Source organism: Ylistrum balloti, unplaced genomic scaffold (assembly GCF_031769215.1).
Source record: "Ylistrum balloti isolate Yb309-2 unplaced genomic scaffold, AGI_CSIRO_Ybal_v1 Utg370416, whole genome shotgun sequence".
Classification (NCBI taxonomy): Eukaryota; Metazoa; Mollusca; class Bivalvia; order Pectinida; family Pectinidae; genus Ylistrum; species Ylistrum balloti.
Window position 1 is genome coordinate 2,104,547 of NW_026782282.1, and position 51,347 is coordinate 2,155,893.

Sequence of the window (51,347 nt, forward strand, 5' to 3'; positions counted from 1 at the left end):
GGACCACGATTATTGCATTGGATGGGCAGATGGACCGTGTCCAGCAGATGAAATCCTAAAACTGAGTAGCTCTGCTTGGCAGTTCACGTCAGCTGTTGACCTGTGGGGTGTTCCACTGTTAGGGGACCACAGTCTATATGGGGGTGGAGGATATGTTGCAGATATGGGCATCAACTATGATGTCTCGCTTCAGACATTACAAGAACTGAAAGCAAATTCTTGGCTTGATCGTAAAACTCGTGCAGTGATGGTGGAATTTACCCTTTACAACAGTAACATTAATTTATTTGCATATCTGTCACTTCTTGTCGAGTTTCCGGATACTGGTGGCACAAACCAATATAACTTTGTCCAAATCTTTAGGGCACACCAACACCATGGTAGTTTGGGAACATTCATCTTCCTGTGTGAGATTATTTTTGTCATAAGCATATTCATCTGTTGTGTGAAAATGGTCAGATCTTTCATAAAACACAAACTGAAAATATTTGAAGATCGTTGGCAGATTTTGAATTGGGTTTGTGTACTGATGACAGTCACTGCCATAGGAATGTACTGTGCCCGATGGATTTTTACAAGTCAGACGCTAGATGCTTTTGCGAAGAATAACTACAAATTTGTTAACTTTAGTCATATTGCTGTATGGGATGAAGTTCTTGCATCTTTCATCTCCGCCATCGTTTTTCTATGTACCCTTCGTCTCATGCAGGTACTTAGCTACAACAACCGAATTACACAGCTTATTGCAGTACTAAATCACTGTTCTGGGGATTTGATTGCTTGTGCTATCATATTTGGAATTGTATATTTTGCTTATGTGCTTGTTGGTTATCTTCTGTTTGGACGTGTTTTGTCTACGTACAGGAACATCCTAATTGCCATGACTACAATTACTAACGCTTTGATTGGTCGGAATAGCATAACAAATTTGATAGAAGCGTCACCAATTTTTGCACAGTTTTATTACGTCACATTTGTATTTTTTGTCATGTGGGTTCTCATGACAATGATAAATGCTACCCTGAATAAGAGCATATCTATTATCAGACGCCAACAACATCAGGATGCAGCACCATTTGGCATACACAACTTAGCAAAACGTATGCTTAATGATTTTGTGGCTTCTCTTAAGGCAAATCAATCCAAACAGAGTATTGGTAAAAGTAAACCGTCCAGCAACAAAGAGACACCCGTCACAACTGAAGAACAGAATAATATCCATTTCACTGAGGAGCTTCTTGAAGTTGATCTAGATGTTGAAAACAAACATGATGAGGAACCAGACGATAAGGACCCAGATATAATTTGTAAAGAAACACCATCAATTACAGAGGTGTAATTGTGCATTTTAACCATTATTTTCTTAACCTCTGAGCAAAACTCTCTTCCATGGCAGTTTCAATTGAAATAAAATCATAACAAAACAAACAAGGGCCTAATTGAGGCACAATATACACCCGTCGCCAGACTTTGATGGAGAAACAGTATTTGACTGAATAACCAAGTTGTCTTGGAATAATCTGTATATCATTTGGGGAAGTTATAGCCATGTCATACCACTATTTGCTAATATAGTATGTGAACTTATGAATTACATACACTATATACCAACAAGGGAAGTTTACGAAAAATCAACTATGGGGAAATAACTCAGAAACAATGCATCAGAGGTGAGCAATTTTATACACGACACTCCGGCATCCCTTAGACACACATGTGTACAAATTATGGTGACCAGAGAGCAAGGAGTCATGAAGTTATAGCCCGGACAAGGGAAGTTTACGAAAAATCAACTAAGGGGGAATAACTCAGAAACTATGCATGCAATTTTTATACGCGACACTCCATCACATTGAGATATATGTGTACAAAGTATGGTGACAATAGACCAAGGACTCGCAATGTTATGGCCCGGACAAGGAAAGTTTATGATGGACAGACAGACAGACAACACCATACAATAATACGTCCCATCGTATGATGTGCGTATAAAAAGCCTATAATCAAAACTCAAATTCAGCGATACAAGATACAAAATATTATCAAAGGATTATTTGGAGAGAAGTAAAGATAGTTAGCAGCCATTACCATTTCTTTTCCTGTTACACTACAAGAGTGGGTAGGAAGTTTGATTTGCATGTTTTTAGGTCATCTGATAGAAGGGTCTGATGACCTATTACGATCGCCTTTTGTTCGGCAGCGTCCGTCATAAACATTTTCAACGTCTTCTCAAGTTCTACATGTCTCATATAACTGAAACTTACCTGAAATGATCATGACATGATTCTGACCAAAGTTTGTTAATTTCAGGTTGGTCCGAAATCCAACATGACCGCCATCTTGAAAACACATTTTGACTTCTTCTCAAGTTCAAAATTTGAAATCTTGTATTTTATGTCAGATGACCGTTAAGGCCCATGTGCCTCTTGTTAGTTGTAGGATCTAGTTGGTTTGTGCATTCTTGGTGGTCTGTGGGTGCGGCAGGGGGTTAGGGGCTGTGGTGGTAGTCTGTAACACTTTCATGTTTGTGTTATTGCTGTTGTATGTTCTTGGGTTAATGTACATTCATATTATCATTAATAAATTCTATGTTAATTGTTTGCACTTCTTTGTCATTATTTCTGCAAGCAAGAATATCAGGAGAGGTTGGTTTATAATGCAAGTGCAGCATGTGCAGTTTGGTGTTTTTTTGTGTGTGCATTTACAATCCAGGCGTGTTAGCCGAGACAAGTTTTTTTGAAAAATCAATACCAGTTCAGAAAAAATAACATTTATTATTAACATGAATGTAGTACAGCCCCTATACAATTTATGTATGATAGAATGGACGTTAAGCCCTCAATCAAAGCATTGCAATGACAAACTGTATATAAAATTCTCGCACACAACTGTTGAAAAATTATAATTGCACCGATAACAATACACAAACATTAACTCTATGTAAGTAAAAGATATCCCAGAGGGCTCTTGGTGCCCACCATTGTTCTTTAAAAGTTGGATATTTTCCCTTCTATTCCCTTCTCTCTTCTATTTTTACTCTTACTGATACAAAATTTGAACATTCCTTTGCAGAGTTAGCGATAATGATATTTAACTGTCAAATCTGGGGTGGTCTCCTTTAAGCCATTTTGTTTTTCAGAATAGTCCCAAAATCAAACGGGCACAACTAGGGACCAAGGGAAACCTATATATGAAATTTCTGAAAGATCCATCCAGTACTTTCCCAGAATAGCGATAACAATAATTGTTTATGGCTGGACGACAGACCCTAGCGAAGGGCAATTTGCAAAGCCCACCATCTTTGGATGGTGGGCTAAAAATTCACATTCCAATCTCATTTGCAACATGTTAGACTTCTAGCAGCATGTTAACAGTACACAATTCTTGAATCATGTGAAAGGGTTTGTAGTAAGGTTTTATTGGAAAAATATAATGAACAGTCAATGCTTTGTAAGGTACTGTATATACTGTATGGTTACTGTGCCCTTATTTATGTCCCAAGACACTCTTCCTGCCCAAGATGGCACCTACATCAAATTTGATAACCTTGCATGGAAAAAAAGTTTCATTGAACATGGTCAGTGTTCATGGTACAGGTCATAGTGACCGTGGTATGTCGGATGCTCTCCAAATGTCACCAAAACAATGACATTTATCAGTGAGACAAAGCCTAGAAATAGGACCAGTTAAGGAGATAGAAAACCTGTGACTAACCAACCAAAGCACTATCATAGGAGATATATGCTTAAGTCATGCTTAAACATGCTTTTTCTTTGAACAGGGTTAAAGGTCAAAATATAGGTCAAATAGACTTTATTTATGCACACAACCCTTCATCAGGATGCTTCTGTATAGTATGTCTGATGACCCAACATGGAATAGGGATGAAGATATGCTAAGCACAACATTTTAATAGGATCAAAAATAAAAAATATAGACCTATTTTGCAACCAAACAAATCTGACATCCCTGGATGCACTCACTGACCAAGTTTGGTAGTTCTACATGAAATATTTTCTTAGATATCCACTCAAGAAAATTACGCTATATAACAAAAACAACAGGCCCATAGGACCAGTATCGCTCTGGGATTACATAGCAGCCATCTTGAAAACCAGACCAGTATATCACTTAGGCACTAAGGGAAAAAATTTTAACTTATCACCTCTAATAGTTTTGAATTTGCAGCAATAACAAAGTTTTCCCACTAAAACAGGGTTTTGGTAGGAAGTGGTAGCCATCTTGATAAATAAAATTAATCTTAAAATCAGTTAGAACAAACTAAGGACCAAGGCACATAATATATGTGCTGACAGTTTGTAGAAAATCTCATGAACTATTCAGAGGGGAAGCATTAGCAACACTTGTTGATGGACCATGGACAAAAAGTGATTTGATCAACCCACTTTGTGTGACAAGGTGATTTAGATATATAAGTTAAGATGTTTACAACACGTCCAATGAAAATTCAGAAGTATTTTTCTGGTACATTTATGTATGAATTCATTATCAAACATCTGTGAAAATCAGGTCCAGCAAAACCAATGAAAATATAACCTTGATACACAAATTTTCAAATTGCTTTTGTCAAATGAAGCAACACTTGAATTATGTACTGTGGCTAAAACTAACATACTTGTAACATTGCAAAGTATACAGCTGGTATGAAAAGCAGTTATAGTGGCAATATTATGGCAAAATGCCCATAGGGCCTGTGTTGCTCACCTGGTTTAGTATGATTACACTGATTAAACTTCAGGAAAAGTATTTAAAACATTAGTTCTCTTATTAAGTCCTGCCCTTAGATGAACTGTTCCTACAAAACCTAAGTTCCCTTCACCCAAGGATGGTTAACTTTTGTCTGAATTTGATTTGAATCATTCAGATCTAATTCGGACAAAACTGAATCATTCAAACAGAAGGAATATTCCTTATTTCCATTACTGGGCCCCACCCCTCCCACCACAGGGGACTGAAATCCAGTTTATAGAACAAGAGTATCAGTGAAACTGATGGATGCTTCATGAAAACAGATTTATTGGACACAAAATTTTAACATAGGGTAATAATTCTGTAATTATGGGGTTGGAAGCCCTTAATTTGGTATACTGCATATTCTCTTAGTATGACCAATGTATACACCAAGTACCATAATCCTAGTTTTAATTTCAGTAAAGCTCTGCTCATGACACAAATTTTTAACAAAGGGCAAGAACTCTGTATTGAGGGGTCATGGATCCTGACTTTGCTTTTGTACGAGTGCTCTACACATCACATTTCAATATCCTAGTTTAAATGCAGTAATTTTTTAACAAAGGGAAATTACTCTGTAATTTAGGGGTTGCAGGCCATAACATTGATACACATATTGCCTAGTATGAGCGATGTATACACCAAGTTTCATTATCCTAGCCTAGATGCAAGACAAGTTTCATGACCTTTGCCAACCTCTGGGCAAAGTTATGTTTCAAACAAGAAACTTGTACAAAGGGCACATCAAGTTTCTATATCCTACCCCTTAGTTTAAATGCAAGCAAAGTAATTTTCCGGACACGAAATTATAAAAAGGCAAAAACTCTGTACTTAAGAGGTTGGGGACCCTGAATTTGGTACATTGCACATGATCTTATTATGATCTTAGTATACACCGAGTTCCATTACCCTTGATTAAAAGCAAGCAAAGTTATGCCCCAGACACAAAATTTTAACAAACAGCAGGAACTCTGAAATTTAGGGGTTTAAATCCTGAATTTGGAATGTCATACATCCCCTTGCTATGGCCAATGTACATACTAAGTTTCATGATTGTGTCTTTTTTTGTGGCCAAAGTTGTGCTCCAGACATGAAAGGACAGATGGACTGATGGACAGACAGACATGGCAGCGACTATATGCTACCCCAAATTTTCCAAAGAGCATAAAAATGATTCTCCTTAACCTAAGAATGCTTCAGACCAAATTTGGGCAACAACCAATCATTCTTACAGTAGCAGGATTTTAAAGAATTTGCTCTATTTCCCACATTGGGCCTGCCCCAGGGGGCCGAGGCCCTCCATTCATACAAACCTGATCCCCCTTCACCCAAGATCTTGACCAAATTTTGGCAAAATCCTACAGGAGGAATAGGATTTTAAAGAATTAACTGTTTTACCCTTATGGGCCCTGCCCCTTCCCACAAAATAACCAATAATTATACAAACTTCAATTAATTCAGGCAAAACTTCTTCAGTTGTTCATTTAGTAAAAGGTTGACATACGACAGATGCTGCATCATGGCATAAGCTTAAGTTGAACAATAAAACATATGATAATATTAAAGGAACAATCGATGAAAACTGGCCACTAGATATAAAGCAAACATACAGTAAACATTTATTTCAGTCAACCATTTCCTAAAACTGATTTTCTTGATATGGTTCAAAAGCAAAGTAAAATTATTAATGAAAATGCAACAGCTTAGTAAATTAAACAAACTTTGTGATTTAAGCGGAAAATTTGGACAAGGAGTCTGTCTCTTTACCTAATTCAATTAAAAATAAAGATAAGAGATTCCCAAGGGATCTTGACACCTGCCATTGTTTAATATTTATTTGTTCTTTAAATGTTGGATCTTTTCCCTTTTTTTCTCTCTTATCTACTCTTAACCCTTTCAGCGCCGTAGGCGACTAAAGTCGACATGCAAACAGGACGCCGTAGGCGACTAAAGTCGACATGCAGACAGGCCGCCCTAGGCGACTTTAGTTGACAATTTTTGCCATTGTTTTCAGATATTTTCCAGAATATATTTGGCGCCGAGCTGTACATTGTGAGATATCTGGCTCTGAGCTGTGCATTGTGAGAGATATCTGGCACTGAGCTGTACATTGAGAGATATCTGGCGCTGAGCTGTACATTGTGAGAGATATCTGGCGCTGAGCTGTACATTGTGAGAGATATTTGGCGCTGAGCTGTACATTGTGAGAGATATCTGGCGCTGAGCTGTACATTGTGAGAGATATTTGGCGCTGAGCTGTACATTGTGAGAGATATCTGGCACTGAGCTGTACATTGTGAGAGATATTTGGCGTTGAGCTGTACATTGTGAGAGATATCTGGCGCTGAGCTGTACATTGTGAGAGATATTTGGCGCTGAGCTGTACATTGTGAGAGATATTTGGCGCTGAGCTGTACATTGTGAGAGATATCTGGCGCCGAGCTGTACATTGTGAGAGATATCTGGCACTGAGCTGTACATTGTGAGAGATATCTGGCGCTGAGCTGTACATTGTGAGAGATATCTGGCACTGAGCTGTACATTGAGAGATATCTGGCACTGAGCTGTACATTGTGAGAGATATCTGGCGCTGAGCTGTGCATTGTGAGATATCTGGCGCTGAGCTGTACATTGTGAGAGATATCTGGCGCTGAGCTGTACATTGTGAGAGATATCTGGCACTGAGCTGTACATTGTGAGAGATATCTGGCGCTGAGCTGTACATTTTGAGAAATATCTGGCACTGAGCTGTACATTGTGAGAGATATCTGGCGCTGAGCTGTGCATTGTGAGAGATATCTGGCACTGAGCTGTACATTGTGAGAGATATCTGGCGCTGAGCTACACATTGTGAGAGATATTTGGCGCTGAGCTGTACATTGTGAGAGATATCTGGCGCTGAGCTGTACATTGTGAGAGATATTTGGCGCTGAGCTGTACATTGTGAGAGATATTTGGCGCTGAGCTGTACATTGTGAGAGATATCTGGCACTGAGCTGTACATTGTGAGAGATATCTGGCGCTGAGCTGTACATTGTGAGAGATATCTGGCGCTGAGCTGTACATTGTGAGAGATATCTGGCACTGAGCTGTACATTGTGAGAGATATCTGGCGCTGAGCGGTACATTGTGAGAGATATCTGGCGCTGAGCTGTACATTGTGAGAGATATCTGGCGCTGAGCTGTACATTGTGAGAGATATTTGGCGTTGAGCTGTACATTGTGAGAGATATCTGGCGCTGAGCTGTACATTGTGAGAGATATCTGGCGCTGAGCTGTACATTGTGAGAGATATTTGGCGCTGAGCTGTACATTGTGAGAGATATCTGGCGCTGAGCTGTACATTGTGAGAGATATCTGGCGCTGAGCTGTACATTGTGAGAGATATCTGGCGCTGAGCTGTACATTGTGAGAGATATTTGGCGTTGAGCTGTACATTGTGAGAGATATCTGGCGCTGAGCTGTACATTGTGAGAGATATCTGGCGCTGAGCTGTACATTGTGAGAGATATTTGGCGCTGAGCTGTACATTGTGAGAGATATCTGGCGCTGAGCTGTACATTGTGAGAGATATCTGGCGCTGAGCTGTACATTGTGAGAGATATCTGGCGCTGAGCTGTACATTGTGAGAGATATCTGGCACTGAGCTGTACATTGTGAGAGATATCTGGCACTGAGCTGTACATTGTGAGAGATATCTGGCACTGAGCTGTACATTGTGAGAGATATCTGGCGCTGAGCTGTACATTGTGAGAGATATCTGGCGCTGAGCTGTACATTGTGAGAGATATTTGGCGCCGAATGGGTTAATTATACAAAATTTGAACATTCCTCTGGAAGAATAGTGATAACAAACCTCCATTGCTGAAATCCAAGATGGCAACCTGTCATCCATTTTGTTTTTATTGATCCCTCTCAAAATCTAACAGGCACAACTAGGGATCAAGGGGAACTTACACACGAAAATTTCAGAAAGATCCATTCAACTATTCTCAAGAAATAGCGATAACAAACTTACAAAGTGAAAATCCAAGATGGCTACCTGTAAGACAATTTGTTTTTCTGATCAGTCCCAAAAGTGAAAAGGCACAACTAGGGACAAAGGGGAACCTACACAGGAATTTAGAGAGAGATCCATTTAATACATCTCAAGAAATAGTGATAAATGATATTGTTTACACGTGGACGGATGGACCACGGATGTAGGGCAATTTGAATAGTATAAAAAGTATGAATTGCAAAATAATGGCAGATTTTCCTACAGAAAACTACATCACAGTAACCATGTAACAACTACTGTCTTTACCGTACACACACTTTTAACAAACATGTACTTCATGGAAGTAACGGCTCTTGATCATTATTCTAAAATACTGGAATGAATACTAGGTTATATAAGAATAAGGTTGTGTCTTCAAAGCAATAAGGTTGGTTCATAGTAACAACAAGGTCAGATCACTGAAACAACAAGGTCAGGTCACTGTAACAAGGTTGGGTCATTGTAACAAGGTTGGTTAACTAAAATAACCAGGTCAGATCAATGAAACAACAAGGTCAGGTCACTGTAACAAGGTTGGGTAATTGAAACAAGGGCGGTTACTTAAACAAGGTCAGATCAATGAAACAACAAGGTCAGGTCACTGTAACAAGGTCGGGTCATTGAAACAAGGTCAGTTAACTAAAACAACAAGATCAGATCATTGAAACAACAAGGTCAGGCTACAGAAATAACATGGTCTAGTCACAGAACAAAGGTCAGGTTATAGGAATAACATGGTTAGGTCACAGAAACAAAAAAGTTGGTCATAGTGACAACAAGGTTGGGTCAAAGAAACAAGGTCAGGTCAGAGAAACAGCAAGGTCGGGTCAAAGAAACAACTAATTCTGGTCACAGAAACAACAAGATAAGGTCACATAAAAGAAGTTTGATAATAAAACCAAGGCGGTCTGGTCACAGAAATCACAAGGTCTGATCATAGACCAAGGTCAAATAATTATCATTGTACGAATAATGGCAAGATATACAAATAACAAGTAGATATTTAAGGTTTTGTAGAACATAAAGTGATTTCTATCAAACAATAAACGGCAGGAAATCTACATTATGCTTGTTTCCAGAGCAAAGCGAATGACATTGTCTACTCTAACAACATTATTTTCAGGACCACTAAAAGTGTGTCATACTATCACCATGACAACAAGTACACTGGCCATGATCAACAAATGCAATCAGTAACGTTTCAAATTTCAACAGGTCACAGAATAATTGCTTCAATTCACAACATAAGTGTTACCTTGTAGCAACAAGTCAGATTATACACAGAAAATTTCTAAGATTCAAATTTCTCCTCAATTTGTATGAAAAAGTTTCTAAGCTGTATATATCTGGTAAATATTGCATACATGATGTGCACATGCCTTTTCCCCCATCTTTTGAAATACAGCATATAATGGTCACTTAAATATCTTCAAAATTAAATTTTTTAGAATTAAACTAAATGATGTTTAATTTTATTTCTTAAAACAGAAATAGAGCTTTGAAATGAAAACTTAATAATTATTAAATAAAATTTCAAATGAACATACAAGACTATTTTCACAAATACTTATATCTTATGTCAAAACTTCTATTAATCTCTCTTAAGAAATGGAGGTCAGATATAAGGTCACAGGCAATATATACAAACTTAAAATCTTAAAGAATTTCATCCTTTTTCATCACACATCACAATAGAGTTGTCCTCTTGGAGAAACTGTTATCACAACAGTTGGGTCAGAAAACCGGAACTCGATTGGATAATTCTGGTTCTCCTAAAATTAAGAAGATTTTTCTTACATCATCTTAAATTTAGAAAAAAAACAACAACTGAAATTGGAAAAGCCTTATACATTATGCTATTTGGCTATCAGTTTTATTTTTAGTCACAATCATTAATTTTCTCTGTTACTTTTTTGTAGTGTGAAATTGAATTGACATTAAAAATCCTCTAAAATTGAAAGTGGTAGAACCAAATATATTAAGTCACAGTGACCTACTTTGACGCAATATAATGTTAACCTCACAACAACATAAAAAGTAAATTCTGGTTTCTTTAAATTTGCCACTTTGATATATATTCAATGTAAAAAGCAGATGGGAAAATTGTTTTGTTACAGAACTATGAAAAATAGGCCACAATAACCTACTTTGATATTTTATTTAATATTGACCTCCAGACAGAACAATCAACCCAACTGGTTATTTTACTACATGTCACTTGAGCTATAACTAACACAAACAAGGTGGCCTCTATATGCTTTCCAGAAAATTTTAAGCACGTACCAAATTTCATGCAGAAGCATAGTCCTTTTTTCAAGGAGGAAGATTACCAGGATAACAGATAACCAACATATCCTTTCCTCTTACCTCAGAATTATCTTGTAAAATTTCGAACTCCTGTGACATTTTGTCTATTAGGGCCTCTGAACAGTAGATCTGTAATAAAGTGAAATGAAAAACTAATTCAGGATACACACTCAAAACGCAACCTTTTTGTTACAGTTAGGTAGCATATAGCACTCAGAGATAGCACATAACCTTATGTCGTTGTGGCACAGTAAGGTAGCATAAAGCCTTAAGTGGTAATGGCACTCTTGGATAGCGAATAGCCAAAAAAAGTTGTTATGGCACAGTAAGGTAACATACAGCTTTAAGTCTTCTTATCAATGTGAGGAGACATACAACATCACGTCTCAATTTTACAAGAAGTTAGCATATGACATTTAGTCTCCTTGGTACAATAAGATGGCATATAGCCTTAAGTCTCCATGTCACAATAAGGAAGCATACATCCTTAAGAAACTATGTCACAGTTATGTAGCACATAGACTTTAAAACCTGAATATCCATTCACTTGCTGCAGCTCTGTCACTTTTACTAGTACATGCAATTAAATATTCTTTTCTGATTGGCCATGAGCAATATTGACAGTTCATTGGCCTCCGGAATTTACAAACATACCTGTAGGAATGTACTTTGCGCTTTAAGAGGCTCTCCTTGGCTAACAAACTGATTATCCTCCTGGCAAGATGGTGGTATCAAATGAATTGCATAGTTTTCTGCATTGTGGAATACGAAGAATCGACCTTTCTGCAGTCTAGCTCTGAAAGTTAATTAATACCAAACAACAAAATCAACAATTGTACACCAAAAAGAAAGGATTACATATTCAACGGAAATCAGTTGCAATCAGCCTGATGTGACCAGATGAGTAGAACATCTTAATTAACCATTGCCTACAAGAGTTTGGCTGACATAAGATCAAGGACTTGTAAGTTTTAAGGTATTGATATTAATCAAGATCACTGTTACCCTTACAAGGTACAAATGATGTTAGAAAAATCTTAGTTGTTAGGGGTCCAAACACAACATTTGAAAACTGGAATTGTGATTACTCTGGTGACATGTATGTGAAAAATTGATTACTAACTTGACAATCAATGGCAGGAGTTCAGCTGCTTCAGCATCAAACTTGAGATGTACTGCTTCAAGGGTCTCTGGTGGGCAGAGTGTGACGGTGTCATCGCCAGTGTCCATTCCATCCCCTGAAGGCGTCTGTGTCACCATGTCTGCCTCCCTTTCAAACACAGTCCTGATGAACCAAAAACACAGAGTATATGATAATATCAAAAGACTTGTCTTGTTTTGATATTTATAAATGACATCAATGTTTACACAATCTGATATCTCCCTTCAACTTTAGATAACCAAAAACATTATGGTTTAATCATAGAGTCACTACTTTTTCATCTATCAAGCTGGAAGATGTTTTGTAGATGACTTTTCCTTCTCTTAGTCCACATTAATCAAATGCTAGACTGTTCAAATTGCTAATCATCTGCAGTTCATCTTCCATAACCATCATTTCTATCCCTCAGCAAGTAGTGGCTTAATCTTCTTCATACTACAGAAAACAGGTTTATTTCTTGTCGATCTTGGTCCCTTGCTATGTGTGCTTGATTTAGAGATTTAATTTAGAGATTTTGGCCAACATGTAATTGTTTTTGGATTTAGAGATTTAATTTAGAGATTTTGGCCAACATGTCATTTTGGATTTTGAGATTTAATTTAGAGATTTTGGCCAACATGTAATTGTTTTTGGATTTAGAGATTTAATTTAGAGATTTTGGCCAACATGTAATTGTTTTTGGATCTTGAGGTTTAATTTAGAGATTTTGGCCAACATGTAATTGTTTTTGGATTTTGAGGTTTAATTTAGAGATTTTGGCCAACATGTAATTGTTTTTGGATTTTGAGATTTAATTTAGAGATTTTGGCCAACATGTAGTTGTTTTTGGATTTTGAGATTTAATTTAGAGATTTTGGCCAACATGTAATTGTTTTTGGATTTTGAGATTTAAATTTGTTTTAATTATATGTACATTTCTATATGTCATCAGCTGTGCTTGTTGAACAGTGAGGCAGATTTGGAACACAAAATGGCCAAGACAGCCAGCTTGGTATTTGGTTATTGCTAGTTGTCTGAAGTATTGGAGGGATCTTTCCACAACTCCTATAGGTTTTTCATGTAGCACAATATCACTATATCATTCATGCATCAGAAACATCAACGGAATTTTCTTTTAAATTTTCAGTTTTTAATTTTTTTAAACTAAAGAAGGGACACCAAGAGATTGCTTAAGACAGAGGCATGGAATTTGTAGTTTATCTGAAGGATACAATATCCTCAGGTGTGTCAGAATAAGGTAAGGACCATTGCTTTATAATTCCATTATTACATTCATTCCCTGAACACAGAACACAGTTTATCCCATGGTTAACTCTTGTCATAGTGTGCATTCATGGTCACAGTGTTAAGGTGCCAGCACCTACCCTGCTGAAATTTCCACCCAAGAACACACAGCCGTCACATGACCCAGATTTGATCCATCCTGTTCTATTCCCGCTGTTACCTGATGCAGTAAGTTGATGTCCATCTCAAAGATTGACCGTGTTCTGGACATGTCGGTGATGAAATAGGGACCAATCCTATAAAAGAAAATTTTCTTAAAGAGTTACATTAAATACAGCATTCTCAATTTTCCAGTGGCTACAATCACTTTCACTCTCTGCATCCCGGGCACATGTCATGGCAAAACTGAAGGTTCCATGTGCAACAACTTGTGGACAAAACGAAAAGATAAGTTTGATTCTTTGTTGTACATTGTATATTGTAATGGCTTTAAAGTTGGGTACCCCCCCCCCCCCCCCCCCCCCCCCCTTTGTGGTCTTCAAAAGGAGCCGCTCCAGAGTCTGAGGAAAGTTTTTTTTCTCCTGGAACCAATCAGATTACTTTGCATGACATGTTCCAGCGGAGCAGAGAACAAAAGTGGTTGTAGCCCCTGGAGTATTGAAGATGTAAGTAGAGTGACTACTGTAAAAGTTGTTCTTTTTGTGTGGGCCTAATTCCCACAATTTTTGCATTTGTATTTTGACCTCCAAAATATAGTTCCAGTGAAAATCTAGTCCAATGTAGAAAACATATTTACCATATCAAAAGATTTTAAGTTCTATCTAGGTACTAATTCTGCAGCTGTTCAAGTTAGGTATTAACATTAAAAATTTACCAATTTAATTAAAAATTGCAAATATAACTTCAAAAATATCCCAAAGAGATAGGCATTGGCCAGACAATATTGTACCACATTGTCTGTTTTGTATATTTTATAATTCTGCATATCAATAGCCCGAAAAACTAATACTCTTAAATTTTCTAATTTACATTAACTGTGAAAATTTAAGCCAGCGGAAAAAAAAAAAAAAAACCACTTATACAGTATATAGTGTGAAAGTGAAATGGTTAAATCTATTAGGACAAGAAAAGGAAACATTGATGAATGGAAGGTCAATGATTTTAAACAATGCTAATATAGTCCAACTTTGTCATCTCAAACTCAGCGGGGTCATGGGAAAACTTTGAGATAACCATCTAATTGATTTAAGTGAGTTTGAAATTTTGTATAAAGTTTGGTAAGGATCAACGAAATGCTTCGAATTAACCCAAGCTGGGAGTTATATGAGTTCAAGATAACAAGGTCCAACTGCATTTAGGATTGCAGGAGATGCCTGTTCAAATATATAGTTAATCATAAAGTATTTACAATTTTATATAAGGATCAATGATGCTACTTGAAACTTTTCTGAAACTGGAAAAATTAGGACAAGATTTGACAGAGTTTTTCCTTATCACGGTCACATACATAAGACAAGAAAATCAATGAAACTGATGAACGCTCCCCAAAAACAACTTCATTAGATATAAAATTTTAACAAAGGGCAACAAATATTTAATTAAGGTGTTTCAAGCACTGAATTTGGTACATCTTCTTAGTATAACCAATGTATAAACCAAGCTTCATTAACCTAGTGTAATTGAATGCAAAGTTATGCTACAGACATAAAATTTTAACAAAGGGCAATAACTCAAGGGATGCAGGACCTGAATCTGGTACACTGCACATCCCCTTAGTATGTCCAATGTTTAAAGAAAGTTTCATGATCCTTACTTAAGTGTGGGCAAAGTTACACTCCAGACACAAAAGGCTGGACAGAGACAGACGGTTAGACAAAGCGGAGACTATATGCTCCTCTGAAAATTTTCGAGAAGCAAAAAATGGTACATACTCTTTAACTGTACACATAAGTTCCAGTACACCAGCACCTTTCCATTTCTGCGCTGCTCTCAACTCATCATCTTTCACTCCAACAATCTACCCAAAGTCAATGATCAGGCAGCATATCAGTAATATTTTTATAAATCAAGATTCATTTTTAAATGTACAATAGACAGAGTCTGAAGTGAATATAAAATTCATAGCTAATTAATAAAATTTCATGTTCTCAACAATTTGGAGTTACTTATCGCTCAGAAGCACTCACCTGTCGGAACTGAAGGTACCCGTACGGAGTATCCAGATCTGGGATTTGAGAGTCTGAGGTAATCAACATATGCTGTATTTCAGAGCTATTGCCTCCATCTAGTGGGCAGTGCCAAGGGATATGGTCCCCTACCTGTAAAACATTTCCTGCAAAAAACGCCACTATCTAGAAAACTGGAAAATAGTTGCAAAACATGTATTATGTTCCTACCTCATCCATAATAGAAACGAAGATGAAAATATATTTTTAATGGCCAGTTACTATAAGTGGAAATGTAAGTAGCAGTGACCTAAATTTTAAATATTCCATGCAGCGAAAACAGAGCCAACCATAAATGAAATAGCATTTCTTGGCATTTCTCATAAAACTACAATAGAATGGGATTGGTTTTTACCTGTATAAACTTATTGCCTGATAAATAGGGTAGAGTAATCAAATTTTAGCAGATACTAGAAAATCACTTTTTTGCCACATTTGGTTAATGATCCACAATGACTACTATGTAAGTAGCATATAGCATCTGCAATTAGTGCCATCATGTTTTAGAACAAGAGATCCCAGAGGGATCTTGGCGCCCACCATTTGAGGATCTGTTTTCAGTTCTTGAAGATTTGTTTATTTTTTTTTGTTTGTTACAGGTGTTGTAAATGTTCATGAACTGGTCTTCATTGAATGTACTCAATGATGGCACAAGATATATTTATTAAGCACCTATTAGCAAATATCATTTGAAAAAGATCCCAAAGTATTATTAGATAGCAGTCAGTTACAGGTGGATAATGGACAATATGCTTGAGCTGTATTACTGTCGACATCCAAGATGGCTGCCTGTGGGCCACCTTGATTTCAAATCAGTCCAAAAAAGGTACAATGCACAACTAGGGACCAAGGGAAACCAATATCTATGAAATATCAGAAGGATCCATCCAGTACTTCCTCAGATATAGCAGCAACAAGATTTTACTCTCAAAATCCAAGATGGCTGCCTGTCAGCCATCTTGATTTCGGATCAGTCCAAAAAGGAATAATGCACAACTTGGAACCAAAGGGAACCTGCAATTGAAATTTGAGAAAGATCCATCTAGCACTTTCCAAGAAATAGCAGTAACAAACTTTTACATTCAAAATCTAAGATGGCCACCTCTCTGCCATCTTGAATTGAAATCCAAAAAAGGTACAATGCACAACTAGGGACCAAGGGGAAACTGCATATGAATTTGAGAAAGATCCATCCAGTACTTTCCAAGAAATAGCAGTAACAAACTTTTACATCCAAAATCCAAGATGGCCACCTGTCTGCCATCTTGAATTCGAATCAGTCCAAAAAAGGTACAATGCACAACTAGGGACCAAGGGGAAACTGCATATGAAATCTGAGAAAGATCCATCCAGTACTTTCCAAGAAATAGCAGTAACAAACTTTTACATCCAAAATCCAAGATGGCCACCTGTCTGCCATCTTGAATTCGAATCAGTCCAAAAAAGGTACGATGCACAACTAGGGACCAAGGGGAACCTGCATATGAAATTTGAGAAAGATCCATCCGGTACTTTTCCAGAAATAGTGGTAACAAACTTTTACTTCCAAAATCCAAGATGGCCACCTGTCGGCCATCTTGAATGCGAATCAGTTCAAAAAAGGTACAATGCACAACTATGGACCAAGGGGAACCTGTATATGAAATTTGAGAAAGATCCATCCAGTACTTTTCCAGAAATAGCGTTAACAAGAATTGTTTACGGACGGCCCGACGGACGACGGACCACGGACGCAGGGCGATTTGAATAACCCACCATCTATTAGATGGTGGGCTAAAAATATACTTACTGCAAAAAGTGCTAAAATAAGACTACAGCTAAAATTACAGTATTTAAATAGATGCAACAAACCTGTCTGAAAAACATAAGTTGCTAGTTTGTTCATAAGGTTTGAGGGCCACATTGGAGGAACACTTTGATCATCTTCCTTCTTCAATCGAAAGGTCAGCTCAAATCCAAATCCACTTGGTTGCCCTGGTCCTGAGACACTGTAAACAGATATTAAACATTTCTATCACTACGCAGGTATCTTGTGTGGAGATAATGATCAAAGTTGCTTTAAAAACTGATACAAAAAACACCATGTGTGCAATGAAAATAAGTTGAATAGACGATACATACGGATGGACTCGGTTATCACCATGGAGATCACTGAAGCCATAGCTGACGTAGTGCCAGTGAGGAAGAATGGCAAGATTTGAATCACCTGGGTTAGAGTACATAGATATGTAGTCCAGGGGGTCTGGGCCTCCCAACCTACAACATAAGTTCATAAATATATTGTATGATTCTGTAAACTTTTTTTCCAACCTACCTTATGTTATAGGATTGGCATGGAAATGTATGCATTCTTGCCAACTTTTTAAAAATTTTCAAGGGGAGGTTTTATGTGCTTTAGAATAAAAGCATATATAAAATGTGTGTATAGACCTTCCAGTAAAAAAATTACACATGTTTTTAAACTTTCCATTCAAATAAAATCAATAGCTCTTAGAATAAAAGAATAATTAAGCAAACTCATTTGTTGAAAGTAGCAAAATCAAGGGTCAAAAATTGGGAGTCTCCTTCTTAAATAGTGTATTTATGTTTTCTACAATATTTGCTTCAATAATCCATTATGTGATTAAAAGAATCTTCAATTTGTTTCCAATTGAAAAGTAATTATGTCACAAATTTTTCATTTCAGACTCAAGACTTATAAAAGTCACATCTGGATGAATCCCTGACAGCAATTACGTGTGTAACAGAGGTGATGATTTATTTCAATGCTTCCCCTGGCCAAGCAGTATATCGCTACTAGTGTTTTACCAGGGATGCATGTGTAAAAGTCTAATTTCTCAGGTTTTTTTAGTTTGTGAGTTCAAATCTAGATTTATTGTCTTTCATTTTTATAGAATTGTTGTGGAAGACATATTTTGCTAGGCATACATGTATTAACTGATTAACTTATGCAAGTGCAATACCAGGTCATTATCCTGTGTGACAGTACCTTTGCATATGTTGATTACCTGGATTCTACAGAATCAGGGCTTATAACAACATTCCAGAACACACAAAAAAAAAAAGTTATAGAGAAGTTATGAGATGTCTTCATTGTGCCAGAACACTTGTTAATGCATAAATGTGAGTAAATGCACCAGTAGTGGCATCCACTTAATTTATGTATCCTACTGAGTTTAGTTTTGGAGACAATTGTAAGAGACATGTGTGATTCCACGAAAACTTCAAAAGTTTTAGATTCACTGTTGTTGGGGTTAAATTAAAAACTAATTATCGTGCCTTATCATGTAAAATAAATATAAATGTAAAGGCATTTTGAAGTTGTAAGTCAATAAGGGAGTAATTTCGATAGACTTCAATTGACTTTCATTAGCGTTTCGTACTTTTTTGAAAATCGAATGGTTTCATATTTGAAAATATGATTGAATGTGTAACATCATATACGTCTCTGGTAACATATATATATATTTTCTATTTATTTTTTATCGTTTTCCAAATATGAAATACATTAGGTGATGTCAGTATATAAAGTATAATGGATTAAAATAAAACAATCAAACACCGGAAAATCAAGTGAAAAACACAATATGTTAAGTGTCAATATTGGCACCAGGTGTTAAAAATAACCCGGGTAACACTTTTACCATAGCTTGACAACTGCTGTTGCTTGAAGGGGGTTTGGTTGGTCTGGGTAAATCTCAAGACATGCCCTGTCAATAGACTGTAGTCCTAAGTATTCTAATTCGTCTGTCTGGCTTCGACCCCTCGGGATAAACACCTCCGCCTGATCGTCCTCGTCTCCAGCAGCCGCCACCGCAGCCATGCTGGCTACTGTTTTGGTTCACCTGCCCGGTAGATGTCACTGCTTTACTCTCTAAACGACAGACATTAAAATAACACTAGTACAACATACTTTTATCTTAATTTGTACGTATACTTATTTGTAAAACTAGTTAAATGACAAAATTTATCTAGTCCTAATAAAAAGAGTTTTTTTTATAATAGTATTTTGGTTTTGAGAGTAAATGTCCCAAAAGGAAAATAAACATGGCTGCTTCCGTGCCATGCCTCCGTCCGCTATGGAAAATGTTCGCTTTTCAATGCATGACACCAATAGCACCTGATAGTTGACAAATCGCTATGTTGAATCTCACACAATCAGGGACGTCTGAGGGAGATGTCATCACAGAGTTGTGTGACGAAGAGGATGAACTGTTTGACTGGCATTTGCCAGTTGCGTTCAATGAACTTCGCCATCGAGAGAAAATTGAGGGTTCAACCAAAGTTACTCAAACATGGCGAATGAAAGAACGAGTATGAAATCACTATTTAGTAATCAAATGATAGCATTTATTTTGGAAATGAGCAGGAGGCTTTCTAAACGATTTTTATAAGGGTTTTCATTTGTCCCACTTTACGTAGTTTGGTGTTCACCGTATGGCCACAGGCACTTGTGTATCTGAAATGTAAACAAACCGAGTAAAACCCGGTCCACAGCATATTATACACAAGAAGGTAAAACACATGTAATGATGCAATGTGGACTGGATTTTACTTGAGATGTGAACAACACTATTAAGTTGTATTTCAATAATGATAATTATTTTCCGAGACTAACAAGTCGAGATCAGGTATAGTAAAATTTTTCGACATGGCCCTCAAATGTGAATTACAGTTGTAAAGAAGTTTATGTGCGTTACGAAACCTGCATTTTGAGCTGTTTGATTCCTCACTTAGAATATGTTCTGATACTTCACTTTTCAAAATGGTATGATATTGATAAAAGCAAAATATTTGATATCAACACAACTCATCAGAATTCTGATTTATTACAGATGAAGACCGTGAGTGTAGCCTTGGTGCTGTGCTTGAATGTTGGAGTCGACCCTCCAGATGTAGTCAAGACATCACCTTGTGCCCGACTAGAAAGCTGGATTGGTAAATGTTTTCCTGAATTTTCCTTCCTTGTTTAGTTGCCTTTATTTATATATATGTGGGGGTTGTAATATTATAAGGCATATTCTAGACAATATAGAATAGTGGTGTAAGGTTATTGTGACATATCGTGATGCCCTGAGACTGTATAATGATATGTATTGCTATATATTACCTTTCATAGGTTTGACGTAAATTGTGTCTCATTACTCTTTCATGGAAAACAATCCCAATGGATATAAGGATTACTGTGTTGGAGACGATGCCTTTGTCAGCACAAATGTTTTATCGCGATAACTTGAGATCACTTTTGCAAATCAAGCTCAGACTTCATACATTGTTGCCTTTTCAAATGTACTTGCTTGGGATTGCTTTTCAGGTCTGCAGGTCAAGGTTAATGACACCATAAATAGAAAATTTGCTTTTTTGCGATAACTTTAGTACCCTTTGTCCTATCAACCTAAAACTTCATACGGTGCTTCTTCACCAAAAGTGCTTGCTTGGGATTGCTTTTCTGGTCCAAAGGTCAAAGTCACTGTTACTATAAATAGGAAATTTATTTTTTTCGTAATAATTTCTGTTCCCTTTAGCCGATCAACATCAAAGTCATACAGTGCTTCCTTCCCAAGAGTGCTTCCTTGGGATCGAGCAAATCATTTTTTTTTTTTTTTTTTTTTTAAAGTCTAATTCTGTGCACAATTGTGATATACATATCTATCCTCTGGATTCAGTTCCCTTCGACACTATACATCTAAACTGCAAGCTTACTCATCACATCTCTACTCAAACAAATGGACAGGTTATATAAATGGGATAAATACAACGAATATCCATAAAACTCGTCTCCAGAAACCTTGCTGGGCAGGTGACACATGGAATTCTTATTATTTATTAAAAATCCTTAAACACTGAAAATTTGATATATCCGGATTTACAGGTATGTGTTTTTTGTACAGTAAAAAATCAAATGATAAATTAATTTTGTTTATTGGGATAAACCAGCATCTCATTACACCCCTAGTAAAGAGTGCTTAAAATTTTGTTTAAACATATTTTTCTGCAAATACAAGAGTCATCTTATAAGGAAGCAAGCTAGTGGTCATTTGAAGAAACATCAAAAGCATCACTCTCTTTTTCATAATTTAGGAGTTATTGCCCTTTGTTTTTTTTCATATTTAAATTTTGTTTAATTTGGGGAGCATAACCCGTCTCGAATGGCCTTGTTTTCTCCTTGAACCAATCAAATTACTTTGCTTGTGCCATCAATTTTGCAATGACATGTTCCACGGGTGCAGAAAGCCCTTGAGTATCGAGGATGGTTATTTTAAGACTTTGACTTTCACTACATTTGAAAAATACATGAGCTTCATTAAGTCTTTTTTTTTTTTATAAACTTAAAAAGATTAAATGAAGTAATGAATTATTTAAACTTACTTAGCTATTAAAGAAGTACAGGATTTTATAGCTAGTCTCATAGAAAAGGATTTGGTGGTAGATATTTTAAAACAGAACATTTTTTTCAACAGACCCTACCACTTCCAGCCCACAGAAAGCTCTGGAGGCCATTGGCAGTAACCTCCAAAAGCAGTATGAGAGATGGCAGCCTCGGGCTCGCTACAAGCAGAGTCTTGACCCCACAGTGGATGAGGTGAAGAAACTCTGCTCTTCACTGCGACGTAATGCAAAGGTCAGAAGAATGTTTCAATATGTGTATTTAAGAATCAAAATAGGAAAATTCAATCTTAAAATCAAAAATCATAAGCAGCCAAAATAATTGATGACGAACCCAACAAGACCTCAAGAATTGTATACTCTTTACTATGGGGATAATTCATTGTTTCTGGCTTAAAGATTGATATAATATGAATTGCAAAATAATATGTTTCAGCAAGTATACATGGAAAAATTAGGCCAAATTGAAATAAAGTCTGTTTCTGATCAGAACTTGTGATGTAAGCAGTCTACATTACAGTGTAACTATGATGGACTAGAAGAGACTAATAGGCACCAGTAAATGACATTTGTTACAAATCCTAAATCAAAATGAGATGAGAGTTAGGAAATATAAGAAGGAAATTTCAATAATTGTTCAAAGAAGCTGTCAGTTGATAAAAGTTTGTAAGAACTGTCTGGAATAATGTCAGAGAATAGCTTAAGAAAAGTATTGGAGAGGATAAGATTGGTGTAATAACTGAGTATTAATGTAATTTGATATATTTTTTTTTTTATTTCTGACAGGAAGAAAGGGTTCTTTTCCATTACAATGGCCATGGTGTACCAAAGCCAACAATCAATGGAGAAATATGGGTTTTCAATAAGGTAACAACAGCCTTTCACATGTATTTCACTGTGTAGGGTTTTTTTATCATCGTTGATGAAGTGTGTTTTCTGTAGATGGTATATTTCCATAAAATATTAGGGTTCTTATAAATTAAGTAAACATTACCAATTTGAAGGGAAGTATATGTATTACTTTCTGTCAAAAAAAAGAGGGGGATGAGTAAGAATTGTCACAATAGTTTAAAAAGTTTAGAAAATTTAATAGTTTTAAAAATGGATAATTTTGTCAATACTGTTGTATGTTTCAGTCCACACTTGATGACAACTTCACAGTACCAGATAGTAAAAATTTAATAGATGTTACAGTATAGAAATTCTCGTTCTCCTCAAGTTAATCTAAATCTTTTTTCACTACAATAGGACCCTTTCTAACCTTTTTGTTTGGCTGGTCGGATATGAGAGATATTTCGTTTATTTGTTCATTGTAGAGCTACACACAGTACATCCCACTCTCAGTTTACGACCTTCAGACATGGATGGGGAGTCCGTCTATCTATGTATATGACTGTTCCAATGCCGGCATCATCGTCGAGTCCTTCAAACAGTTCTCTGTGCAAAGAGAAAATGAGATGGAGGTAAATCCCCTGTCTTTTTTTTTTTCTCCCGTAAATATGGTCTGGTCAAATAGTTTCAAAATGTTAAAATTTTGCATCTGTGATAGTTTGTGTGTTCTAGAAATTGAAGAAAAAAAGGAATGAAAAATCATGAGTATTATGCAGCATTTTCATCTTTCAATTCAAAGGAATTCTGAATGAAAATTTATAACAAAGAATTGAGACAATTTCTGTCTATCTCTTTGTTGCTTAATTACATTTGAAAAAAAGAGGAACATTTTTTTTTCAAAAATGTCTTTTTGGAAATGGTACAATGGGTTAGCAGATATATCCTGTCTTGTTTTGAACCTTGACAGATATCGTTTAGTGAAAGAAAGAATAATTGTTTTGATAAAGAAGTACCACTTAAAATCCATTGAAAAAATTTATACTCGGATTACTCCGAACATTTCTCTAAAATTTCAGCAAAATTAATCAAATTTCATTTATTAAAAGTCTTTAAGCAACTCTTAACTTGGACAGCTCTGTGTCAATATTTTGATGAAAATGAAATTTGAACCATAAATGTGATTTTAGCTGGCATTGTTCTGTATGGACATGGGAATTATAGCCGCATCCAAACTCTGATATTTGAATTTAACAATATGGCAATGATTCATTTATTAATGATTATCTACTTTTTTCTACATAATCATCAGTCGTCATCGTCATTGAGTAGCAGTCAGAGATTCAACAGCCCAGCACCTTCACCCTCTGCGGTCAAAAACTGTATACAGCTTGCAGCATGTGGTTCGGCAGAGTTTCTCCCTATGAACCCTGAACTCCCAGCTGACCTCTTCACCTCATGTCTCACCACCCCCATAAAAATAGCTCTCAAATGGTTGGTATTTTCTCTTTATTTGTTCTTCTTCAATAAAATTTAAATTATCGATAATCTTAAAATTATAATAGGGCAGAAATTAACTAATATTATACTTATATCATTGTTTATATACTTATATCATCGTATATGTACTTATGTCATTGTATATATACTTATATCATTGTTTCTATACTTATATCATTGTTTATATACTTATATCATCGTATATGTACTTATGTCATTGTATACATACTTATATCATTGTATATCATTGTATACATACTTACATCAATGCATACATACATCGTGTTAAGAATTACATAACACTAATAGGTTGTGATTTAGGCAGGATATTATAAAGTATTTGCATCTTGTTATAAGAGTCTTACGCATTCCTGTTGTACAGGTATGTCCTACAGAACACCAGTAAACTTGTGCCAAACCTTACTGCTGAAATGGTGGACAAGTAAGTGTGCATAACCTTATTGAACCATAAACCAGACAACTTTACTCCTATTAGAATACATTTCATTTAAATAATATGACCTTAATATTTTCTCTCAAAGTCTTAAGTAGCACTTGTGTTACTGACTCAGGGTTTCATGTAACAGGCAATAAAATTTGTCAGATTCATTGCTATAAATAATTGTTTTGTTTGAAGTTGGTCTTTAAAACGTCAAAATCAGTGATTTCAGCTTTCAGTCAGACTACGATTAAACTTTTGAATGTCTGCATTTCAACAGAGTACCGGGCCAGCTGAATGACAGACGAACCATGCTTGGAGAACTCAACTGGATATTTACTGCTATCACTGATACAATAGCTTGGAATACACTGCCAAGGGGTAAGAGGGGGAGGGGCTCACAGGGTATTGGGGAAAGTTGGCAGGAACACAGTTTAAACTATATTGAGACTCAAAATTTTGTGATCTTTCTTCTCAGAAGTGTCCAACTTGAATTAGGTAATACATAGAATGATTGTTGCCATACAATTTTGACAGTTATTGATAATCCTTTTTAAATTTTTAAAGATTGAGTCGTTTCAATACGAAACTTCATTCTGAATGAATGCATGGAAGATGGAAAGTGCTGATATTTGATTGACCAAATTGATTTTAGCCATTAGTGTGAAAAATTTGTTTATGAATAGGTTGTCCTATATGAATAGTGCCCTGTTATGAATAACATACAAAACTGTTGACCAAAGCAAAGTAAAGGCAAGCCCATTAAGATTTGGAACGACTCTTTTCTTTTTTTTCCCTCCAGATCTGTTCCAAAAGCTGTTCCGACAAGATCTACTGGTGGCAAGTTTGTTTCGTAATTTTTTACTGGCTGAGAGGATAATGCGTTCCTATAATTGTACTCCAGTGTCTGGACCAAAATTACCTCCCACATACCAACATCCCATGTGGTATGTATTATCAGAAATATCTCTGGTTTGAGCTTTAGTGGTTAAATATTTGATAACTACCGACAGATTGGATTACCCTGGGAGATAATTACTTTTGGATAAGATTACTTTTTAAGATAAGTACTTTTGTGACAAAATTAAGTTTATTTGTTCATGAAAGCCATGGTATTCAAATTATTTTTTTAAGTTAGGTAAATTAAATTCCTTAAGAGGAAACACTATAAGGAATCACTCCAAAGTATTCGTTATGATTTTAAAAAGTTTGAATCAGTGCTATTGAATACTAACTATTGCTTTGCATCTGGTAATTTATCAGGGAGATTAATTTTAACCCAATATCTCATCACGTCAGTCAATATCATGATTTCATCAACCACATTTCTTCATGGAACCTTTCAACTGATGAAGTTTGGATGAATTCGTCTTTGCAGGTTCAAAGGTCAAGGTCATCATTAATTAGTATTCATAGAAGCAATGAAAGTGATTTGTTTTGAGGATTTTGTTTGTTTGCTGGGTCTATTGTCCCGAAAATAGCCAGACTCATTTTGAGATCTTTTGTAGTAACTAATGGCTACCTCACTGAACAAGATGCAGGAGGTCCATTGCATGCCATCCAGAACAATTAGTATCTTACCCATGGACATAACCACACCTAAACGAACAAGTCTGTTTCTCAGCCTTCTGTAAAACAGAAAGCACCAGTGGAAGGGAGTATTGAATCTTGCATATTAGATCTTTCTCTGAGGTTATCTATGCCAATAATGTAACAGACTAAACTAAAGTGACGCCCACATGGGAGGGACAGGGGTTGGGTAATTTTATCCAAAGTTATGTTTCTCACATTTATTATAAAACTCTTATTAGTACATGCTGAATTCCTTCATAATTTTCTACCGTTAAATAAGATATTCATATTCAGATAGGATGTAATTTGAAAGATTTGGCTATTTCAGGCAAGCATGGGATTTGGCTTTGGATTTGTGCCTGAGACAGTTGCCTCGTTTGTTAGAGGACGAAGGCTCAACATTCCAACACAGCCCTTTCTTCACAGAGCAGCTCACAGCCTTCCAGGTCTGGCTTACATATGGCTCCGAGTCCCGTAACCCTCCGGAGCAACTTCCTATAGTGTTACAGGTAAGTTAGCCTTCTACAAGGAATAAAACCCTTTGAAGCAATTCTTGATAGTAAATTGTTTTCTGAGTCAATCAAAAATGTTAGTACTATACAATTATTATCTCAAAACACAAGCAAACATTTTTTTGTTTCAGGTCCTCTTGAGTCAAGTACACAGACTGCGGGCTTTGGACCTGCTGGGCCGCTTCTTAGACCTTGGACCCTGGGCAGTTAGTTTGGTACGTTTACAAAGGAGGACAGCTTGGTATTTTGATAGAAGACTAAAAGTAGTCAGTCTGGTGGTTTAATATCAGAAGTTAGAATACTGCCAAAGGGAAGTTTGAAGTGTTTGTTTGGTAATGAGTGACTCATGAAACAAAATAAAATTGTTTACATTTACATTTAATGTTTGTCAAATATGCAGACAATATTATACAATTACTGACCTGTTTTCATGTGAATACAAGGTGATATTTCCCAGGGATGGTCTCCAGAAATATCAGCTTCCCAGGTCAATAAATCCACATTTTGACCTGAAAATAGATCAGGGATTGTTTCATTATATGAAGACAACCAATGCTTCTCATTGGTCCATAATGATTTTTTCATTGTATGAAGACAATCAACACTTCTGCTTGGTCTATAATGGTTGTTTTATTTGTGAAGACAATTCACGCTTCTGATTGGCCAATAATTATTGTTTTATCATATGAAAACAATCCACGCTTTGATTGGTCAACAATTGCATCACAGGCTACTGTAGTGTTATATTCACCAGTGAGACATCTAACAGAATTTTGGAAATGAGCATTGGCATGTAGGAAAAATTACAGTTGCATGATGAAACCAATGTGGTACATGTAACCCCAGTTCATGTAAGATAAAATGACAAAGGCTGAGAGTAGCAATTAGATTATACTGTAAACTCACTGTGGACAGTAAATATTTAAAAAGTTGGTATAATTTCTTAACAATTATTACATTATTCTTTGTTTGATTTTTCAGGCGTTATCTGTTGGTATCTTCCCATACGTACTGAAGTTACTTCAGAGCTCTGCTCGAGAATTACGTCCCTTGTTGGTGTTTATCTGGGCTAAGATTTTATCAGTGGACAGTGTAAGTAGATATAAGAGAATGAGTTCCCATGATAGATCTACCTGGAAGAAAAGGCATATAGCATTGTCTAACAGAGGACTGTGGTATATAAGAAAACAATTGCCATGGATGTTATTCACCCTTGCATGAAACTTTTTTCATTTGCCTCAGCTTTAAATTCACTGACGAAATCATAAAAGCATACATTGAAGCCATAGCACCAAATGTCAGCTCACCTGTTATTTCCGTGACTAAATAACGAAAAGACAAAACAGGCAAGAGTTTAACAACTGTAAAAGTTTTCCTGTTTATAGAATGGTATAAAATTTCAGTTCCGTAAGCTTTTTCTCGTTTATTGATTTTCTGAATTAATTATCTCTGGATTAGATTTAAAGAAGGCTTCACAGATTATATAATCTTCATCCTGCATCTGCCATGCATAGATTTCACATTGTGAATTTTCAGAAAGTAAGAATGATAGAACTCTTAATTTGGTGCAGGGTTTGATATATGACGTTTCTATTGGTTGTGTGACAGCTGTTTTTTTGTTCCCACAGTCATGCCAGGCAGATTTGGTAAAAGATAATGGTCATAAGTACTTCTTGGCTGTACTTGCTGACCCCTATATGCCAGTAAGTATTTCTTATCTATACCAATGTACTGTACATGCCAGTAAATATTTCTTATCTATACCAATGTACTGTACATGCCAGTTAGTGTTTCCTATTTATACCAGTTTACCCTATAAGCCCGGAAGTATTTCCTAGCTGTAATGGTGTACCCTATATGCTGGTTAGTAATTCCTAGTTGTAAAGACTGACAGACCTGTTAATGTCATTGTCAAGTTTTTCATGAAGACACCCTTGAAACAAAATATGATAACTTCATAGAATACATCAGTAAGTATTGCAAGCTTTCCATCAATTTTGATATTTAATATAAAGTAGGGTGTTTCCATACACTTTGTAATGTTAACACACATACTTAAAGTCTGATTCAATAGTTTATAATTTGTTATACCTTTGTTAGGCAGAACACAGAACAATGGCCGCCTTCGTCCTCTCCATGATTGTGAATGACTACAAACAAGGCCAGGTATGTTCTGAATCAGTCAAGTTAACATGGAATTGTCAGTTGTAATAAGATAGAAGATGTTTCATTAGTTTTTATTTGGTATGAAGTTTACGACTTAAGGCTTCATGCTAATGCTCTGAAATGGTGTAAAATGTTCTGAAACAGAGTTGTCCCCTATGCCATGTTTCACGACATCTGATTGGTGATAAAGAAAATAACCACTAATATAACAGAAAAAGAAATGTGGCGATTCAAAGGTGAACTGTTCACAGTTAATGTCACATTCCGCTTATTATCATGTTTTCCCCTGACAAATATAACATGATTTTTAAGTGAGCTCCACTGTACAGTATCATTGCCCCAATTTGTTATTTTCATAATGTTGGTCACGGTTGTAAACCATGAATATGCATACCAGTAGCCTACAGGACATTGTTATCTGTAAGGTTAATTAGACTGTGTGCCGCTCAGTATCCTATAAAGCTTGCAAGAATTATTTCTGAATGTTTTTAAACATACATTTCTCAAGAGTTCAAAAGCAGTGGAGGATCAGTTAGAGTTATGAGGAGGACTAACTGTAACATGCTTGCCCTTATATGGTGATGGTTTAAGGGTCAATATTTTCTCTGATTTCAGCTGTGTCTCAGTGAGACACTTCATCTAGATAGTATAACGATTGATATGTTTCCATTGGGGAGTATTTTACATTAATTATGAAACTGTCTGTATTACTAACTGTAGCTGATTTACATTACAACAGGAGGCTGCGTTACAAGGAAATGTAATATCTGTGTGTCTGGAACAGTTAGCTGATACCAACAACTCACTGAGACAATGGCTGGCCCTGTGTCTCGGCAAGGTACTGTCTCATTACTGACCCTCGGACCATGTGAGCTTATGGTATACCTGCTGCACCTGTCGTCCATCTATCATCTTTTTTCCTTAAAATCGCTATTAGTCATAAATGACATACAGGATTTTGACCAAATTTGGTCTGAATTTTGTACAAACAGTGCATTGACTCCCTGGGGCAGGAGAGGCTGTGCCCAATAGGGGAAATAGAGCAAATTCATTAAATCTTACTCTTCCTGTAGAAATAATTGGATATTACCCAAATTTGTTCTAAAGCATGTTTAGGTGAAGGGGAAGGGTTGTCTCAACAAATTCTTTAAAATCCTACTTCTCCTATTGAAATGATAAGGTGTGAAGTATGAATGCTTTGGCTGACATTTTAGGGGCAGAGGGTAGGGCTCCAACACGAAAATAGATATGTTGTGTTATATGTGATTGGATATTTAGTATTCCTCATCTTTAGTTTTAATGATGCAATTTCAGCCAAGTGAAAGCGAGGCTGGCAATACAGGCCTTATGGGCCTCTTGTTTATATTTTGCTTTGTATGTCATGTCTATTGAAAATTGTATTCATAGAAAACTGAGACAAATCGAGTGATCTGATGAATGTAATTTCTAGATTTAAAGTAAATGTTATATGTTAACTGTAAAATCTTAAATTTTTGTGAAGCTCAATTTTCATGGTTTTTCAAAAAAAAAAAAAAAAAAATTATGGACACTTGATTTTGTGGATAGATATTTCTCAATACAACTTTTTTATACTTAATTTATACAGTTCAATGACATATGAACTTGTGGATTTAGAGAACCTATGAAATCAATGAAAATAAATTTCACACAAAAATTTTCAATTGTACAGTATGTTGATACAATGGAAATCACATTATACAGACATTGACAGGAGAATGTGTTTTGTATATGTTGCATGAATCCCGATCCCATATCATACATGTGTGTAAAGATGTACAATTCCCTGACCAGGTTTGGACCAACTTTGACAATGCACGTTGGTGTGGAGTGAGAGACAGTGCCCATGAAAAGCTAGCTAAGATGTTGACCGACTCTACGCCAGAGGTAAATACTCTCTGCTGACTAACGGCAGATTTTCAATCAGTGTTCTGGATATCTCTAGTTTCCGTCTTACCTTCTGTGAGAATCCATTGATTGTCTTAATTGCATAACAAACACTGTCATCACCAGATTTATAAAATTTAGTTATAAAAAAACAATAACACACCTCTACCTGAGTGAAAGTAATTAAGTGTACTTTGAAATTTTATAAAATAACATCAATTACTGCATGAAATAATCAACAGATTAGAAAGAAAAAAAAATCTAATAAATTAACTTATTGTCCATCTGTTTGAAGTTCCACACACACAGAATTGTGCGACAAGGCCTTTTTTCTACGACTTGACTAAAAGTGTTAAATCAGTTGTGTTCTTCTATGGGAAGATGAATGTGTAGCTTAGATGAATTGAAAGGGTAACAGATTTCAGACAATGTTCTAAAACTAGATGTGTGTGGTGTTTTAGTTTCATTTTCAATGACATGTCGGTGCGCTCAGTCTTCGGAAAATGGTCACAAGTGTATGTGGTGAATAGGGCATTTTGACATGTGCTTTCTTCATTTTTTTTTCTTTCTTTCAATGTTGATACTTCCTTCATTCTTTTGCTTTTCCAAGCTGATACTTCCTTCATTCTTTTACTTCAGTCCATTATACACAGCGTCCATGAGTGCCCTAGGCACTTTGATTTCATGTCAACACTAAAACATTTTTGGAAACATCACTTCAGTGATTTCATTTCTTTAGGGACTTAAAAAACAATGATATGGTGGTATTTGAAGTTTATACTCAGAATTTCATGGACAAGTGCATTTCACCTATTAAAGAAATTCATCAAAATAGGTTCTAATTTGTCTAGGCATGTGCAAATTCTTGTTCTATATACATTTCTGGTTTCTTGACATCTGCTTGTGGTTTCTGAATCAAGCTTTCTCAAATTACGATATTTGTTTATTTGTACAGGTGCGGGCTGCTACTGTGTATGCTCTAGGGACATTCATCAACAACAACTCCTCGGAGCGAAGTGACCATGCTAACAACATTGATCTCGGAGTTGGTATGACCTTGTCATCTGTTGGTCAAGATGGAAACCCTCTTGTCAGAAAGGTTTGTCTTTACAACATGTGTAAAAAGCAACATATCTTCTTCTCTGAAAAAAATTGATGCGGGAAATGAATATTATACAATTATTGACGTTACAATATTCACCTTGCATGCAGGTAACCACATTTCTGAGTTATATTATTTAGAAAAAAATATTTCTGCTTTTACACCATATTACTTAAATTTTCGCTGTCAGACTTTAATCAAATTTAGTAAGACATTATATTAGTGAGATTTCAGATGAGTTCAATATTGATTAAAATCTGCCAATATTTTCAAGAGCTATGGGCCTTGATAATGAAATACTAGTGAGAAATGGGGTAGAAACAAGTCCCCCACTTCGTTTACATGTTTTAGTTATATTTCGCTTTCTTTGGCTTCCTGTCAAGTTTGGTGACATGTAAGACCTTGACCCTTTTTCAAGGTCACAGGGGTCAGTTATGTCAAATTTTGAAAAAGCATTTTCTCATTAACCAAGAGGCACACAGAGATGAAATTTTGTCAGAAGCATACTGTATTTAGTTATTGTTGAAAACTTGTCTGCAAATTCATTTTCTGGTTGTTGGTTGGGGTCAACATTGAAAATTGCTGTTTTGGGTAACAAACTTTAAAAAACTTCTTGTCAAGTTCAACAGGGTTTAGAATCTTGACATTTCACATGTGAGATGTCCTGGTCATTAGCTGTCAGGTTTGATATTATGAATGACCATGACCTTTTTTTAAGGTCACAGATAAATTTTCTTTTTATGGCTTCTTAATAGTAACCAAGAGGTACAGGGTGATGATATTTGTTCATATTCATATTGCCCTCAATTGCTATTGATAGAAGTTAGAAAATATGTAATAAAATGTCAACTTTTGGTTTTCGGAAGAGGTCACATTTAGAATGACCTTTAAGTAAGAGGTAGAATATGGGTGAAAAGTCTGTCAAACTTAATGCCAACAATTTCTAGTTTTCCCGGGGTTTTTTATGAGCTGAAGACTTGGCATTCTGATTGGATGGTTGGTAATTTTCTTGTGTCTGCATTGATGTTATTGTTACAGGTGGTTTACATCATAACACGACCATTTTGATGATTATATGCCTGATGGATTTTTACTGTCATGATGGTAAATTTGAATGTACATGAATTGATACAAAGAAAATTGAAAGCATATTATGAACTGCAGGGATGAATTCATTAAAAAAAATATATTTTCAATAAGTTGGTGATTTTCTGTGTAACATAAATTTGACATGAATTTAATATCCATTAATTTATTTACTGCCTTGAATTGTACAATTGTTGGCTTGATTTTTTAATCGGAGTGTCGTTACCAACTCACTTTGTCTGTCACTAGGAACTGGTCGTGGCGTTTGGATACCTGGTGACCCAGTTTGAGTCACAATTTGCAACGGTGGCAACGCAACTAATGGAGGAGGAGAGGCAGAAGGACAAAGCAGTGCCGATTGTGGCCGCCGAGGCCCCGGGTGGGTGGAATGTTGTAGCATCGTCCGGTAATCCTGGTAACTAATGCACTCCTGCATGTCAGCACCATGTTGCAGGGTCTACTCTGTTGTGGATTTATCAAGAAGCAAAACCCTTTTTTTTAATAAGTCTTATCACAAAAATCTGACATTGTAATAGCAAAATAATATGAAAATCACTTCATTTTTTTCTTGGGGAGGGAGGAGATTATAATTTGAAGATTTTATGATATAGATTAATGTTCCAATAGTTTATACAAACAGTTGGAGAAGTTTTGGGTTTTTTCTTAATTATTAGATACATAAAGATTAAAAAAAAATGAATTTGGGACTCTTAATGCTAAGCTTTATAAATTTCAAAAGACACAAAGTCAACATACATCAGATTAGGCCCTGCTCTTCCATGAACACAAAGCTAGGTTGTTGTCAAGCTGTAATATAGCACCAGATTCAATCGTGTGTGTTAAAGGATTTTAATTTAGAAGTTCTAAGTAAATTTCAATTGAAATCAAAAAGAGTAATCTGAAAAAAATCTAAGATTTTAAAGCATCATACTTTTCAAAACGACAGATCATTTAATATGATGTATTTGAATATAATTTACTTAGTTTTAAACTGGTTATCAAGTTTTTCAAATAAGAAAACATTTTTGAAAGTATTGATCAATAAAAGAGGTCATCTACTTTCCAATGAAATACAGCTGGTGCTATTTAACAGATTAGTATTGTGTTGTGTTGTATTTATTGTTTGGTGTTATTTTGCATTGTTTAAAATCCAGCCATTGGCTGAAGAACATTTTATGTTTTGTGATCCTGTCCTATTTTCCTATATAGTATCGTGATACAGTGGTACTTAACCAAAGGAAGGAACTCTCTTTGTTTATCTTGCCATTCGTCAGATCATTTATGCTTTCATACATCATCTCGTCCAGGCCATGCACCCTATGTTCTTTCATCTAAAGTAACCAGGTTTTGTATGCAAGATTACAGACTCTCATGTACTAAAATTTCAATATTTGGGCCCTTTGTTCATTTTGATAAATGTGTCAAGAGGCAGGTGAGTCTGACTAACAGTACTAATATAATATTGTATGAGTGTTAAGTGTTTTTTTTTTTTCCAAATAGTAATTTTGTGATAATCTTTATCTTCTAGTCACAGAATGTTAACATTTAGGTGTATGATGCAGTTTAGTCTATTATTTGACTTTATCGTATCCAATTTTGAATCTATATGGAAAGGTGCTATTCACAAGTGTGTCTTTTGTACAATCTTTGTATCAATAGAAATCTGCATTCTTTGTAGTAGTTCATGTACATAAATAAAACATTAGTAGGTTGTTGAGAGTCAAAGAATTCTACCTGTATAGTGCTTATAACAGTAAAACAAAAGAATATTCACTGTATCCAAAACAAATATGAAACAAATCCTGTCTTCTGTTTGTGGTAATAAATTTGTTTTTTTTTTCTGTGTACTATTTGTGTTTACAAAACATGTGTTCTAGTGGCCTCTGAGGATATCTTGTATATGCTGTTAACTTAGAAAACAAAATGTTACTTTTGTACTTTTGTACTTTTGTATTCATGGTAAAATACCACTTGTGATTACAGAGAACTTTGCATCTGTCATGGCCAGTGGAATGAAGCGTAGTTCCTCGCGTACCAGTGTGAAGAACTTGTTAACCAGCACGTGTAAGCCTGCACTTCATCCGTGATCCTTCCGTACACTCCCGTATACACAGCTCCTCCAATATTACCTCAAAATGCCAACCCCTGTATACCCCCTTAAGATGTTTTTATCCATCCATCTCAAGCAGGACATTCCTGATACAGTTTCAATGAACTGGAAGTGAAGTAGAGAAATATTTGGCCAAATTAAAGGAATAGAAATAATTTGAGGTGTTTTATTGCATAAGTGTTTTCAGGTATTTTTTCAACCATAGAAGTCACTTGATGAATGTTCCTTCTTTCTCTACCAAGAATAATTGAAGATTTATTCTGATATTCACACAGCTTATGAGATTGGTAAGGTGTTAGTTAAGAAGTAAATTGACCTTGTTACTGTGTGATAAGCACAAATGGAAGTAAATCAGGGCTCTCACACCCCATTTTGGGACTGGGGCCCGGGGCCCGGGGCCCTTAGAATTGGGAAAAATAGCGGCGTTTTCCTCAGAATTGGGAAAACCTGGGGTCTAAATTGGGGAAAAAAGATACTATTTTGCATTGGGAATGGGGCAGAATATCGGCCCCAAATCTGGTTTAGCCTACATTTCCAGCAGAAGCAAAATAATTTAGGCTATGACATGACCCCAATGAATAATTTATTCTCTGGAACCGTGTCTGGGTAGTGAGACTACCAGTTTAGTGAGGGCTGGATTAATCACCCCAGGTTTGCCTATAATTCAAACATTTGATGTGTTTAGCTTCAGGCTTGCAGCCCTCGCCTGGAAACACCAGCTTTGGCAGTAGTATTAGTTCTATGGACAGTACCTCCAGTATTGAAAGCATGCCCACAGCTCCAGACGCTCGCAGCAAACGGGCAGGATCCAACCCATCTATCCCAGGTCTCAGTTTCAGCAATATTTACATTATGGTATGGAAGACTCTACTACAGCTTGCCATCGACCCAGTCAACGAGGTCGCAGACATGGCGAAGTATATCGTCAATACCATCAAACTCAAGGTACAACACAGTAATGATATTTACGAAAGAATAATCACATGGTATGTGAAATGTTAAGTGTATAAAAATTTCAAAACTTATAGATGTTGTGTATGATGCAAATTGAAATAACAGAATAAAGGAAATGGTATATCCGTATGAAATAGCATTGTAATTAGTCTCACTGATATATATATAGAATCTACATAAAATAGTTCCAAGTTTTCATTTCAGACACGACATCTCAGAACATTTTCGTGTTTTCTTTTTTATATGTTTATCTTATATTTATTTAATTATAATAACAGTATCAACTACTTCATGAAATAATTTGAAAACTCATTTTATGTCTCTTCCACGGAAGTATATATGCGTTGTTAGGTCTTTTTGAGGTGTAAATTTCGGTCCAGTCTATAGATCCAGGTGACTTACAGATGCACATTATCTGAAAACGGAAAGCGTTTTAATCAAGCCAGGTCCAGCCATCTGTTCATGGCAAATTTGAAATGTCTATTCTATTAGAAAGATTCAGTCTAGTCTCCTGAGTTTTGTTCCACTCCTTCATGTAACATGTTCTCCTATTCACATTGAGTTTTCCCAAAGTTAATAATGAGTTTGTGTGTTGAATAGGCTACTACCACCTCAAAACCTTCACAAATGATGCCCAACCCGAACATGACACACTCGGCTCCCGCCAGTCCCTCAAACAGACCTGTCAACACGTCACAAGGGTAAGTCAACACACAGGGTTTCTAACATAGGACACCCAACATTTAGTCACTTTACAATGAAAAAAGCAGATGTCATTTCAGCTCCATAGGTCTCACCTTCATGTATTGAAAGACGTTTTTATTTGTGACAAAACAGATTATAAAGTACAGAGCATCTAGGATAGGTAAAGTGTCTGCTAGAGTTTTTGATATGAGTGATCTGTTTTGTGTAAAGAGAAAATGGGCTTTTGAGTGGGGGTGAAATTTGTTTGTGTAGGTCTTCTTTCAAGGTTTTATTGTACATTCTTAAAAGAAATTGAAAAATTATATACTTAGAAGATGAATAAAAAAAAACATTGCTGTAGATCATTTTCTGATGTTGACAGAACACCACCACAGAACTACTTGTATGATGAATCAGGACGGCCAGTCACTGGTGGAATCAAGCGTGACTTTTCATCACCACGGTTACCAAGCAGTACATCTAGTCCTTACACATACTCCACGCAGTTCAGTCGTAATCGAAAGATATTCGATAAAGGTCCTTCTCAGGTCAGTTTCACATTTTAATTTTCAGTTTTATTTCGTTTTAATGTTGACTAGGCAGTAAACCTAGTAAGAACACAAGGGAGAAGATTATCATAACAGATTTCCTGTTATCATCTCCAGGTTGAGGAGAAGGAAGAGGAAGCTACCGGTCGGCTGAAGCAGCCATCAGTGGTCTCCACTGATTACTTCCCCTGGTGTTGTAAACACTTTGCGCAGCCATTGATGCGACTCTCGGACGAGCAGGATCCAGAGAGTTTCCCGCATCATGAACGAGAGTACCACTTCACACGAAATGCTCATGTGAGAAATGAGGCTAAGGAAGAACAATTGCGTGCAGGTAAAATTGTAAACTGTTCAATCCCAATAGCCTGGGTTAATGCTTCTGATCCATAGCAGTGCTGGTTTATGTTTTTAGCCCACCATCTAATAGATGGTGGGTTATTCAAATCGCCCTGCATCCGTGGTCCGTGGTCCGTCCGTCCGTCCGTCCGTAAACAATTCTTGTAACCGCTATTTCTGGGAAAGTACTGGATGGATCTTTCTCAAATTTCATATGCAGGTTCCCCTTGGTCCCTAGTTGTGCATTGTACCTTTTTTGAACTGATTCGCATTCAAGATGGCTGACAGGTGGCCATCTTGGATTTTGGAAGTAAAAGTTTGTTTCCGCTATTTCTGAGAAAGTACTGGATGGATCTTCCTCAAATTTCATATGCAGTTTCCCCTTGGTCCCTAGTTGTGCATTGTACCTTTTTTGGACTGATTCGAATTCAAGATGGCCGACAGGTGGCCATCTTGGATTTTGGAAGTATAAGTTTGTTACTGCTATTTCTTGGAAAGTACTGGATGGATCTTTCTCAAATTTCATATGCAGGTTCCCCTTGGTCCCTAGTTGTGCATTGTACCTTTTTTAGACTGATTCGAATTCAAGATGGCAGACAGGTGGCCATCTTGGATTTTGAATGTAAAAGTTTGTTACTGCTATTTCTTGGAAAGTACTGGATGGATCTTTCTCAAATTTCATATGCAGGTTCCCTTTGGTTCCAAGTTGTGCATTATACCTTTTTGGACTGATCCGAAATCAAGATGGCTGCCTGTTTTGAGATTAAAATCTTGTTACTGCTATATCTGAGGAAGTACTGGATGGATCCTTCTGATATTTCATAGATATTGGTTTCCCTGACTGATTTGAAATCAAGGTGGCCCACAGGCAGCCATCTTGGATGTCGATATTAAGACAGCACAAGCATATTGTCCATTATCCACCTGTAACTGACTGCTATCTAATAATACTTTGGGATCTTTTTTAAATGATATTTGCTAATAAGTGCTTAATAAAAATATCTTGTGCCATCATTGAGTGCATTCAATGAAGACCAGTTCATGAACATTTACAACACCTGTAACAAACAAAAAAAAATAAACAAATCTTCAAGAACTGAAAACAGATCCTCAAATGGTGGGCGCCAAGATCCCTCTGGGATCTCTTGTTTGTAAATGAACTGTACTAAAGACCGACACTTAAAAGGATGAACATAAATAGAACATCTACACTCACATTATCTGAATAACTAGAAAATATGAAATGTGTATCTTCTGAAATGCTGGAGTCTGCCATGTTACTGCAAGAAAAGTTTCATGTTCTTTTATATTTTGTGCAAATTTTGTAGGAAACTTTTCACAAAAAGAAAAGTTCTACCAATGGTTGATGAGTACTCCAAACTTTATCTGAGTTCGTTTCCAGCAGAAGTAGATATGACAATATATTCAGTGCCAACCTTTAATTTTGAGGTTTGCCTTTGTAGGGTTCAATCGACTGGATGACCAAGTATTTGTAAATAGAAATCAAGGTATACCTTCTGTGATAAAGTTCCACCCCTACGAGTCCTTCATGGCTGTCGCCGACAAGGAAATGGTCAGGTAAGCGTGCCCACATAGACATGGCTCAGTGACAGGTGTTCAGAAAAGGTAAAGAATTACTGATACAAGAGTATTTCCTCAGTTGAATATCAAAGGAATTGGCCTGAGTACGATCAGTAAAGAACATTTACAACAAAGTGTTCCTAGTTAAGCGGAGTATTCTAGTTTTTCGAGTTTGAGTTAACAAAGTTTTACTGTGTTTTATGAAGAGAAAGGATTTGGATGAACATGAAAGTGAAGACAATGTAAACTGTAGCAGGTTTTACCTTATTGACAATTTTATCATATCATATCTTTCTTATAGTTTCTGGAATTGGGAACAGGGTACCAAACTGGGCAGTATATGTAATGAAAATCCAAAACACACCAAGATCACCTCTGTGGAGTTCCTCAACGCCCATGACGATACCTTAATGCTGACGGGTTCAGGTATGAGCTGATCAGAATGTCTAGTTAGCTCCTCTGGCCCGAAGGGTCAAGTGAGCATGCACCATTGTGTGCTGCATCCATTCTTGGTCTGTCCAGCGTCAACTTTCTCATTTAAGAAATTCTTCTCGATAACCAGCAGACCAAATGTGAAAGGAAATGCTCTTGACCCATATTCAAGGTCACAGGGGGCAAATTTGATAAAACATTAAAGTGACTTGTTCTGACAAATAATAAGACAGAAAATCATGTTATTTGGCTGACATGCACCTAGGATAAAGTTCTACAAAGTTTATGACAAGAAATTACCTTGACCCTTATTCAAGTCACAGGGGTCAAATTGTTGAAAAACCTAACAACTATTTCTGACTAACCACAAGGCATAGAAGCATGGTATTTTGCTGATAATCCAAGTCATATCTGTCACTGTTTATAGTTAAGTCTTATAAGCTGTTTGTTGGGAAAATTGGTTAGAATTGATTAGATCTGCCCACTTTGAATGCCAATGATGTACATGTCAATGTATTTGTGATATTTACACATTGACTACCAGGTGAGTGATTCAGGCCCATTGGGCCTTTTGTTACATTTTAAGCTTGGTTATAGTCGACTGTGAAAATGAGATCTTGGCATCATCTTTTAGGTGTACTGTAAGTGTTAATATTTCAAATTAATAGTGTATTGAATTTCTTATGATCAACCAGACTGATTTAATTGTTTAAAACAGAAAAGCAAGTGTTTTTGTTTGTATGGGTTTAGGGATATAAAACAGAAACAAAAACTCTGTCTGAAGACTATTAAGGGGAAATAGGCTCATAGAAAGAATTTTTATCAATATTTTGTTTGTCAGATGATGGAGCGGTTCGGATATGGAGGAACTACCTAGTCAATGAGGAATTGGTGTCGGCCTTCCAGGCTCTCTCTGACATGATCCCACTCTCTAGAGGTAGGACAGTAGTTTTTACTCTTAACCTTATATACAGGGATCTGCCAGGCACTGGTACAGTTGGTGGTTATTCTTTGGGAACCCATACCTGGAGAAAATGGCACCTTATGTTAGACTTATTGATTGTTAGTGTTATTATGAACACAAATCTGCTTTAATACTCTCTGTAATTATTATTTTGTTCATTGATATTTTATGTAACCATTGTCGTGATATTGCTGACTAACCCATTGGTTATTCATTATTATTATTATGTAGTTACCAGTACATAGGAAATGGTGCCCCTCCCCCATTCTCTCTCTAACTCCTTCAATCTTGTCTATCTTGTTTGTGTCTGAGAGTGTCTTGATAAAAATGGAGTGTTGTTAGTATTTTTCTTATTATGTTAAATCTTTGAAAAAAAAATTTCAAAAGATTTAAAAAAAAATTGTCAAATATATGTATGATTTATAAAAAGTGAATTGTGCTAATTACAGGCTCTGGACTGGTGATAGACTGGGAGCAGGAGTCGGGCATGTTACTGGCATCAGGGGACGTTAGGACCATCAAAATCTGGGACTCCCGGTCAGAAACCAAACTACAGGTCAGTGTAGCAGTAGTTGTTGTCTATCTAAGTAAGAGGTTGGCATATGGAAGGTGAAGGTCACAGTTACTGTATTGATATACAGATGGGTTGTTATGGTTTAACATGACATGGATAAACTAGAACCATACTTTTAGTTCAGTCCAATGACTTATAACACCTCTTTTAATCTGTGATTTGTCATCTCTATCTGCCATGCCCTTCATCCTCATACAGCTCTAGCTACTGCTGTTGATTAAGGTGAACAGATATTTCTCAGGTTTTCATGTAAACATATTCTTTTAGTCCTTAATTTGAAAAAAAATTTTAAAAAATCCAAATAGGATTAGAAGATAATTGTTTTGGATTACTGTAAACAAACTTTAGTGCAACCAAATTTTTTTTAGCAAATTAGTGCATCCACAATGATTTCTATATAACATCCACAATGATTTCTATATAACATCCACAATGATTTCTATATAACATCCACAATGATTTCTATATAACATCCACAATGATTTTATATAACATCCACAAATCCACAATATATAACATCCACAATGATTTCTATATAACATCCACAATGATTTCTATATCCACAATGATTTCTATATAACATCCACAATGATTTCTATATAACATCCACAATATAACATCCACAATCTATATAACATCCACAATGATTTCTATATAACATCCACAATGATTTCTATATAACATCCACAATGATTTCTATATAACATCCACAATGATTTCTATATAACATCCACAATGATTTCTATATAACATCCACAATGATTTATATTTAACATCCACAATGATTTCTATATAACATCCACAATGATTTCTATATAACATCCACAATGATTTCTATATAACATCCACAATGATTTCTATATAACATCCACAATGATTTCTATATAACATCCACAATGATTTCTATATAACATCCACAATGATTTCTATATAACATCCACAATGATTTCTATATAACATCCACAATGATTTCTATATAACATCCACAATGATTTCTATATAACATCCACAATGATTTCTATATAACATCCACAATGATTTCTATATAACATCCACAATGATTTCTATATAACATCCACAATAACATCCACAATGATTTCTATATAACATCCACAATGATTTCTATATATCCACAATAACATCCACAATGATTTCTATATAACATCCACAATAACATCCACAATGATTTCTATATAACATCCACAATGATTTCTATACATCCACATCCACAATGATTTCTATATAACATCCACAATGATTTCTATATAACATCCACAATGATTTCTATATAACATCCACAATTAACATCCACAATGATTTCTATATAACATCCACAATGATTTCTATATAACATCCACAATGATTTCTATATAACATCCACAATGATTTCTATATAACATCCACAATGATTTCTATATAACATCCACAATGATTTCTATATAACATCCACAATGATTTCTATATAACATCCACAATAACATCCACAATGATTTCTATATAACATCCACAATGATTTCTATATAACATCCACAATGAATTTCTACAATGATTTCTATATAACATCCACAATGATTTCTATATAACATCCACAATGATTTCTATATAACATATAACATCCACAATGATTTCTATATAACATCCACAATGATTTCTATATATATAACATCCACAATGATTTCTATATAACATCCACAATGATTTCTATATAACATCCACAATGATTTCTATATAACATCCACAATGATTTCTATATAACATCCACAATGATTTCTATATAACATCCACAATGATTTCTATATAACATCCACAATGATTTCTATATAACATCCACAATGATTTCTATATAACATCCACAATGATTTCTATATAACATCCACAATGATTTCTTTATAACATCCACAATGATTTCTATTTAACATCCACAATGATTTCTATATAACATCCACAATGATTTCTATATAACATCCACAATGATTTCTATATAACATCCACAATGATTTCTATATAACATCCACAATGATTTCTATATAACATCCACAATGATTTCTATATAACATCCACAATGATTTCTATATAACATCCACAATGATTTCTATATAACATCCACAATGATTTCTATATAACATCCACAATGATTTCTATATAACATCCACAATGATTTCTATATAACATCCACAATGATTTCTATATAACATCCACAATGATTTCTATATAACATCCACAATGATGATTTCTATATAACATCCACAATGATTTCTATATAACATCCACAATAACATCCACAATGATTTCTATATAACATCCACAATGATTTCTATATAACATCCACAATGATTTCTATATAACATCCACAATGATTTCTATATAACATCCACAATGATTTCTATATACATCCACAATGATTTCTATATAACATCCACAATGATTTCTATATATATAACATCCACAATGATTTCTATATAACATCCACAATGATTTCTATATAACATCCACAATGATTTCTATATAACATCCACAATGATTTCTATATAACATCCACAATGATTTCTATATAACATCCACAATGATTTCTATATAACATCCACAATGAACATCCACAATGATTTCTATATAACATCCACAATGATTTCTATTTAACATCCACAATGATTTCTATATAACATCCACAATGAACATCCACAATGATTTCTATATAACATCCACAATGATTTCTATATAACATCCACAATGATTTCTATATAACATCCACAATGATTTCTATATATATAACATCCACTATAACATCCACAATGATTTCTATATAACATCCACAATGATTTCTATATAACATCCACAATGATTTCTTTATAACATCCACAATGATTTCTATATAACATCCACAATGAACATCCACAATGATTTCTATATAACATCCACAATGATTTCTATATAACATCCACAATGAACATCCACAATGATTTCTATATAACATCCACAATGATTTCTATATAACATCCACAATGATTTCTATATAACATCCACAATGATTTCTATATAACATCCACAATGATTTCTATATAACATCCACAATGATTTCTATATAACATCCACAATGATTTCTATATAACATCCACAATGATTTCTATATAACATCCACAATATAACATCCACAATGATTTCTATATAACATCCACAATGATTTCTATATAACATCCACAATGATTTCTATATAACATCCACAATGATTTCTATATAACATCCACAATGATTTCTATATAACATCCACAATGATTTCTATATAACATCCACAATGATTTCTATATAACATCCACAATGATTTCTATATAACATCCACAATGATTTCTATATAACATCCACAATGATTTCTATATAACATCCACAATGATTTCTATATAACATCCACAATGATTTCTATATAGCATCATCCACAATGATTACTATATAACATCCACAATGATTTCTATATAACATCCACAATGATTTCTATATAACATCCACAATGATTTCTATATAACATCCACAATGATTTCTATTAACATCCACAATGATTTCTATTAACATCCACAATGATTTCTATATAACATCCACAATGATTTCTTTATAACATCCACAATGATTTCTATATAACATCCACAATGATTTCTATATAACATCCACAATGATTTCTATCCACAATAACATCCACAATGATTTCTATATAACATCCACAATGATTTCTATATAACATCCACAATGATTTCTATATAACATCCACAATGATTTCTATATAACATCCACAATGATTTCTTTATAACATCCACAATGATTTCTATATAACATCCACAATGATTTCTATATAACATCCACAATGATTTCTATATAACATCCACAATGATTTCTATATAACATCCACAATGATTTCTATATAACATCCACAATGATTTCTATATAACATCCACAATGATTTCTATATAACATCCACAATAACATCCACAATGATTTCTATATAACATCCACAATGATTTCTATATATATAACATCCACAATGATTTCTATATAACATCCACAATGATTTCTATATAACATCCACAATGATTTCTATATAACATCCACAATGATTTCTATATAACATCCACAATGATTTCTATATAACATCCACAATGATTTCTATATAACATCCACAATGATTTCTATCTAACATCCACAATGATTTCTATATAACATCCACAATGAACATCCACAATGATTTCTATATAACATCCACAATGATTTCTATATAACACCCACAATGATTCTATATAACATCCACAATGATTTCTATATAACATCCACAATGATTCTATATAACATCCACAAATTGCTATCATCTAAATCAAAATGTAGAGAAATGTTGTCAGCATGAAAAGTGCTAGAATAAGATAACTGCTAGACCTTGTATGTTTTCACTGTGGCAATAGCAAACTGTTATCACAGATTCTTGGAATGTAGGGAGGGATTGTACTCAAATCAAGTTCTTGGAATGTAGGGAGGGATTGTACTCAAATCAAGTTCTTGGAATGTAGGGAGGGATTGTACTCAAATCAAGTTCTTGGAATGTAGGGAGGGATTATCAGTTCCTTAGGTTATTTGAATTTGCATATTCAATTTGTATGCTGTCTGGTGACTAAAGAAAATCCAAACAGGTGTTTTGCAATTATTCAATATCATATTTTTCATTACAATGAATGATATCCTCACTTACTGACCAATCAGAGCTGTGTGAATTTCTGAACAATTTTAACTCATTATTCACTTACTATAGAGATTAAGACAAATTAAAAGAAGAGATGAAATTAATTAAATTGTTGAAGGTCTATAAGAATGTATGGTGACATGATTTCTCTAGAATCTTTGATCTTGTATCATTTAATAATATTGTATAAAAATCAATCAAGTTTGTTGAGCAGCTGGATTTTGTGACATGTTACTTACCCACATTTGTTTTTTATCTATTTGAGTACCCATAAATTATGATAAAATGTAAAATCCTATTTATTGCACTTACGTGTTTATATTGTAGGACATACCCACAGGCGCAGACAGTTGTGTGACGAGCCTTGCGTCAGATTCTGTTGGGCGTTCACTCATCATAGCTGGTTGTGGGGATGGTACTGTTCGTCTATTTGACAGGAGGCTGGGGCCAACAGAATGGTGAGTAAACGTTTCTGTAACCAAGGTGTCTGTTACAAACATCTCTGTGGCCTAGATTTCTGATACATGCATTTCAGTGACTCAGATTGCATTAGCGTAATGTAGGTGGTCCAGAATTATTCAACTATACATGCATGCACATGTACGGGGTGTTGGACCTCATAAATCTCAAAATAAAGCTCAAGATGCATAGCTTCAGAATTTCCTGTCTAGCATAAGACAGTTTACTAAAAGTAAACCATCCATTTCACTCATACTTTATAGCACAATGTTCCCTGAAATATGTGAGTACACCAACACTAGTTTTTATGCTGAAATTTTGAAAACTAATGATATTCAGCAAGTTAGTTTTTGGACAGGTATAGCTGGATATATCAAACTGCACATGCCAAATATTCCGCAGTCCAGCCTCAGTCCCAATCTGTACCTAATGCTTTTTTTGCAGGTTCAACTGGTCCAACTGTTTCCACTGCTTACGCAAAAGTGCCCCTAGCTTTCTTTGACCTACCTTTCTGTTACATGCATTTTCTAATGACTTTGTTTCAAAAAAGATTTGGAGCAAACTTCACAAATTAGTCAAATTAGAGAATAACTCAAGTTTAAAGGTGCATTTATGTTGAGAAGTTAAGCTGACAAGGCTTGCAATAAATGGTTCCAAGATAAGCTAGTTCTGTTTTAATAACTTGAAATATTTGTCAGATTAACCATATCTGATTCATATTATTTTGATTGACAGTCGAGTGATGACCCTCAGGGAACACAACCATAGAGTCCTCAAGGTTCACCTTCAGAAGGGGTCAGAAGGCAAGATAGTCAGCACAAGGTAAAGGTCAAGATATCTAGGGTCATAGGTCAATATGTGGGAAGTATTTATTTCCTGTTAAGCAAAATGGATTGGGGAATAAAATCATTGCATCATACAATTATTTTCAACGCATATTTAAAACAAAAAATCACAGATTTGGTCTAAAATGTTTCGACTTTCTGATTTGAAGGAATAAAAAGCTGTCATGAAAACCATGCCCATGATGTATTGATACATTTTCAGACTTTCAGACTTTTCGCTAAAACCAATTTTACTCCAGAGAGAAGCCTTTCATATTTTCAAGTTTCCAATTTTTATGAATTTTCTGTAAGGTGTCTGAAATAGAACACTGATTTTTTCCCAGATTTTCAAGATAAAAATTAAAATCTACAAATTGATATTCAAATCTCAAACCTGAATCAGTCCCAATGAAGAGGCAGGTTCTTTTTATTTTTGAAGATTTTTACAAATAAGTTACCTGTAAACCTATTTAGTCTTCTGCTATGTCTTTCCTTGGTCTTATACTGTATACCTGTTTCAGCAATGGTGGTGACGTGAGGTTCTGGGATCCAAGGTTTACCGAGTCAGTCCGTGTGTTAAATCTACAACAAGGACTAACTGCTGTTGATATGCATAAATTAGCTGATGTTATAGCATGGTAAGTTCCTGTATCATGTAGTACACTGAAAGTCAGAAATCTAGATAGATATTTCACAAACACCTGTTACATCAAAACCATTTGGTGGTGACCCGAAAATCTACTGTAAAGATTAAAAATGTTTTTGTAATGTGTTCCGCTAGATTCTTGTTAGATTCCCAGTATTCGAATTCTCCCTTTTGGGTTGGTCTGTGGCAAAACTGCATCCTCAGATAAGTCATATTTGTTAATGTTAAATCCAGTTGGAGTTACTTTATCAAATAGTTGCCTCTTACGAGATATGGGTCTATGAAACATTGAATATAGGACACCATCATTTGATAAAATTCACAATATTGTGTGCTGTATGTTTCTGTGGGTCTATGTAGCCACATCAATGGCGTGGTCAGATCATTTGATAAAAGTCATCATGGGATCTATGTCCCAGTGACATGGACAAGGTGGTACCTTTTTTTGGATAAAAATCACAATATTCTGTGCAGTTTATTTCAATGGGTCTCTAGAACATAAACAGTAATCATTTGACATCCTTTTTTGATAATGCATAACTGTATATAGTGTATTGTGTGCTGTGTGTTTCAGTGTCTGTAAATTAGTAACGTTGATGATGTGACATGGTTTGATTGTGTTTCAGTGTCTGTAAATCAGTAACGTTGATGATGTGACATGGTTTGATTGTAGTCACTACATTGTGTGCTGTATGTTTCAGTGGGTCTATGAACCAGTACATTGGTGTTTATAACCAGTCAGGGGACAGTCTGAGTACCATTAAATACCATGAGGGCTTCCTCGGACAGAGAATTGGTGCCATCAGTTGTCTGGCCTTCCATCCTTATAAGGTAGGGAGGGTTGTTGTCGTGCTATAACACAAATAGACAAGTTTTACTAAATCCTATTTGACTAAAAATTTTAATTTAAAGCACAATTGGGGCCAAGAAGAGTGATTAATTTAAGTCGGAAAAACTTGTTTCACAATTGTTGTGGAATAAATAAAGTTTATTATTATAGATAAAATAATCCTTCACTGTTAGTCGCTTATATTTCTCTCATAAACAAAATGGCGGCCAATATGAAACTATCTGTTGCTGATACAGAAATTTTCCAGAATTTACGTCTCCAGTAGATCATCAGTCTTGAATTCGAAGTCATTTCAAGATCAGCGTTAATGATATAATGTATTCGCGAATATATCTGCAAAGATGAGTTGCGAAAAAAAGTATTCATGAAATCTTCAGTGATTTACAGTATTCAGGTAATGTTCTCAATATTCAAAATTTTTTATTCTATCTCCAGGTCAAACTGGCTGCTGGTGGTTCCGACTCATTCATCTCTGTATATTCCACGTCGATGAAGCGTAGCTGATAGTGGCCCCCCCTAGGTACATCTACAGCTGTGACTTTTTGTGTGTTATTCAAGGATGTGATTTTATACTTTGTAAACATATGGCAGAAGTGTTGTGTGTCTAATGATAACCAGCTGTCGCTTTCCATTTTATTTTTTAACAGCCAATATCCCTTTCTTTAAATATTTGTGATAGTCAAACACATACAATGTTTATCAGATGAATTTTTTGGAAAGAGAAAATTAAATGAAAAATTCTTGAGTTTCAATTTTTTTTATGCCCTCCTCTTTAATGATAAATATCCAGACCTATTTTAACCTCTGTGTTGAATATGTAAGATAAGTAATACATCCTTTGTTTTAATTATGTTACATGTGAACTGTGTGTTTCATTCACATAAGGTTTCATTCACATAGGGTTTGACTTCCATAAGGAAAAGAATAACTTTTGCAATACATAATGAAAATATCTCCTTTAAAAAAATTAATTTCAGCTTTTTAATTAGCAGTTTAATTAATTTGTTTTTAGATAGGTCTCTCAAGCCAATACTAAAACTAGCTTGAAACATGTGAAATTTGTTTTAAAATTGATTTTTTTATATCAATTTTATTCACACAGAGAATTTTTAGTTCTGAAACTTAGATATATGAGATGAAATATTCTATGGCAACTTGATATATCCATAATGCAATTTTTTTTTCAATTCCGGGGCTTTGAAATATCTGATATCTTTTCTGAAGTAGTGATTGACTAAATTGCTTGGTTACGAGCCTTAACTTCCGAAGTTGGCAACTGTCAGAAAATATGGCAAGATCAGGCAGTGATTGGCTGAAGACAGTCTGAATTCTTCGGAGCAATTATATCACCAAAAATTCTGGTTAGGTTTGGAAATGTAGGATGGATACAAGGTAAACCAAATCCGGATTCGTTGCCCCACAACTCTGATTGTTTCAGACAAAAGTAAAAACATCTAGATCAATATTGGAGCTGCTATGCTGCAGTTGGCTTGATGAGAAAATGTCAAAAGAATTTCTGAAAGATTTGAAATGTGGTTCAAAGTTGAATATGTAGGGCAAAATGCACCATAAGTAGTGTTTGGTTTCCATTGATACAGATTTTTGAAGGGATTATTGAAGTGTGAGTTCCATTAAAGGGTTTTACTGCTAAATTTGTTTTAATTTTAAGCTTGATATATGCTGGTCTTTTATATAATTATGTGTTATGTAGTTTCATCTATGTGTTGTGTATTTTTTCGACTTCCCATCGGTAATTGAAAAGAATATACATTGTAGCTGTTTTTTGTTGTACATAAGTACCTGTTTACTTACACTACTTGACTTTAAAACCAAAGATGCAATAGTTGACCACCCATTATACACAATTACTGACAACAAGCATTTCATTGATCATGTTTAAATTAATACTTCTTCCAAGTCGTCAGAGCGTTTGAAACCCACAGGAAAATTAATGTTTTTTCCTCAATCGATTTCTCTATAAGTCATTGTCAAATCATTAATTCTAGAAGGTTTTATTTTTGTTGAATTGATAGTTACTCTTAATTCATAAATTTTGTGTCCACGAAAACAGATAAATGTTGATGTGGATTATAGTACGAGTGGGTTTTGTAAGATCTATACACAGAATAAATTACCGATGAAAATGTATATTTTTGGTAAAACATGAAATTTTAGCTCCTCAAAAAAATGGTTATGATATACATAAGAGAGTGAAAGGTTACTGGTATTCTTTGCAAACTTTTTAATTTTTTTCTTTGCATTCTTATTTTTCAGTTGGAATGGAAAAGAATCAGTTATCTACTGTCTTTTCACTTAAAAGTAATATTTCTTTGAAGAGAATCAGTAGCCCAAGGAAGTTTGTTCTCAGGGTGCAAAATTGAATCATTTTTACACTTTCTATACAGGTGTTAGTTGTTAAAAACACAGTTTCGTTTACAATGAACTCTGATACAAAATAACAAAGATAT

At 35.2% G+C, this 51,347-nt stretch overlaps 3 protein-coding genes across 3 annotated transcripts; 2 read left to right on the top strand and 1 right to left on the bottom strand.

The window, feature by feature from the left end:
- Positions 1-517: 517 nt before the first annotated feature.
- LOC132554563 (polycystin-2-like protein 2) lies at positions 518-1,547 on the top strand. Its single transcript, XM_060218887.1, has one exon. It carries the CDS (start codon positions 530-532, stop codon positions 1,337-1,339), a length of 810 nt encoding a protein of 269 aa, XP_060074870.1. The 5' UTR covers positions 518-529; the 3' UTR covers positions 1,340-1,547.
- Positions 1,548-10,382: 8,835 nt separating this feature from the next.
- LOC132554551 (suppressor of fused homolog) lies at positions 10,383-19,532 on the bottom strand. Its single transcript, XM_060218876.1, has 10 exons — positions 19,354-19,532; positions 17,831-17,965; positions 17,561-17,697; positions 15,671-15,816; positions 15,416-15,501; positions 13,625-13,780; positions 12,222-12,383; positions 11,753-11,894; positions 11,159-11,227; positions 10,383-10,563 (listed from the first exon to the last, which is right to left on the bottom strand). Exons 1-10 carry the CDS (start codon positions 19,530-19,532, stop codon positions 10,471-10,473), a joined length of 1,305 nt encoding a protein of 434 aa, XP_060074859.1. The 3' UTR covers positions 10,383-10,470.
- Positions 19,533-19,824: 292 nt separating this feature from the next.
- LOC132554511 (regulatory-associated protein of mTOR-like) lies at positions 19,825-49,706 on the top strand. Its single transcript, XM_060218828.1, has 32 exons — positions 19,825-20,023; positions 20,545-20,647; positions 22,171-22,331; positions 22,883-22,963; positions 23,413-23,559; positions 24,237-24,418; positions 24,807-24,866; positions 25,144-25,244; positions 25,666-25,810; positions 26,764-26,944; positions 27,079-27,162; positions 27,929-28,039; positions 28,576-28,650; positions 29,048-29,113; positions 29,853-29,951; positions 30,926-31,018; positions 31,974-32,117; positions 33,456-33,621; positions 35,190-35,270; positions 36,002-36,261; positions 36,871-36,971; positions 37,337-37,502; positions 37,620-37,836; positions 39,302-39,416; positions 39,721-39,845; positions 40,693-40,788; positions 41,265-41,371; positions 46,428-46,558; positions 47,295-47,381; positions 47,905-48,021; positions 48,731-48,860; positions 49,315-49,706. Exons 1-32 carry the CDS (start codon positions 19,850-19,852, stop codon positions 49,381-49,383), a joined length of 3,975 nt encoding a protein of 1,324 aa, XP_060074811.1. The 5' UTR covers positions 19,825-19,849; the 3' UTR covers positions 49,384-49,706.
- The last annotated feature ends 1,641 nt before the right edge of the window (positions 49,707-51,347 follow it).

Bases quoted from the DNA above. Each gene is read 5' to 3' on its own strand.
- LOC132554551 (XM_060218876.1), bottom strand. From the start codon at position 19,532: ATGGCTGCGGTGGCGGCTGCTGGAGACGAGGACGATCAGGCGGAGGTG. The intron at 17,966-19,353 runs GTAAAAGTGTTA...CTTATGTTGTAG, and splicing joins ACAGCAGTTGTCAAGCTATG to GTTGGGAGGCCCAGACCCCC. The intron at 15,502-15,670 runs GTGAGTGCTTCT...GACTTTGGGTAG, and splicing joins GGTACCTTCAGTTCCGACAG to ATTGTTGGAGTGAAAGATGA.
- LOC132554563 (XM_060218887.1), top strand. From the start codon at position 530: ATGACAGTCACTGCCATAGGAATGTACTGTGCCCGATGGATTTTTACA.
- LOC132554511 (XM_060218828.1), top strand. From the start codon at position 19,850: ATGTTGAATCTCACACAATCAGGGACGTCTGAGGGAGATGTCATCACA. The intron at 28,040-28,575 runs GTAAGTAGATAT...TTGTTCCCACAG, and splicing joins AGATTTTATCAGTGGACAGT to TCATGCCAGGCAGATTTGGT. The intron at 28,651-29,047 runs GTAAGTATTTCT...TACCTTTGTTAG, and splicing joins TTGCTGACCCCTATATGCCA to GCAGAACACAGAACAATGGC.